This window comes from Pollachius pollachius, assembly GCF_949987615.1.
Source record: "Pollachius pollachius genome assembly, chromosome: 7".
Classification (NCBI taxonomy): Eukaryota; Metazoa; Chordata; class Actinopteri; order Gadiformes; family Gadidae; genus Pollachius; species Pollachius pollachius.
The window spans coordinates 18,555,120-18,626,653 of NC_136940.1; the positions used below are offsets into that span (position 1 = coordinate 18,555,120).

At 43.2% G+C, this 71,534-nt stretch overlaps 4 protein-coding genes across 5 annotated transcripts; 3 read left to right on the forward strand and 1 right to left on the reverse strand.

Moving 5' to 3' along the window:
• The first annotated feature begins 386 nt into the window (after positions 1-386).
• LOC307077695 (calreticulin-like) lies at positions 387-6,840 on the forward strand. Its single transcript, XM_079739145.1, has 9 exons — positions 387-567; positions 1,057-1,158; positions 1,350-1,553; positions 1,750-1,844; positions 2,530-2,739; positions 3,251-3,364; positions 4,162-4,305; positions 4,475-4,567; positions 5,622-6,840. The coding sequence occupies exons 1-9, from the start codon at positions 474-476 to the stop codon at positions 5,835-5,837; spliced, it is 1,272 nt and encodes a 423-aa protein (XP_079595271.1). The 5' UTR covers positions 387-473; the 3' UTR covers positions 5,838-6,840.
• Positions 6,841-7,159: 319 nt separating this feature from the next.
• Positions 7,160-15,673, forward strand: LOC307078505 (UV excision repair protein RAD23 homolog A-like). Its single transcript, XM_079740358.1, has 10 exons — positions 7,160-7,318; positions 8,002-8,083; positions 8,569-8,648; positions 9,202-9,770; positions 10,321-10,367; positions 10,563-10,690; positions 11,221-11,347; positions 12,917-13,128; positions 13,757-13,909; positions 14,144-15,673. Exons 1-10 carry the CDS (start codon positions 7,250-7,252, stop codon positions 14,255-14,257), a joined length of 1,581 nt encoding a protein of 526 aa, XP_079596484.1. The 5' UTR covers positions 7,160-7,249; the 3' UTR covers positions 14,258-15,673.
• Positions 15,674-18,255: 2,582 nt separating this feature from the next.
• LOC307078597 (epidermal growth factor receptor substrate 15-like 1) lies at positions 18,256-52,335 on the forward strand. 2 transcript variants are annotated; one of them, XM_079740491.1, is made up of 26 exons: positions 18,256-18,300; positions 19,211-19,252; positions 19,665-19,754; positions 21,003-21,050; positions 21,363-21,458; positions 22,033-22,101; positions 22,288-22,413; positions 22,727-22,786; positions 23,323-23,565; positions 24,039-24,196; positions 24,956-25,112; positions 25,481-25,543; positions 27,142-27,227; positions 29,169-29,241; positions 29,634-29,795; positions 31,589-31,786; positions 33,399-33,563; positions 35,600-35,705; positions 35,983-36,039; positions 37,130-37,266; positions 37,476-37,542; positions 39,268-39,428; positions 39,568-39,661; positions 45,888-46,046; positions 46,753-46,769; positions 47,766-52,335. In XM_079740491.1, exons 1-26 carry the CDS (start codon positions 18,274-18,276, stop codon positions 47,904-47,906), a joined length of 2,802 nt encoding a protein of 933 aa, XP_079596617.1. In that variant the 5' UTR covers positions 18,256-18,273; the 3' UTR covers positions 47,907-52,335. The 2 variants fall into 2 exon arrangements, 1 of the variants encoding a protein (XP_079596617.1); XR_013811996.1 differs by lacking the exons at positions 46,753-46,769; positions 47,766-52,335 and having other exon boundaries at positions 18,274-18,300; positions 39,572-39,661; positions 45,888-45,940.
• A 7,495-nt stretch (positions 52,336-59,830) lies between these two features.
• Positions 59,831-62,949, reverse strand: LOC307078519 (Krueppel-like factor 4). Its single transcript, XM_079740379.1, has 3 exons — positions 62,567-62,949; positions 61,255-62,338; positions 59,831-60,914 (listed from the first exon to the last, which is right to left on the reverse strand). Exons 1-3 carry the CDS (start codon positions 62,636-62,638, stop codon positions 60,739-60,741), a joined length of 1,332 nt encoding a protein of 443 aa, XP_079596505.1. The 5' UTR covers positions 62,639-62,949; the 3' UTR covers positions 59,831-60,738.
• Positions 62,950-71,534: the final 8,585 nt, after the last annotated feature.

A 71,534-nucleotide genomic window follows, 5' to 3' on the forward strand; every position in this document is an offset into this window, starting at 1 on the left:
AAGTTCCTGCCTCTGATTATGAGTTTTGATTTGAATAACGGGATGTTTTTTTGTTTTGTCCCTTTCTACATTGTATGTTGTAAAAATAAATATATTTCAACGCTAGTTTGGGTTTAAAAGCTTATTGTTTTCATGAGGTGACATGAGGTACATCGTAGATATACATAAAAAACAACAGCGTCTGGATAAACTTGTGAAGTTGTGTCTGGTACGGGGTATGTGAGCTACGACGGGAACAGGAGGGGGGTAAAGTCCTACGATTTTCCGAGAGGCCCTCGATGTAACCCGAGTACTTCCGAAAAATAACTCGTGGTCTCATTTCATTGGCGAAGCTCTTGTCCAATCACCTGCGGCCATCTGTGCAGGAATAGATAGTAAAGCCTTTCTTGTGCTGCGTTTCCTTGAAGGTGTATCGCTTTATTAAGACCGGAGCTGCTTGATCTACCTGTCATTCGTTGGAGAAGATTGGAACCATGAAGCTCGCCGTCGCAGCAGTCGTCCTCCTGGCATCGTTAGCCATCACCATCGAGGCTACTGTGCACTTCAAGGAACAGTTTCTGGACGGAGGTACAGTACCAATTCATTATGGAGTGGGTTGAATGTTTTTAAAGTGCACACAACTAAAACATTTGACGATTTTCCTCTTCAATTTGATAGAGGAAACATGATAAACATGTCTGATAAGTTGATCACACCTAACCTGAACTAAGCTAACACATTGAAGGGCGTATAGAGAACGTGTAGACCTGTGGTTCTAGAATAGGTCATTTAACGTTATTACAAAATATGAGTGAATGCAAACTGTCACAAATGTATTCAACTGTAATGTAACTTATACACTTCCGTGTGGCGTTGTTCAAGCAACAATACATAATTATTACCTGATGTTAACTGATTACCTTTTATGCCTCCACTTTTGGTTTCACTTACAAGTCATAGGCTCTGGCAGAAGTTTAGCGTCCTTAGAAGATGTAACCCACTTAACTACTATTGCAAGGGCATGTCGAAGAACAGTAAACATGTCGTTATTAAATGGGGCGGAATGTTACGTTTCAGATGCCTGGAAGAGCCGGTGGGTTGAGTCCAAGCAGAAGTCGGATTATGGTGTGTGGAAGCTGAATGCTGGCAAGTTTTATGGCGATGCCGAGGCAGATAAAGGTAATTTGCACATTGCATTTACAAGTGTCCTTCTGTTGAGCAGCACACTGACTCCAAGAAAGACAACACAATTGGGTGCAGCAGGGGTGAAACCCTTTTGAATAAAGATGCAACCAGAAAGTGGTTATTTATACATGTACTATGAATGTCGGTAAGAATAAAACAAAACACTTTACTACTTTTGTGTTAAGGTGTCCAGACGAGCCAGGACGCTCGTTTCTATGCAGTGTCCAGCCGCTTCGAGCCTTTTAGCAATGAGGGCAAGCCGCTGGTGGTCCAGTTCACGGTGAAGCACGAGCAGAAGATTGACTGTGGGGGTGGCTACGTCAAGATTTTCCCCGCTGACCTAGACCAGACCAACATGCATGGAGACTCTCAGTATTACATCATGTTCGGTGAGTGTGGGTGTACGGGTACGCTTTTGACGCTCTGTGCATATTTGTGTGCTTTGAGTCAGGTTCCTGTTTGAGAAAGAAGGGACTTTGAAACATTGACCTTTTTTGTGCATGTTTTCTTTTCATTTTACACTCAATTGATTCAAACAATTTATTTGAATCATTTTAACTGGTTTGTGTGTTACTCTACTTGCAGGACCTGACATCTGTGGGTACAGCACAAAGAAGGTGCATGTGATCTTCAACTACAAAGGAAAGAACCACCTCATTAAGAAGGACATCAAATGCAAGGTATCTATTTTATGTGTTATTTATTTTGTTAATGGGGATGCCTCATGAAACTATCAATTTCTTCAAGAAACATTTCGAAAGTTGGTCCAAACACATCAATGCCATGCATAGAATAGCATATTCTTGTCCATTATTGATTTATTACACATTATTGAACTTGAGACAACAAATGGGACCCTCTCTGCAAACCTTTTTCACCCATTTATTAAAGTGATAGACAACAGAATGTACTATTTTGGTCCATCAAATCTCAAGTGGAATCAGTCCATATATTTCCTCTTATTCAAGCAGCTTGAATGGGTGGAGTCTATTTACCCTCTTGGCTACATACCCAAGTGGCTGACCAACTACCGTCAACTCAAAAGGCTGTGACAGTTTGAGGAAGTACAAACTGCACAAAAAAAAGGAGGGGGGCGGGGATTCAGACCACGCCCATTATAGTCTTTCCAAGAAAGAGTGTGTAGGCTAACGTTCAGATGTCTATTAACACACTTTTCTACATTTTCTTGACAAGATAAATGAAAGGTGTGCAGTGGATACATCCCTCTGTGATATTCAGATTCTTATTTTGGGTTTTTAGTTCAATCCCATTAAATATCTTGTTTTCCGACTCCTCTCTCTCTGTCTCTGTCTCTGTCTCTCTCTCACTCTGTCTCTCTTGCTTTCTCTCTCTCCATCCATCCAGGATGACGAGCTCACCCACTTGTACACGTTGATCCTGAACCCGGACCAGACATACGAAGTGAAGATCGACAACGAGAAGGTGGAGTCCGGCAGCATGGAGGAGGACTGGGACATGCTGCCCGCCAAGAAGATCAAGGACCCAGAGGCCAAGAAACCAGAGAACTGGGATGACCGCGAGAAGATGGACGACCCCACCGACGTCAAGCCTGAGGTAGAAAGACACGCGGCACTCACTCACGGGTTGTTTGGGAGAACAGGAAATAGTAGTATAATAATAATAGTAGTAAAATTAGGCCTAAAAAGAGATCAACATTTTAAAAAAACAATAAACTCCCAAAAGCTATGCTGAAGTATATACACAATATAAGTCGTAATATATTTGTCAACAGTACAGACAGCAGATTTAATTTTATTGAAAATATATGCTTTTACTGTGAATCCTACATTATTGTACATAAGTATCTAAAGTGTCTAATTGATGTAAGTTTCAAGTAGGCCAAATGGCTGCATTAGTATATAATTTTAGTGTCTAATATCTATTATTAAATGTTATATGAAATCAGTCACGCTAGTCATAAGTAGAATGGTATAGTTCACCAATTCTTGGGGTTGACTGAGCCTCTTTGAACCAATTCAGGAGAAAAACAGAATAACCTATGCCAGAAGGATGAGGCCACAATCTGATTGGTGCATCAGGGGTTCACTGAGTCAATATGTTGCAGGACTGGGAGAAGCCTGAGACTATCCCCGACCCTGATGCGACCAAGCCCAGCGACTGGGACGAGGATATGGATGGAGAGTGGGAGCCGGCCGTGATCGCCAACCCAGAGTACCAGGTACACCGGTCTGCCACAGTTGTATGGGAAGTCACTTAATCAACTTGCGACGGTAGCCACGTAAAGATTTATTTTAAATCTAAAAATCGAATAAAAAAAGTAAACTGAGGCTGCTCTACAACTGTAGTCCATCAAATACGAATTATTAGTTGGAGTAAGGTAGGGAGCATGGTGTTTCAAAATAAAATGCTCCCCAGATCCTGCTATATTTTTAGAATAAGTAAGCCGATTTCCTCTGGGGTGGACAAGGGAGGACCTTGACTTTCCACGTCCTGTCAAAATAAACCTTAGGGCAATCAGGAATAGTGTTTCAGAGTCTTAGGTGTAGCTAACCTATACTGTAGATGATACCCCCCCCCACAGCCACTTGAGCCAGTTTGTATCTTTTTTATTTTCCAAATGATGGTCCTCAGCTTTTACCATGCTTGCACCTGCGTCCTTTTTCCTGTCCAGTTGCTTAGTTACTGGCATAAGGAAGTTTGGTGGAGGGTGTCAATTTGTGCAAGTTATGTTGTCATCGTAGACATTGGTCCAACTTTGCAGGGGCTTGCTATGCTGTACGCTGCAAGTGCAACCCGCTGTGTTTCACTTTCCCCCTTGATTCTTGTTTTTAAGAGGTGCTTTATCATTCTGCTTAGCACTATAAAAAAAGCAATGCAGAGATTTCTCAAAAACATTCACAGCCAGTGTAATTGAAAGAATGGGTTAGTTGATACACACAGACAATTTTTTTTGTGGGGCTATAGAGCTGCAGCCCACTTCCAGTATTAACTGTAGTGCTCCTCTTTCTCCCTAAGGGCGACTGGCAACCCAAGCAGATCGACAACCCCGACTACAAGGGAATCTGGGTTCACCCAGAGATCGACAACCCAGAGTACTCTGCTGACGACACCATGTACAAGTTTGACAGCATTTCCGTTTTGGGCCTTGACTTGTGGCAGGTAAAGATGCTCCTGAAACCATCCGGATCTGTGTGGAATAGCAATTGTTATTCGATCACAATCCCAATTTATCAAGTTATTATTAAGTGTTGTCTACCAATGGTAGAATTTGATTCCAAGGCAAGTCATGTACCTTTTTAAAAATATTATTGTATTCATTTTTCAATAGGTAAAATCTGGCACCATCTTCGACAACTTCCTGATTGCCGATGACGTCAAAGAAGCCGAGGAGTTTGGGGAAGAAACCTGGGGCAAAACTAAGGTAGCCCAGCTTGATAATACTGATGCTAAGTGGCTTTTACAGATTAAGCACCCTCACTTAATTTGCATTCGGATCCATGGATGCAGCAAGCCACTAGACCACAGAGCTGTCCGTTCTCCCCCCTCGACACAGCCAATCTTTCTAGAAACCGCTCAAGGGCCAACCAATTGGCCTAGCAAACGGGTTTGGGTCTCTTTTGCAATGAGTGTCACAAGAGCGACTGGAAATCGAGATTACCTCACATGAAACGCTGTATGTAATGCGTGTTTGGTCCTCAAGTGGCGGTTAGCAGCCTCATGCTTTCACTTGAGATACACTTAAACCCTCTTTGACTTCCAAAAGCTATTATTTTATTTCCTTGGACATCCATTTGCCCAAACAGCCAATCAATTTGCATGGAGCACTCATATTACCACACGCCATCGAAGAGCTCATTCAAAATGTATTCTACACATGCCACAGTTTTTGCATAAAACTGGCTGTGACATTTCCTGCCAATGAATGAAGTGCCGATTAGAATACTAATGTACATACGGCAGGGTTGGTTATGTAGTGACTTGCTCTGGCCAAATAGGCTGTATGGCTATAAAGATAAATTTGAAATATTGTGCATAGATATTTTGGTTGAAGGTGAACATGATAGACTTGAAGTGCTAAACAATGACTGTTTCACTGGGCCCAGTAGAACTCTTGAAGCTTCATGGATGCCAAGCTCTCAAAGACACCCTTCAAGATTCCACAATAGAGTACAAACACTTTGAAGTCAAGGGGCCAGGAAAGGAGGAAGCATTGGGCCAGAAACATTTTTAAATTGTCATGCAATGCTGCTCCTGTCCAATGAATGGTTGTATTGGTGTTTTTTTTTTAGAAAAAGTTTAAATTACCTGCTGGTCAGTTTCTGTCCAATTGTTATAATCTTTGGTCAATACTATTATTTTGACTAGAGAAGACGATGTTCCTGTGTTAAAAAATGTGGAAGCTCCTAAAAAGGACCGCAGCACGTGCTGTTGTGAGTTTCCATTTCCTTACAGTGGCTTATTTTCTCCCCCAACAGGAACCAGAGAAGAAGATGAGGGATGATCAGGAGGAGGCGGACAGGAAGTCGAGGGAAGAGGAGGAGAAGAACAAGAAGGATACGGATGGTGCCGATGAGGAAGACGAGAACGAAGATGACGAGGAGGGAGGGGATGAGGAGGAGGGAGACGACCAAGGGGAGGAACCCACAGAAGAGGAGGAAGAGGAGGAACCCGTGAAGAAGGATGAGTTGTAGAGGTGGACATTTTGTCAACATGGGAGGGACTGCTGGGCATCTCCTCCCAGCAGGGAAACAACAACGCCAACATCAACATCAAAATGGCAGAACCTCATGGACACTGGCAGCAGCCTTAGCCTCACAGTGGTAGCAGTTGAGGAGTTAAATAGTTGTATTTTTTAATTTGACTTCATTTTTTTCCCTGAGGTTGAAAAAAAAGTTTTTCACAATTCGTTATCTGCCCTTGAGGATTTTTGTTCAAAAAGTTTAAGATAGATTTACTTAAAGCCATTTGGGTTGGTTTAATATGTCAGCTCCATGCCCTTTTTCATAATGCTGGTTGATTTAGGTGTTGTTTTCGTAAATGGCCCAATCGACTAAAGTAAACGGGAGTGTGTAAGATGAACTAAACAGATTTTATTAATATTATTTGCATTCAATGAGCCTTTTTAGCCCAACGTATTGACCTTCCTTTGGTCAACTCAAGTCATGACAACCTGACCAACAGATGGAGATATAGTACTAAAGTAAATGGGGAAATTACCTCATCAAAGATTTTCACACGGTCTTTCGCTTGATACTTAGATTTTGTTTACCTTATTATCATCACCTACTCAAAGGAATGCCTTTACGTTTTGTACTTTATTTGTTTTAAACCACTGTCAACAGCTGTATGTTATTCCCTTCAAACCTTAATTGAAATCATATCGATCCACTCATCAATCAACTCAGCATTGCTCATAATGTTCACTTTTTGGGGAAATATAGCGTTATTCATCCATATAGTCGTAGTTTTCTGCGACTTGACATTGATGTAAAGCACAGACAATTGTAATTGGTGCATTCATAAATTATTTTTTAATTCATGGTTTTGAGACTGTGTGTGTGTGTGCGTGTGCGTGTGTCGAGGGACTGTAGTGGGCAAACTGTGATTTACGTCTCTTCTTTTATGGATCTTTACGCAAAATGCCAACTGTCTCTTAATTCGGTTTCAGTCAATAAAAGAACGCCTTTCTCTCGATTCTGTGACATCTGCCGTCTTTGCATGTTTCCAAATTTCCAATAGGCTTAAATAGATCCTCAGGATGGGTTCACAGTGATTTTTTATTTATATATATATATATATATAATTTTACGTTTCATTCCGGTGGTGAGTTGCGCTTGTTACGAGCGCACGCAGGCATCAACCACCGCACGATGGACGCGCATAACGGAACCCTATTTTCCGCCCCCAGTGTGCCTTGTCTCAAGCAGCAAGTAGATGGCGTCTGAGCCCACTTCCACTACCCAGCGAGACAGCTGAGTCACACGCACACGCATACAAACCACACAGTCGGAAGGGGAAGGGAACACTAAAGATATTCCTGCACTAGCACGCCGTGTTTTGGGGGTTCCTGACAGCCATTCTTTCAACGAATAGTGTCGGAAAGATGCAGACGATAACGCTGAAGACCCTTCAGCAGCAAACGTTCAAGATTCAGATAGATCCAGAATGGACGGTGAGTATAAGTTAGGGGGGGGGCTGAAGTAAACACGAGCAGGTCAGGGGGGACGGAGTCTCACCCAGCCGGAGGAGGAGGGCCTAGCTGAGGGCGATTTCATGATCAACACAGGCGTGCTGGTTACTTTGTTGTATTTTGTTCAAAGGATCCTATGCTAATTGTTACAAATGTGGCAGTGCGATTCATGAATCGTGTTTTCTGGTAGCGTTTTGTAATCCTGACCTCAACAGCTCTGTGTCCCACCGTGAATGACTGTGCAATATTTTTTTTTCTCAATGGATGTATAAGTATTGTATTAGGCATTGCTGGGCAGACTGAACAGAGGGCATAGGCTATAGCATGACACTTTGAATTGTCTTCTGTAGAATGGGTTATTAGAAAAGGGGATCAGCCCATGCACCCTTTAGTTAGGCCTACTTCAAATAGACCTGTATACATGGTTAACATTGGGAATTAGATGTGCTACAAAATGAGAGCATTAAATGTCCTTTGTTGACTGAATTTATTTGACTGAGTTGGCTAAATTATAATTGTTGGGTTTACCTGGCATGTATGTGTGTGTGTGTGTGTGTGTGTGTGTGTGTGTGTGTGTGTGTGTGTGTGTGTGTGTGTGTGTGTGTGTGTGTGTGTGTGTGTGTATGTATATAAATATGTGTGTTTTCCCTTTCATTGTATTTCAGGTGAAGTCTCTAAAGGAGAAGGTAGAAAAGGAGAAAGGCAAAGAAACCTTCCCGGTGACGGGGCAGAAACTAATCTATGCAGGTGAGCCAAATAATCTATTTTACAGTGGTGACAGTGGCACTAACCGAAAATGTGATCTATAATTGAGCCCGATTAGACTAATTAAAGCCCATGAATAATCCATCAGTTTTATATTAACCTTTGAATGGAAATAATTTGGCCGGTGTTTGCTGATATGATGAGTGATATGATACTCAGGCAATATAACAAGATTATGTCACTGAATGCTATTACACAGATGTTTGACTTTCAGCATAAATGAGTTGTTGTTGTAGATATTTAACTTGATCGTAGGCCTAATTTTCAAGAGACAAAACAGTCTTTGAATTTGAATTAAATGCCATACTTAAAAGGCAAAATTACAATCGTTGCTGACATTTTGGAGTAATGATTTGACACAGTACAGTTTTTGTTTGTCCACATTATATGTTGTTGCATTAGATTATAGTTTTGCTGATATACACTTTGAAAAGAGTTGAAGCGTTTATCTTCTTTCTCTGGCACAGGTAAAATTTTGAATGATGACGTTCCCTTGAAAGAGTACAAAATCGATGAGAAAAACTTTGTAGTGGTCATGGTGACAAAGGTAAGGGCTTTTCAGTGTAATACCCTTCCTGCTTTCACCTTCTCTGATCCTGTTTAATTGCTGGGTTCCATAATGCCCATTCTGGTTTTGCCTTAATTTGATAAAATATTTGTTATGATACAAATATTACTAGAAATATATCATCATAAGTTCTACATTTGCAAAGTATTTGCGAAAGTTTTACGCAGTGTTGTAATAGTTTAAAGGACGTTAACTTGATATGCTTTTATAACCTTGATATGTTTGTAATGTAATGGGGAACCAAATAAATTCCCTTTAATGTTTTTGTTGAGTGAGACATCTCAACAAACTCTTTTCTAGATTAAGCCCCAATGTGTTCGGGGTCACATTCAATGCACATTCAATACTATATACATATATATGTATATATATGTATACGTATTGTAACCAGTAAGCAAACTAAAAATAACATTATGATTTATATAGAAGAAAATAAGATATGTAAAAAGAAGTAGCCATTTTAATGAAGAGTGTCCATTTCAACCTTGACCTTGACAAAGTCCATGCGGCCATTTTTATTTTATTTTCCCAGCCCAAACCATCAAATTCTTCAAAAACTGCCCCGCAAGCTTCCCAAACGCCCCAGCACATCCCAGCCCCGTCTCCGACCCCGACAGCAGCTGAGGCCCCTGGCCCGAGACGAGTGGCCCCGGCAGCAGCAGCAGTACCGGCACCGACGACTCCAGTGCCTGCCCCCTCCGTCGCCCCGCTCCCAGTCACCACAAACTCAGCGGCCCCATCTGAAACCCAGACTTCAGCAAGCCCCGCGGGTTCTCTGCCTCCGGGAGCAACGCCAGACAGGGAGGCCCCTCGGAATGGGACCTTGGCTACAGCTCCAGCTCCTCCTCCTGCCACTGCGGTCTCTACCTCCTCAGCCCCTTCAGCCTCCTCAGCTTCCCCAGCCGCCACGCAAGGCTTAGTTTCCAATGAACAGGAAGACGTTAAAGTCACGGAGCAGGCCGTAACGTCGGCCGCTGGTCCGGAGGAGTCCCCTAACCAGGATGAGTGCCCCGTCTCGGGTGAACAGCAAGAGGAGAAGCCCCGGGAAGAGACTGAGACTGAAGCATCTGACCCGCCGCCAGACCACGCTGGGGCTTTCGGGTTGGTAAACAATACAGGCAATCATTCTACGTGACATTCGATTACATACTCTTTTTAGTAGCACCATACCAAAAGAAGACTGGAAATATGTTTAGTATTTTTAAATGCAGTTCCCATTGAAAACGTACCCGTTGGGAACGGGCTGATTGCTTGGCTCCGGTATTGCTGCTTGCAACTTCCTTGTGGACCGCCTATACAAACAACTATACGAACACGCTCAACACTGTATTTCCAAGTTTGAATTCGATCGGATGAGCGGTTGTGGAGGAAATTGGGGACAGACATGCATACATACAAAGAGACGCCTCTAATTATAGTTGGATTGTTTTAGTCTGTATTGACGCAATCAATCAGTATTATCTGTAAACATTACGGTCATAATTCAGCTATGATTAAATATGCTTTTCAATATAGTATAACTATAATAAGCTATGTCTATGACAGCTATTAGCAGTCATAGTAGAAAAGCAGATTGGATTGCAGATTGAAAAGAACGTTGTTTCTATTTTTATTTATTAAGTGTTTATTTGTCTTCTCATTTTTCTCAAAGGCTTGTGGACGATCTGGATCTTCTAGAGGAGGCTGCTTCAATACTGGGTAATGAATGTGTATCAACTCCTTCCTTCGTACTTCAGTCCTCCATCTCCCTCTTCTGTCTAAGCGTTGGTGTTCCCCTCCCTCCGTCCTTCCTCCTCTGTATCTTTGTTCTCCTCAATTCTCTTCCATCCCAATAACCTTCTATTGGTCTACCCTTTTTTGACGGCCTCCTGATATTCTCTAACTCCCCCACAGTGACGGGCCAGGCCTATGAGAACCTGGTGTCGGAGATCATGTCCATGGGCTATGAGAGGCAGCTGGTGGTGTCCGCCCTGAGGGCCAGCTTCAACAACCCGGACCGCGCGGTGGAGTATCTTCTCATGGTGAGGGTAACGCATAAGCACTGCAGCGTTGTGTGCCTCCCGATGGCACACAACAAGTTTGCGGAGTGTCGTAGAGCTTTGAGAGTCGATGTATTAAGATGCCTAGCTTTGCACGCTACCCAAACAAACAGCCACAAATCCAACAAACACCAACAAATGCAAACAAACCAACAAATGACAGAAAATACGGACCAGTGTGCCATACTGGTGGTCTTTGGCTGTTGTAGGTACTTGTAGGTTGTAGTTTTTTTTTGGCTAACATGTTAAATTGGTTTTGGCCAACTTTGGCTACATTCTGTAGGTGGGTGCTGTTGGGGCAGTGAGCAAGCACTTTCTAGAGGGTGAGCTACACTTACTATTTAATATTTAGCAGAAACTTTAGCTTATCTAAAGGCAGGCTGCGGACATTGGGGGTTTGAACCAAGAACGTTTCAGCTGGGAGTCAAAAATCCCCAGGCAAATAGACTATCCTGCACCTCCTCCCCACTGTCTGGTAATATAAAGAAAAGGCTCATCGTTGTTGTTTGCAGGGTATGCCAGCAGATCCTACTGGTCTAGCCGAACAAGAGCCACTGACGCTCAGTGCTCCATCCAACCTCGCTGCCTCCACACCTGCCCCCCCGGATCAACCCCTACAGGCATCAGCACCCCCCAACAGTAAGCACCAACACATACACGCACGCATACATACTGCCACACACATCAACACACCCACTCACCCACTTAAACACCCGTTTATCAAAGGACAACTTTTTCAACGTAGACCCTGTTCTCCCATTATTTTGGGGCTGGACAACAAACGGAAAGCAAACAAGCATTCAAGGCGGACAACAAACAAGCATTGAGCCCAATCATGGCTCCAATGGCGGGGAATATAGAGTCCACGTTGAAAAAACTTTAAGCAAGCCTTTTATAAGGGATGCACATGGTTAAACGTGAAATGCATAATGTTAAACCATAATCACACCAGATGGTCTGAGATGCATCCGGGTAGTGTAACAGGTTAGAGTAGCTGTTAGAACACATTAGTCACTTTCTGATAACGTAACAATTGTATCAGAAAGTGACCACCTCGCTGGTGGTCAGCGGGAAATGGTATACGAACAACCCCTCCTACCAATTATAATGTATCCTTTCCATGCGCACATTTGTATTATTACACGGTATGCAGGATTATGTTCATGTGCCAATATTTCTTCACTCCAGACTACTTTTGTCTTCAATATCCACTTCTAGGGACCTGTATAGGAAGACTTTGGCCCAATCCCAATTCACCCCTTAATACCCAGACAAAGAGCCCTTTAAACTGGAGTATGTTTTTATTTACTTTTAATAATCATGTATATTGCAATAATATTTCATGTTGCAAATTCAGATTTTTGGCAGAGCTGCCTACAATTATTCTTCCATATCACATTAACGTGTAAACAAGGCGGGCATAGTGTCTCTGACCCCAGATGTAGTTGAACCTTGAAAATGTTTTGAAAAAGTAATGCATCCATGTGAAAAAGATTTTGCAGAGCAGATTCATTTTATTCTTGTATCTGGCCGTCCAGCAAAAAACAAAAAACGACTCTGGTTCCATGCTGGATCAATCAGCGATGACTCGCAACAAACCCTTGCAGAGAAGGTGACTCCCTGCTAACCCCCTGGGAGGAATGCACATCTTCATGTACACATAGGTCCAAGACTGGCAAAAAGGGAGTGTACAGATCTCTTGAGCAGGAATGTGGATCTTCACGTCCTTTGCATATATCCTCAGACCATTTTTTCAAAAGTAATCCAGTGGGATTTCGGATCACGGATGGGATCAAATCTTGGAAAGGGGTTTTTCAAAGCAAAAGTGGGATCCTGAACTAAGATCAGTTCATGTAATTCGATTTTACATTTGATCTGGATCAAACCTGTCCTTTGGGTTTTTCAAAACTTTGAACTCGGTTTGGGATCTATTTGATCCAAAAAAAACAGGATTATCCTGATCCCATCGGAAGGGTGGATTCAGTTGGTTATCCTGAAATTTGGAATTTGGATTAGAGTGATCCAATCCAATGTTCCTTTAATAACTGGCATAAAAGTAAGATGGATCAGGTAATCCTGGGTAGCAAAACATGGGATTTCCAAATCTGGATCAATTTTATCCAGATTATTATTTTTTTTAAAACCTGACCCAGGAGGCAGAAGTTTAATTTGGCCTCAACTTGAATGCATGTTGTTCCTCCTCCCCAGCAGGGGCAGCATTGCCTGTGAATCTGCTCCCTTTGGTCGGTGGTGGTGAAAGTGGTGATATAAGTCCAGGGGGAACAGTGACCGGGAACCCTCTGGAGTTCCTGAGGAGCCAGCCTCAGTTTCAGCAGATGAGGCAGATCATCCAGCAGAACCCCGCTCTGCTACCAGCCCTGCTACAACAACTTGGCAGAGACAATCCCCGTCTCCTGCAGGTACTGCCGCCCCACTCTACACTGCCTCGTGTGTGTGTTTGTGTTTGTGTGAGAGATTGAGGTTGGGGGACTGCGGTTTTATTGGCCGATAATTGGCGGAAAACGACACACGACATTTTACACGAGAGGCCATCCGTGCGAGATAGAAAAGACGCAAGATGTCCTTTCTTTTCTCCCATGGTCTTTTCTCACACATACCAGCCCTCGCATTGATGCGTGACAACAGATGATGAGAATCATTTGCATTTTGCGCCAATGCATTTGTCCATACAAATATTTTTACCATTAAGTAATTTAGAGTACCTCTTTATCCATTGAGACTTACAGAGAATTTAAGATCCATGCCATGTCAAGGAGCAGGTAAAGTTATGTGTCTGTCCCTTACCATTGGGATTCAAACCCAGGCAGAGTCAGTATAAAACCGTCACCACAAGATGATCCTGCCCAGTTATCCCTGCAAGGCATTTACAAATGTGATATTTTATTCCTTAAAATAATACCTGTACTGTTTACAGATTGCTATACTTTCCACAGCCACATGCAGTCAGGAGGACAATTAATTATTTACAAATCCTATTTTTCCTTTTCTTTATGTGTTCTAACAACTGTCTCTTGTTTTGTTCCCAAGCAAATCACTCAGCATCAGGAGCGCTTTGTCCAGATGCTGAACGAGCCCCGCAGTGGGGGGGATACCCCTGGAGGGGAGGGGGCAGCGGGCCAGGGGTCACCACAGACCAACTACATCCAGGTCACCCCACAGGAGAAGGAGGCCATCGAGAGGGTAGGAATGAGGGAATCACTAGTCTGTCTGTCTGTCTGTCTGCCTGCCTGTCTGTCTGTCTGTCTGTCTGTCTGTCTGTCTGTCTGTCTGTCTGTCTGTCTGTCTGTCTGGGATTGCTTCTCTAATTATAGTTGTGGCCACAGTTGCTGTCCCAGGTGTCAACACGGTTAGCAGGATTCGAGTGAGTGTGGGGGTTTCCCAAATTCCTAAACCGTGTGCATCATCATGTTTCAGCTAAAAGCCCTGGGCTTCCCGGAGGGACTGGTCATCCAGGCCTACTTCGCCTGCGAGAAGAACGAGAACCTTGCCGCAAACTTCCTGCTCCAGCAGACGTGGGACGACGAATGAGAGTCTGAAACACAGAGAGACCACGCTGCACCCCATGAGGTCCTTGATGGGGATGGAAGGAAAGGACATTTGCAAGGGGGGAGCGCACTCTTTTCTGGGCAAGGGGATATGGATCTACGGTGATGAGGCTGTTGATAGGGACATCGGCAGTAATGGTGAGGTGGTAATGATGAGGAGTGGATGGTGAGGTTGAAGGTTTGACACACTGTTTAAAAGCTATCTGTGCTGCGCCGCTGCCGGTTCGCCACACCGATGTGATGATGTCAACGTCCCTGGCACTGCATCTCTATTTGCTGCTACTATGATTACTGCTGCCCCCTCTGCTGTCTCGTCACACTCGTTATAAGAGAAGGTATGGGTTTGTCATCAAAGGTAACAACGTTCACCAGATGGGCAATCCAACCATGTGAAATAATTGGAAAGTCATCCTTACATGTGAAAAGTCATCGTAGACAAACATAAGACAACAGTCCCAGAACTAATCTGAAACCACAAACAAAAGCCTTCTATAGACAATCCTTGACAAAAAACACAATATCGAGATAAGGCATTTTACATAGATGCTAGGTGAGGTTCAGTCTATGGCTGGTCAAATCACCTGGCCCTTGTCTGAGCCAATACAATACACAAACTGTTTGTTGATGTCCCCATTAAGGTGTTGCTTGTAATTTATTATATATATTTTGATATCTATCTATAGATATAAGTATATATCTACATAGATATTTATACCAACAAATACACTACAGGATCATGTGTGAGATGAAATGAATGCATTTGTGTTATTAATGTGATGAAGGCTTAATATCTTGTCATTGACAATATGTCATCATGTTGGCGTGTTGGTGTTACAATAGACAAATAGTACTAGACTTCTAATATGAAATCCAATATTTATACATCATTTCCCTGTTTCAGTTTGTCTTGTGTATTCAATACGGATCTTTATGCTGTAAGCTTGCAGATTGGGCCATTGCTCCTACATGCCTTATATTTTTAAAGAAACAAACAGATATGGTTTTTTGCATAGTGAGCTTTAGTTTTCATTTTATTGTTCTTAAACAAGATTGTTTTAAGAGTGTCATATCAATAGAGTTGTAAATGCAGGAAACAAATAAGCCTATGTCTGTAGAAAATGGACTAAAGGGAATTCCAAGAAGTGCTAGAAGCCAAAAGATTGAATAAGACCTTTAAAATAAGCATGTGCTTTGAGTGTTTTTGTTGCCTTGGTTATTTTTTTGTCTGATGTTTAACAAATTTCAGACTGGAAAATGTTTACTTTGTATGGATGATATCAACAGACGCACATAATTTAGAAAATGTGCCGTAATTCACCTGAAGAACTTTTTGGGTTGCATGAGTTTGTTTTGAAAGGTTATTTATAGCATGGTATAGCAGGATTAGGGTGGTGTGATATTGTATTGAGTCAAAATGTGTTGGTTTTACCACTTTTGTTCATGTGATTTTAAATACAATTATAAAATATAGCCTTAAAATATACCAAGAGGTTTTGCTGAATAGATGTGGAAAAACTTGTTTCAGCATTGTGTAAAATAAATGGCTTTTACAAAGCAAACTAGTATGCATTGGTCATGCTTTCAGAGGATTCTCTGCAGTTATGTACTCAATTTGTAATGAGATTGTGTCTGATTATCAGATAGGACGGAGCTCCAAAGGGGAGGGGGGGTATATTAAATTACATAGTTGTATATATTATATACAACTAAATGTGAGACCTTTTTTTAAAAAAAAAAAAACACACACACATACACACACAGAATTACACATACAAACCAGCATTCCTCTTCACCCAAGAGCTTATCTTCTTCCTCACGAATAAGGGGAAGATAAGCTGATATAAATATAAAGGGTAGAGTGAAGGGGTCTGCAGCCACACTGCCCATGCCGGTCCCTGCTATTCCCAGTTGGATCAGTAGGGTTTCTGACTTGATCAGACATTTCAGAAGTTTCATCCCACACTGGAACACAGGCAGTTCTAATTCAGATCCCAGTTTCAATAAATGTTACCACCATAATGGGCGCAGTGTTGACGGTGTTCCACGTCTGGGCCATGTTCTGGGCTTTGATGCAGTGGGCTTCATTGTAGAAGGCCTCTCTCGTGGCCTGTATCGCTCTCTTCTCCTTCCAGGTGAAGAAGTTCTTGTAGTCACTGAAGTATTATTGTTTCCTTTCCTAACACCTCGATTTGAGTCTGCAAAGTGAGGCGTTAATTGTAATTCTTGTGGCAGGTCTAATTCTGGAATTCAAACTAGTCACCGTGCATGAACTGCACGAGCCAGCCTGAAACACAAATGATGTTATCACTGTTACGTATTTTAAACACATAAAGCTACCCACACATAGCCACTAGGAAGTAGGATCGAACACATAGGCCGAAATTACCACACATAGCCACTAGGAAGCAGGACCCGACATTTTGAGCTGCTATAACTATTCCAGCCATAGAGGGCAGCACCTTTAGACAGGTGAGGAGGGCGAAACCAATACGTCATATAGGCCACGCTCACTCAATATTAAAGCAGGGCCTGAAGCCAACGAGATCAGAAACATCCGGCAGTCCATACCAAGGAGTTATGTAGAGAGGCCTGCTGTTTGTCGCTCCATGTGCGTGTCCATACAATTCCCCTCCTTTTGCTTCATAATTACCATACCGAAATACTTTGACAAATAAAGTGAGTTCAAAGCGATCCTGATTAGACTACTTTCTTCAAGAACGCAACATCACGTAATCAGTCGTCTGACATACCCCTAGAATGAATAGATTCTCAACTTATAGTCTATTGTACACATTTTTACCTTAAGTAAACACAATTACAATCGAGACAAATTAATAAGCATGCAACAGCCAGGGTTATGTTATTATATGTGCACATGTGGAACAATACCAATATTTTTCATGTCACGTTATCTAGGACAACTGCATGTCTCCACTCATTCCACCAGCCCAATCTATGTCCCTCTGTGACCAAAACGTGCTGGGCTAAAATCCCCCAAAACATCAAGAACAAAATATGCTTTTTCTTATTAAACAGAAATTATGGCTTATTTTTCTTGTTTTGGTCACCAAAGGCGTTTGGTGTTAACAAACATGTACTGTATATTAGCTAAGATAGGGTTTCGCTTCGGAAATAGATGAATTGCCTTCAATAAGAACCCAGTGTCTTTATCGCCATCTTGTGGCTGCACGTTTCAATTGCAATCGTTTGACTTGATTCACTTCTTTTGTGACGGTATGTCAGATGACTGATTACGTGATTACATCATTTGTGTTTCAGGCTGGCTCGTGCAGTTCATTCAAGGTGACTACGGTTTGAATTCCAGAATTAGACCTGCCACAAGAATTACAATTAACACCTCACTTTGCAGACCCTTCAATAGATTTGTGCTTTTCGTATTGGATTGTATTGGCAATATTGTTTTTATTTGGAGAATCCAATCAAACTTACCTTTTCTAAAACCTTACTATCTTTGCTCTTCTTGACTGTATTGGTATCAAGTCTTGGTGCAGATAGGCTACTCATCAAATGTTGCCAGCCGACAAAACAAATATTTAAACCTTTTGGTTTCATTCGTTTTTAAGTACTACATTCCCTTGAACCACTGTTGGTTAATGTTTCTGATTGTGAGATATAAAAAAAATAATAGCATGGGTAATATGTTGGGTTGTTCATTTGAACGTAAGTGCCATGGGCCCTCAGGGGCTGCTTGTGTACAGGACCCAGAACCTCCTGCAACGCCCATGTGTACTGTTTCCCAAATAGACTGGTCCTTCTTTGTTATTATTAGATACATTATATACTGCCAGGAAAAAATATTTTGTCCTTTCTGTGTTTTGTCATTGAGAATTCCCTGGACAGGGTATGACGTGTCGCACATTTCTAGGGGCTCCGAATTATTGATGACATTGAAAGTAAAAGGAGTGTAATAAGCCGCTTCGCCCACTCGGGGGCGTGTTGTCTTCGGAGGGTGTGTGCGTTCCCGCAGCAACAGGGAAGATGGCAGCCCTCGCATCTCTCACCCAGGTAAAGATGCATTCTTTTACGACAGTACACTCTAACGTTTTGCATTTAGTTGCCATAGCATGACACGCTATTTATTATTCTTCGATATTTTTTATTTGATTTAAATTACCGCGAGTCCGAGCGAGATATCCCCTCTGAACCGCAGCAAGAACGCTTCCAGTCAGCTGGTGCGAAGAGGCCTGACAGTGTTACCGTTAGATAGATAGTGGGGGGGACGGGGACGGGGGGGGCGTTAGCTTTAGCTACAGTAAACATTGGGTAGCCTAGATGCTGCTGCCTGCACTGACACAGCATGAAAGCCATTCAATGCTCAAAACCAAATCGTTCATACCCATTTCCCCATTCAGTCGCTCCATGAAACAGCCAAAGGTGCCCTCCTTAGACGTGGGTAGTGTGGTTGTACAGAAAGCGTCGGCGTTATGAGAGGGCTAACGTTAGCATAGCCTCGGTGTCAGCAGTGTTGGGAGGATGAAGGCAGTGTCTGCTGGGCTCCAGGAGCCGGGGAGCTAGCAAGCTAACCACCTAAGCTGTGATGAGGGATGCTGCTTGGAGCTTAGCCTGCTTGATGCCCTCGTCGGCTCTTGCGATGTCCTTTGCTTTATCCATAGCCTGATAGAAATGAAGGACAAATGATGTTGCTTTTTATTTGTGTCAAAGCATTCCCCTTTCTGAGATGTATATTGTTATTTTGAAATGTAATAATATAAATTGAAAATACTGGTCCATTAACTGTTTTCATTTAGGTTGATGATTCTAAAATTGGATCTTTCCTCTTGCTGTGCTGTCAATAATAACAATTGTCCTTTCTTCTGATTTCGTGTTTTGCACTTGATTTAACTTAATGCCGTGTGTAATAACATAATATGTATAGTCATTGTTCGACCTTAACGTCAATCTCTCTTTGCTGTAGTTGTCAAGTGGGAACCCTGTATACGAAAGCTTTTATAGACAGGTAAGCTAGTATAAGCGACTACCCATCAATCCATCCATTTGATCTAGATCTTGCCTGTTCTGGTGGTTGGACAGTAGAATAGGAGAGCCTTTCCCAGTTTGCACTTCACATCTCTAGACAGTCCACAGACTGGGAAGGAACTTAACCTGTCTAAGTTGTTTTTGTTTTGTATCTAATGTAACATGTGACAGTTTACTTGCAGTAGATTCGATAGACCTAATGAATTGCAGTAGCCCTAATGAAGAATAAATATGAATAAAATACTTTTGTTTTGTAAACTGGTTCCTTCCTGTGCAAACCAAGTCATATTCTGGGAAATAAATGCAGGCTTCTTTAAATTAGATGAGAGGGTAGATGCCGTACTTTTGACTGTAATGTCATTATAAAGCGGTATGTGTGTGTTTGTGCCAAGGTTGATCCTGGGAATACAGGACGAGTAGGGCCAACAGAAGCTGCCTTGTTCTTGAAGAAATCCGGGCTGCCCGACATCACATTAGGAAAGGTGGGTGATTCAGGCCGTGTCTTACGCTTTTAGCTCCATGGCTTTCGGAAAGATAGAAAACAAAGCAAAGATAATGTATATCAAAAACGAACATGTATGCCGCTTCTTTATTTTTAGCTTTCCTCTGTAATTTCATTTTCATTGACTCTGCGTCCTATTTAGGAATATTATGTTATGCAAATCTAGTATTCTGTTATGATGCTGAGGTCGTCCCTGGTTACTACGGTAGTCGAACAAACTGCATATACAAAACGCTTTGCAAATTCAAAAAATCACAAGTGCATTAACGGAAAACAGAAACCCAAATGCAAATGCCTCAATACATATGCAACTCCAGCAATAATCACTTCATCGATTTTTAAAGCGCTTTTTGCATTTGCAGTTTGCTCAACATTTATCAGCTATCACATATGCTTAGTATATCCCAACAACAATGGTCACATTCCCTAATATTATTTTTTTGTCAAGCTTGACCATATTATGATTTGTCAGGTAAATAAAGTAGTTGAATTAGTTGTTTTTGTGACATTGTAATAATTATGTCTATATAACAGAAAAACCTGGAATAGTTGAAGCATCAATGTGCAGACAGAGGCCCATACCCTGTAGCAAAACGTTGGCCAGCTGAAACCCATCAGTAGGCTTTAGCGAAGGCAATAGTAAAACTGCTTGAGTTACTAACAAACAAGCATGCAGGCGAGTACTCCCAAAAGACACTGACAGGAAGACAAGGGCATGGCCATGCCAGCATCACTCCCTCCCTGGAACAGATGCGGCTTGCTATCCACTCTCTACGCCCAATTTTTCCATTTCCATTTCTTATCAATCCTTATATGAGCTCATATTTATATTGTTATAGTTTCCACCTCCTTAATTGCATTAACTGTTTGAACAGAATATAACTTAATCGTCCCCCTATCCAAGATGAAATCTCTGAATATTAAAAACGGATCGGTCACATAGCACCTTTCATAGTAATGTACAGCATCATGAAATTTATTTGGTTTTCATTGTTAGTAGAACACTGTATTAGCCTCTAGTAATACACAGGTGCATGAGGGAAACAAAAGGTTGTTGGGGAGCTGTTAAAGAATCTTGTTGCTCTGTACCCATGAGAGTATAAAGCAATAAATAATTCAACCTCTTCACTAACTGCATCACTCACTCCTACCTCTCTTGGCAAACTCACATTGGTGGCTTGCCAGCGACAATGTGTTGATTCTGCTTTTGTTTGCTTTTATTTTTCAGATCTGGGATTTAGCTGACCCGGATGGCAAAGGCTATCTTGACAAACAGGTATAATAAAACACACAGACTCACACCATCCTTAACATCAGTTAAGGTTTACTCAGAACTTGAGTTTGCTTATCATTTGCTTGGATCCCAAACAAATTGAACTGTTGAGCTGAAATGTGTTTGACAACCAAATCTCTCTGCAGCTCATGTTGGGCATTGCAGTGAATCACCAGCTACCTCAAATCCCTGTGAAAGCCTTTTTGATGTGTTCAGGCACCTTGTGGCAGGTTCATACGAGTTGACTGTGATGCGTGGATACAAGCCTGCTAGTCGTTAAATATGAACCTCTGAATCTGTTTTGATCGTTCCCAGGGGTTTTATGTGGCCCTACGGCTGGTGGCGAGTGCTCAGAGCGGACAGGAAGTCAGCCTATCCAGTCTCAACCTCAACGCCCCCCCGCCCAAGTTTGTGAGTACAAGTTAATCTTCAACAGCTCCGAGGCCTTATGTAGCCTGTTGTGAAAACCACACTAAATTTTCAGCAGCTCTTAGGCCTTATGTCACCTGGTGTGGAAACGACAGTTCTTCTTCCACAGTGCTTACATTTACATTTACAAAACACTTTTATCCGAAGCGACTGACAACCATTCATACACACATACAAACACCCACGATGGAGTCAACCGCCGAGTCAAGGCGACAACCTAGCAACCTTCTGGTTACTAGTCCACCCACTCTGTCTCCTGAGCTAAGCCGACCTCATGTCCGCTGGTGCGGAGACAACACGCTGCTCTTCCACAGCTCTGAGGCCTTGCGTACCCTGGTGCGGATACCACATTCTACTCTTATTGTTAGTTAAGGGTTAGGGTTTATAATTTCCTAAATGTTTTAAAACAGTTCAAAAGTCTGTTACCTGTTCTGTAAAGGCATTCATTGTTGTATTGGATGTTAAATGAATCATTATGAAATGTAAAAGCAACAAAATGTAATTCTATAGGTCAAAATCTGTCATTTGACACTTCCTTTTATGGTTATTCTTGCAGAAGGACATCAGCAGCCCATCTCTGAGCAGCACCTCTTCGATCCCCATCGAGCCTCACTGGGCTGTCAGGGTTGGTACACCACATTGTATCACCTCTCATTTAGTGCTGGACTACCTCACAGAAGCTGTAGACGAATGACATGAATAATATATCTGAGAATGACACAAGACAACATGGCTACAGGAGGTGTGACAGTGTGGGGGCACTTAAGTAATGTACCTTTCCTTATTGTCTATGTGTGTTTCTAACCTTAAGCCTGAGGAGAAGAGTAAATTTGACGGCATATTTGAAAGCCTGGCGCCGGTCAACGGACTGCTTTCAGGAGAGAAGGTCAAACCGGTCCTAATCAACTCCAAGCTACCTCTGGACGTCCTCGGAAAGGTCTGAAATATTATTTAGCAATATCCTACAATTTCTTCAGGAGATCAAGATCAGAGTGTTATTTGAAAAACAAGATAATAACATTTACACTACAGATGGATAAGGATTATTGGTAATGTGTATATGTTAATCAGGGAGATAGAGTATTCTTTTTACAGTGCAATGACTAACAGAGCTGTGATTCACAGCTATTGGGATTGTGGTGCTTAAACAGTACTTATTTACTGTACTGAAAGTAAAGTTATCCCATTTGAAGTAGCTGTCGCACAGACAACAACAATCAAAAACTTGCAATCTGTTTTCTAACCTGCAGGTGTGGGACCTCAGTGACATTGATAAAGATGGACATCTGGATAAGGACGAGTTTGCAGTGGTGAGCAAGTCCATGTTTTTCTGCAAAAAGGAACCTGCACCTCATGTGGGGGAGTGGCCACCATTAGAGTCTGTATTAACCAGGAGCGGTTATACGGATATAGATGTTTTTGTCTATAATGTGAATTAAGTAAAATGGCTGTTCTTTGCTACATTCATAGTGGTATGGTGGTAGCATTGTCGCAACTGGGGCTTCCATCCTATAAGATATAACGTGTACATTGACATACCAACGCCTCTCTATGATTTGAGTAATCGTACTACTGACACTCCAAAAAACCCTCTCACTCACGCCACCCAGCCATCTGAGCTAAGCTAGTTTGCATCACACAGTTGCCACACAGCTTTTTAGAGCGGACCGAACTCTTTGTAAATTCTGAGTGAATTAAGTTTTATTCTGGGATAGGAGCTTAATCGTACACATTGCGACTCTACTGTTTTTGATTAGCGTAACAATTAGCGTTGAAAAGCAGAGTGGTGCCTAACTGTGTCCTTGTAATCAGAGCCCGTCTCCCTCTCCCCAACCGCCAACCCCAGGCCATGCACCTGGTGTACCGTGCGCTGGAGAAGGAGCCCGTGCCGGCGCTGCTGCCCTCCTCGCTCATCCCACCCTCCAAGAGGAAGAGGAGCTTGGGCTCCGTGACGGCCGGGCCCCCAAGCCTCCCGGCCAGCCCGCCCCCGCCCAAGGACTCTCTGCGCTCGACTCCCTCGCACGGCAGCATGAACTCCCTCAACAGCGCGGGCAGTCTGTCTCCCAAACACACGCTCAAATCAGGACAGGTAGCCCCACACACACTATGCATACCGCACACACACACAAACACACACAGCTGTGTTTATGAAGCAGATATAATAGTAAATGTTAAATTTCTGCAGTCCACAACAATTAAAAGAATGCAAGAACAAGCGTAATACCAAGGACAAATGATAGCTAATTCATCACTGAATTCAAATTGAATATCCCACACATGATCTGGTCTCCTATCACCCATCGGAAGCTGTGTCATTTTAAATTCTTACAGTTAAAAAGTTATGGTCGCCGACGCCGTGATTGAACTGCGGTGCAATCTAAAAACGTTGAGTGAGCATACTACTCGTCCACACCAATTTTACGGCAAAACAGTGACTACATATGGCATGGCCGTGTGGGGACTGTCCCCACGTCACGGACAGTGCATCAGAGGAACTGTAACGCCCCCGCTTTAGACTTCTCAGCAGGAAATCGCTCAACTTCCCCTTCCCTTCCCTGCCAGCATACGGTGAACTGGGTGGTCCCTGTGTCAGAGCGCGGTCGCTACGACGACATCTTCCTGAAGACGGATGCCGACATGGACGGCTTTGTCAGCGGCCTGGAGGTCAAAGAGATCTTCATCCACTCTGGCCTTCACCAGAACCTCCTGGCCCACATCTGGTAACGGGGACGCCTGCTTAATCGTTTAAGCCGTTGATAATCTATAGATAGTGCTCACCCTTTTCCCTGATGTATCATTGTAGGAAATGCATACTATCTAAACACTAATTCATAACACTATCATAACAACTAATTTTAGGTCTGATGTATTGCTGTACGCACTATTATGTTGAACGTCCTGCCACTTAAAAATAGCATTGTGAAGCATCTTATCCTAGTTATCTTTGTTGTTCACGGGGAATGGATTAACCTAGCAATTGATGCTCATAGAACACGCGCTTGGCACTTGTTCTATGAGCATCCTTACTGTACCGACAGAAATATATTGTTTTGTTTCTCATTCTTCTGACAAATGTTATTATTGTATGTCGCTTCGAAAAAAGCGCTGGCTAATTGTAATGTAAGTGTAAATGTCTGCTCCTTTTAGGGACAGGTGCAGTGGTAATAGACTGAACTAGCAGTGATAATTATACACTGACCATGCCGGGGCTCTGGCCACTATAAATGAAACACACCTATTTACCTACCCAAGGTTAATGCTGGGGGCCACACCTTGGTTTACATATATATATGTATATATGTATATGTATATGTGCTGTCGATTCCTATAATAATATAAATCAATACTACAGAGAAGCTGTTGTACATCCTTGGGGAAAGCGGGTTTAACTCAAACCACTGCAGCTAACCCAGTGCATGACCTTTGTGGCGCCTGAGCCTCTTCTCATCCTTGCCCCCCCCCCGCCCCTCCCCCACCAGGGCGCTGGCCGACACCAGGCAGATAGGGAAGCTGAGCCGGGAGCAGTTTGCTCTCGCCATGCACCTCATCCAGCAGAAGGTCGGCAAGGGCATCGACCCCCCGCAGTCCCTCACCCCGGACATGATCCCGCCATCGGAGAGGAGCACCCCTGTGCCCGTGGGTTTACGATACAAAACACACACCACAAGACCCAAGACTGCAGTAACCAAGTATAGCAAAATAGCAGAATTGCAGGCAACAACACATTGCTCGGAGTGCCTGGAGTCAATGCTGTACTTTTCTAACGTATCTTAACCAACAATGTGAATGTCAAAATGGTAAAACATCAACACTTAACATGCAAAATTTAGCAAATGTGGGGAAGAGTAACGGCGTAAAGTAAGTTTAAGAGGGACTTATTCATACAACGATTGTCAATGACGTGTGCACCTTTTTGCACCACTTACGAGACTAAAAGGCATGCTTTCTACAAATGGTGAAGTGATGGTTTTATGGTTTTATTTTGTCTGTTGGTGTGTCATCAGAGTTTGTCTGGCTACATGACCCCAGTGGGATCAGAGATGGTGGCTCTGTCTGAGATGAGAAGGGTAAGTGATATAATTCTCTTCACCTTTCCTCTTCTTCTTTCTCTGCTTTGGCAGCAGACTAACTTGTACATATGTTTTTATTAACTTGCTTTTTACTAAATTGCACTCACAAATTATGCCAAACCAATTGTCCAGCCTCAACGCAAGTAGAAGTCTTTCATGTTTTGTACCTATAATATGTTTCTGGCGATGAAATAATTGAAATAAGTTTTCATAGGTTCATAGGTTGTCAGGCCTGGTCAGCTACTACACTTTGATGCATGGCTAGCCTTACTGCTCTACCAAGGAGTGCACTTAAGATATTCTGATTCTCTTATTCTCTCACTCTCTCTCACTCTCTTGCTGCTGCTGATGGTTATATGCCCTCTCCTCACCCCCCCCCCCCTGTGTTTAATGGTTTTAGGCTATCATGTACAAGCTATGGGTAGGTAATACAGAGTGGAACCCACTAATGCTTTCAGTGGCTGTGGGACAGATTAGTGGAAAGCATTTGGGAGGCCTCCGGAAACTGCTCTCCTATGCAGTGCAGTCAAGTGCCCACTGGTTACCATCACAATACCTGCACTGTTCTTTTTAACAAAGGAATTACAAGGTGTTAAATCTTCAGAAACCTTTAGAATCAGTCCAAATTGTAGGGTTCTCTTCTTTTTTTATTTTCTTTTATTGAATGATTTCGTACATCTTTCCTCTTGCATTTTTAGATCAGTGCCATTTCAATGAACATTATAGCTTTCCCAAAACGCTGCATCTAGTTAGTCACACATGAGTTAGTCACATTGATTAATATGTTAATTAACGAGATCTGCTTAGGAACATTCAACATTGCCTATCAGAAATATCATATTGTCATCGACACGATTGTCATTAAGTAACACAATTGTAACTGTAAATCTAATTTAAAGTTGGCCAGCTACCGAAGAACTTTCTTCTTATTTTCTTATTGTTTTGTGCGTTGAACCTTACAAGGATTGTTTAAAGTGGGATTAACCATTTTCAAAGGACATTTAAGCAGACAAGAGCAACACACCTTTGTGTCTGGATAGTGTGTTGTGATGATAAACCCTTTTGCTTATCAAAGTCCTTGTCCCCAATCCTAACCTTCCCAACACACGTGGGGACCCTCCAGTCAGTGTCTCTTTTTCTGTGGTGCTCCTACCCCAACGTATCCACCGGTGTTCAACCATTCCTCCTTGGCCTTCCATCATCCTCTCTTACCTGCTTATTCCTTGCTGTTCCTGGGGCGGACAGCTCTTCCTTTCCTTTGTTTCTCGTGTCGGAACTGTTTGGCCTCTCCTCTGTCTTTCTCCCTCTGTGTAATGGTTGGACAATGAGCCTTACCTAGCAGACTTCTTGGTTCCATCTTGGTTCCATCTTGTTTCATAAAGCTAACTGAATGGTGGAAAAGGATGCAGAATTCTGCATTCTGCTCCCCCACCCAGGTAGCTTTAAGAACCAAGACGGCCGTAAAAAGGACCACATTGCTCGTTATTCTTTTTTTTTTTTTTCAAAAACACTGAAGAGCAAATATAAATATTTAACACCAAATGTTCAGTCTTTGTTTTATTCCATCTCTCTTCTGCGGCTGTTTGTCCTTGCAGGACAGCTCCAGTTCGGTAGGCTCCGGGGAGTTTACGGGCATCAAGGACCTGGACGACCTCAGCCAGGAGATTGCTCAGCTCCAGAGGTAAACAAAGCAGCCTCTTTCTGTTTTGCATGCCTTAGGACTAGGAAGCATCACCAGCCAGCCACACAACTTTGCATCACGCCAGAAACGCTCAAAGCCACATTTGGATGATCTCATTTAGGGCTCTTCACGTCCAGGCATGAGAAGGCCTATACAGACAAGTGTTATGAAACTTCAATTGAATTCAGTTTTATTTTTACGGCCATTAATCACAGTAACAGACTCAAAGGGCTTAACAGGCTATATATTTTTGACTAAAACCTCAGTCAAAACAGCAACTGTCTTAAGTTAAGATTGTGTGGAGCGTTTGGGAAGGCGATTATCGGTTGTGGAACAGAGCAGATATTTTGCAGAGCTGAATAATTGACTCCCTGTTTCTGAAGAAATCTTATCTTCACATTGATATGCAGGATAGTGATAGGCTATAAACATATCTTGGCAAAAACGTTGCTGACTCAAAATACCCACAATTCATTGCACAGCAACCTGATCATTATTTCACTGTGCATTCCAAGATTTATTTGTATTTGATTGTCTTCATAAGTATGCCTATTTCTGGGAAAATCCTTGAGTAAGCTGACAGTTATGAGAAACAGATGTGACCCTTTTTTTTCCCAGCACATATTTCTTTCATTTTACTTGAATGTATCTCCTCATCGTTTCGTAAACTTTGCATTGCGATAAATCCATTCTCACATCCACTGCTAGCAGGCAGAGTCACTGCTATCTCTAAAGGGTTATTACTTGCATTAGTATTAATGTGCTGTTAGCCACAAGTGATAAAATATACACTTAAAACAAAATAGAGCCATGTACAAGAATGGATGAGGTCGCACACTGCTCCTCTCTGGCCTTAACTCATCCCATCGCCCTCGCGCTTGATCCACTCATCCATCCATCCATCCACATTTCCTTTTGATGTGTATTTTATCCAACTTTTTGTTTTGTTTTGTCTGTTCACCACTTACTCTTCATGCTGCGTCAGCACTCTTGCATTTACCCAGTGGAATGCTCTCAGGTAAACGGACGTGCTAACTGATTCTGTCCACAGGCTGGCCTTCTGTCAAACCTACAGTCACACACACACTAATGCAGGTCTCATATTCAATCTCGTATTCGTATTCGCTCTCCTCTACTTCACTGACTCCTCCCGGTTTGCACGGTGCCACCACTAAAGCAAACACACCTGTCCCCCGCACAGTGCAGCAACTAGACAACAATCGCACACCCATTGACCATGACAACGGGGCATTATGATTCCAGCTTCAAGTCTGCCCTGCACATTACTGTGTGTTAGTTCAAGGAAATATAATGGCCCAACATGTAGAGCTTCTCTTTTATTGTTTTATTTATTGAGCTAAAAATATCATCAGAAAATCAGATCATCTCTCTTTTAAGTTGAGACCAGGAATTTAAAAAATAATTTGAGGTTCAGTCAGTTCCAGTGAAAACATCGAAAAGTAATAAAAACTATTGCAGACAAAGCCAACACTTGGATTCTGCGTACCTGTGCCGTGGTTCGTTAGCGATTGTGCGTTATGGTCTGTGACATTGTCAATTTGATGGAAACCTAGCCTGGTGGATTGTTCAAGGGTTAAACCAATCAGGGTGGTGTGTGTGTGTGTGTGTGTGTGTGTGTGTGTGTGTGTGTGTGTGTGTGTGTGTGTGTGTGTGTGTGTGTGTGTGTGTGTGTGTGTTTTCTTGCTCGTGTGTGTTTGCTTGTTTGCATATGTGTGTGTGTGTGTGTGTGTGTGCGCGCGCGCACTGGGGCGGTAAAGGGTGATTTTCTAATTTTATATATAACTAATGGTGTTGTCTGTTGTTGTTGTCTCTGTGTTTGTGGCTCTGTTGTTGGTCTTGCATTCGCTTGTTCTCGCTTTCTCTCTTTGTGTGTCTCTGTCTGCATGCATTGACCTGCACACGTGTTTGCACGGGTGCCAGAGAGAAGTTTACCCTGGAGCAGGACATCCGAGAGACGGAGGACGCCATCAGACACAAGGGTTCCGAGGTGCAGGTAGGACTCGTAGCTCTCCATCAACAAAGTCCAAAGTACAGTTATATGCCCACCTGGAAAGAGCTCAAATCGCAAACAATCAATGGTCTTTTAGAATCTAGCGGTATATAGATTTTATCCCTCGTTCATGGATCAGCATTGCAATTGTGTACTCTTGTAACAATGCTCTTGTAGAAGGTTGAATACATCAAAACTAGCAATCAAAACTTTCTACGATTCTATTTTATTAATCTTATAGAAGCGTGTATAGCATCACCCAGAGTTTGGTGTTGACCCCCCTCAGTTAAAAAGCAGAAGAGCCACAAACTTCAACAATTTATTTAACAACATATCAATGTAAGGGTCGATGAGCCATAGGATAAAAGCGGTTTCTGTCCTGCGCGTCCCATCAGGAGATGCAGAACGAGCTGGACCGTGAGACGGCCAGTCTGCAGGAACTAGAAGCTCAGAAGCAGGATGCTCAGGACCGGCTGGATGAGATGGACCAGCAGAAAAACAAGCTGGAGGACATGATGAACGAAGTCCGCATCAAGTGTCAGGAGGAGTCCCAGATGGTGAGGAAGGGGGAGGGGACGGGCGGTGTTGAAGAGGGGAGGGGAGCATTTTTTAGGAACTGCCAAGTGGAAAACATGCATCCAGCCACAAAATGGAAAACCCAAACGGCTGTGAGGATAAAAGACATGAGAGTATGTATGCAAAGTGGTTCTGACATCGTCGTGAAACAAAATATTTAGGCAATGAAATTAACCCACGTGAGGCACGAAAACATCAGAAATGACAGTGCACGGATGAATAAATGTACAGTAGAGGTCAGCATTGAGCTAAAATCAGACCTGATGGGATAGATTCAAACGTGTTTTTTTTACATTCGGGTAATAAAGTCCCAAAGGCTGACAAGCCAGCAACAACACATGCCCATCCCTTAACTTAAGTTTGTGGTTTCTTTGTTCACTTGGCCAATAGGATAAAATGGACAAAACACCATAAAACCAATGGCATGTCAGGCCTGACCTACATGCAAGCAAGCACGCATGCACGAACGTGCACACATGCATGCACGAACGCACACACACACACGCATGCACGCACGCACACACTTACACACACACGCACACACAAAATAAGCACATGATAGGAAACCGATTGCCTTTAATCAAGTAATTTAAAAAAAAATGAAAAGTAGAAAATCGTTGTTTTCGTATTGAGCGCGCCTCAACTAAAAACATACTCCATTAAACAAGCTATTACAAAAGAAGTTGGCTCACAAGGTGTTCTGGGATTGCAGGGAAAGTGTTAGTGCAGTGACCAATTCGGGTTTGGATGCAGACTGTAATTATATTAAGGACCTGAATCAAATTTCTATTTAGTTGTCTCTCAGCGGTAATGTAATGCTGAAATGAAGAGGTTACGTCATATCATTTTGTGATATGCAGCCTAAATGATTGACATAACAACAACAAAAAAGATTGTACCACATATTAGTTACTATAACTAGAATATTCGACTTGATGTCTCACTTGATAATGTTAGACATCTTTTGGTAGTCTGCTATTACCATAAACAATGTACAGATAAGCAAGGGATGTGCAGAGAGAGGGAGGAATGCTTGATAGATGGAAATATGGCGCCTAGCATAGGGAGCAAGTACTTGAATTACTGGCAATAGGACGGGACATCAATTCGGTTATTATCCAAAGTCGGTATCGTCTAAATTGATTGCCATACTTGGACAGGAGCGAATGAAACGGAATCTGGCAAATTAGAAACACAGGCGCTAGGACGCTTAAGACCAAACATTGCACTCAGGTTGTTAGGAGGCCGTTAGAACAGGTTGAAGAAGGATCAAGAAACAAAAAGACAGCAACATCTTATTCCACCCAAGCACTAAAGGCTTGTAGGATGGTTTGTGCTAATGAACACTTCCAGATGGATTACTCCACAAACACAGGGAGGTGTACCTGGACGTGAATCTTTCTCACTCTCTCGCACTCTCGCTCTCTCGCTCCCTATCTTTCCCTCTCTCTCGCTCCCCTCTGTCTGCTCCGTTTCCTGAAGAGCACTCACAAGCCTATGGGTCACAGCAGTAATCATAACATAACCTGTGAGGTTGACTTCATTCAAAAATTATGTTGTTTCTGTTATAGACATATGTTTGAATTTCGTTCCATGGAAAATCGTGACGTTTGATGGTAAAAACATTGGATCAACTAGGCCAAAATACACAATCTGTGATTGGGCACGAATAATGTATATATATATATACATATATATCTTTTTTTACATAACTTTTTTCAGTTAATCACTTCTTCCATGTGTTTGTACTCACTGCAACTCTCCTTCCCACCAGATCTCATCTTTGCAGAACCAGATCCACTCCCAGGAGTCGGACCTTCAGAGCCAGGAGGAGGAGCTGTGCCGGGCCAAGGCGGACCTGGGCCACCTGCAGCAGGAGGAGAACCAGCTTGAGCAGAGCCTGGCCGCCGGCAAGCTCCAGCTGGAGACCATCATCAAGTCCCTCAAGGCAACGCAGGACGAGATCAACCAGGTATCAACCTCTCTCGCTCTCCCTCCCCCCATCTCCCTCTCCCTCCCTCCCTCCCTGCAGCCCCCTCCCTACCTACTTACTTCCCAAATGTTAGTGTGCTTTATTTTTTTTTTCCATTATAAATTAAAAATGATTTATTATTCACCTACATTTGACAATTTAAAGCTGTTACAGCACGATAAACATAATTTATACATATAAGATGCTACAAAATGTTGCATTTTGGTTGACCTTTTGAACGGCAGGTCTTCCCATGTCAGCGGGTCAATTGTTAAAACCGGTTCAATCTTGTTGGAACCATCTCTAGCCAAGACACCTTTCTATTCGGTTGCAGTCAAGGAATAAGATGCACCAGCAGGGGGCACTCTCGCACTACAGAAGGAAACCGAGCAACTACACCACATTACAACATTCTGGCATCAAGTGGTTTTGTGGTTGTCTATGCTGTCCATCTCTCAATCAAGCTATTCATTTCAGTTTCCCTCCACCTTGTTATACTGCATAAAAATTTCCTCACATCAGTCAGTCACACACACGTCACACTGGATCTTCACTTCTGACATCACATCCCACACACTAATCAATCACACATCTCACCTCAAAACACCCCCTCCATCTACATCAGTTCCTGGACTCTCTCTCTCTCTCTCTCTCTCCTTCTCTCTCTCTCTCTCTCTCTCAAGGTCACAGGCAGGTTTCAAGAGAGAGAACAGAGCAGTTGATAATTTCCTCATGCTCACCTGCAATAATAACCCCCCTCCACCATTCACACATGAGGCATGCATACACAAAGACACACACACCAACTTACTTTTTGGATCCAGTAACCTTTTCGTGTTAACTTTCCTTCAAGCCCAAGGGAAGTCATGCCATAGTCCTACAGCATGTCTTTTTATTTTTTTATGCTCCACATTCTTCACGTAGTTCACTTCAGGCCCTTTAAGATGAGTCAACATGCCTCCCTACCACAGTGTTGTGGTGTCTGGATCTAGTTTAGTCCCTCTGTCGCTCCCACTCTCTCCCATCTTCACGAAGAGCACTAACCACTCTCTGGGTCACGGCCCTAATCAAAACATAACCCGTAAGGTCATCTAATTCAGAAGTGATGTTGTTTGCGCCATAGCCATAACGTTGAGTTGCGTCAAAAAAGACATCTTGACGTTTGTTTTAAGTTCATGGTTCGCTCTTTGTTTTTATAGGAAAACAAAGGGATTCTTTTCTTGAAACACCTGCAGGTTAAACTGTATTTTGCTCAATCGGAATGATCTCACTGTTGAGAGAGAGAGTCGTGATATAGCTCTTGGGGATTTGCTGATGCTGTTCAGTAAAGGCTGTAAAGAATGAAATGAATTTAGCACATTTACCTCACTTATTCTTTTATTCATTTGTTTATTATTTCATTATGGTTTCAATGCACCATAAGAAATATGAGGGGCGGAACTTAAATTAACTTAAATAAAATCATTTGGAACTCTGGAAGTTTATTTTAATAAAGACATTACTTTACGTCGCTTTAACAGCAGTAAAACACATAATGTAATCATGTTAGCTATAACCTAATAAGAATTCCAAAAGCCGACATCTAGTCTCAATGTGTGTGTGTCTCCGGTAGGCCCGCAGCAAACTTTCCCAGATCCAGGACAGCCAGCTGGAGGTGTCCAAAAGCATCGAACAGTACAACAGCAGTCTGAATGGCACCCATGGGGGCAGTATGACCAACCTGGCAGACATGAGTGAGGGCTTCACCGACCGGGAGAACGGAGGATTCCCACTCATGGTGAGAGCAACACACATGTATGTGTGTGTGTATGTGTGTGTGTGTGTGTGTGTCAATGTGCTGCACATTGTATATTGTTAATGCTGCATTAAGTTCTCAAAGCCACTGCTTTGTGAGCCTTGTGTTTATGTTCACTATACCCATGTTTTTGTTTGCCCAGGTTGTTACCCAATCCAATGAGATCTTCTCCATCTGCTTTGACACGAAAAACCTGTGTTTGCCAAAATCCTCTGCGATAAATTGATGGCTTCAAATCCTCTCTTGCTAAGACCTTGGTTTTAGTGAATCTCCCTGCCATTGCCATAAAGTTTCCGTCAGGACACGCCCCTATTCCCCCACACACAGACGAGGGTTAATCTCACGATGTCTGTGTGTCTGTTGATGTTCCTCATAATAACTTGGCATAAGAAAAGACAAACACATCCTTCAGGTTGAATGGTATCAATACTGCTGTGGATTCATTTCTGCCTGAACTGCACTAATACATAGATCCTGTACTTAAATGCTAACTCACCTCCCAGAATTAGCTGTCAAAATGAGTGACTTGTCATTTAGCTTTTTCTGTGACGTCATGCCTTAACGTCGAAATGTATTACATTTAAACTAGCTCGTAGCTTAAAATAACCCAGACATATCTGTATTCAATAAGGTTTGTGTCCTATCAAAGTGGATCATACGATTATTGGTTGGCGATGTTTGAAAAACATCGCCAACCAATAATCATGCCACGTCACTCACTGCATTTCCCAACCAGGCAATCCACTGAATAATGTTTATGTGATCTGCTTTCCTCTGTCTATCATCACAAAGAGCATTTTGGTTTAGAGGGAAAGATTAAGGTAGAAGGCTGTCTAGAGTACAAGCCCAGTAAACATAAATAACGTAGACTCTTTAAAAGGGATTTGATTGTGCCTACTATTAAGCTCAGTTTAGCTGTGAAGCTATGCAACCCCTATTATTTTCAGTCTTTTAATACCTCACATAGCTGAGATGATTGGACATAAATTGGACTGTGCCAAAGGGCTTTTAATACTTGAAAAATACCTGCACACCTGTGTTTATTTGCATGCTGGGTTGCAATTCTCTATTCTGCTTCCGTAGGGGGCGAGGGGAAGGGTTTGAGACGAAGACACTTTGTTTCTGGAGTCTATTCCATTATGTGTGTTTGTGTGTGTGTGCGTGTGTGTGGGCGTGTGTGTGTGTGTGTGTGTGTGGGGGTGGTGTCAGGGGGAGGGGTGCTCCACACTTCACATATCTGCGCGGCTGTGGCAGCAGGCCAGGGCTAAATGCTCTAACCTGTTGTGGCTCATTAGCAGCTCTCAGTTTCAATGGGAATCGCTGACCCGCAACACACTGCTGATCCCAGACAAATATACACATTGCTTGCACACACAAGCACAAGCACACACACACACACACATATATAGACTCAGACACAAACACACAGACATACCCATGCAAAGACACACAGACACGCACGCATGCACACACAAACACACACACACACACACACATAGCCGCTCACACACATACACACACAGACACACACACACTCACTGCCCCCTTTTCTGCGTTGCTGAGCTAGAGTTGTGCTGTGAAAGAATAAGGGGAAGCAATTTTCATTCTCTTATAATTTCCAATTTTCTCTGGGCTTTCTGGTATGGAAAGCTTTCTACACAGCCACATTCCTGTGTATGTCTGTGTCTGTGTGAGTATGCGTGTGTTTGTTTGGGTGTTTCAATGCCATTTCTTTTCTTAATGATCCATCTTAGACATTCTTGTAAAATGTTCACTCTCCCGTCCAAGTATCCACGTTTTTTTTAGCTTGATGGAATATAGCACCACCCATGCACATGTGAGCATGCAGTCATGCATGCACCCGTAGGTTATTTTACCTCCCAAGTTTGCATGCAGTTTGCTTGCATGCCACTTTCCATGTGCAAATGTACCAAAATGGGACCATTCTGTATCAAGCCCATTCATACTTGCTTTCCTCCCTCATTCTCTTCCTGTCTTTCATTGTCTCTCTCCTCCAGGAGGACCCATTTAAGATGAAGCAGTCGGTGTTCAATAGCCTGCCGCCGGAGGTCCACACCGACCCCTTCACCACAGAAGACCCCTTCAAAACCGACCCCTTCAAAGGTTTGCTGCCCTCTGGCCCCTCTCCCTGTCTAGAAATCCATTGGAGCTGATGTTTGGATGTGATACATGGATACGATGAAAGAAGACTATATCAGTGTTGATATGAGTTGTTTGCATACTGTATTACTTTATTACAGGAATAAAAAATCCTTAAATGTGGAGGCTTATTTATTGTATGTATGGCTTATTAGGGGGGTATTCTTAGCTTGTATCTTGTGATTGCCTTGTACAGTGTGTGACCATGTGTGACCCCCTCCTCCTCCTCTTGGCCCTGCAGGCGACCCCTTCCAGAATGATCCCTTCGCCAAGCAGCCAGTGGCATCGGCCAGCGCAGGTACGAGAGCCCTTGTGTCTTTTATCATGCTTCCCAGAGGCCTTGCGGACTGATCCTTCCCTTGGCTCCAGCAAGCGTCTCTCTTGCTGCAACCACAGAAGTGGCGACACTGAATCGGTGTTGCCATGACCTCGGAACAATACTGCCACTGTTCACTTGGACAACCATGGTCCTGTAGAGTTATATTCAGCGCTATAAAGCTGTACGAACAGTATTTATATATGTTGGGGCATGTCTATATGCGGTGTACCGAGAGGCAGCTGTGCAGCCTCTTGCCAGGTTATTCCATGTGTGTGCGTGTGATCCCGTGCCCGTGTGCATGTGAACCGTGAAATGGTGGCAAAGTGTGTGAACCATGGGTGTTCTGTACACTTCCCTTTACAGCGATATTGGATAGTTTCACTTCTCTTGCTCACAGGAGAGCAGATCGTGAATGATTGTTAATAAACAGCGGGTGAGTGTAATTAAAGCAGTTCACTCCAGGTCGCTGGACTCATTGGATCATTGTAGCTTCCCATCTACAGCGCTGTCAGAAGAGATTTGTCAAGCAGGCCCGTTCACTGCTGCACTGACTGTTGGTTCACGACCCGATGATACCTCTTTGTATATTATGTTTCATGTCATATGTGATACATGCCTGTCATACACACAGGCCTGTTAAGCCCTTTTGAGACTGTAACTGTGATTATGGGCTATACAAATACAATGGAATTGAATTGAATTATACATCATTATCCACGTAACAAAACAGTGTTCTGTCGAGGCTAAAGGTAGCCCTGGGGTTGGCTGTTGTTTGGTTGCTTTTCGTGCAGCGGACCGTACAGCTGAAAGTGCAAACTGATAGTGAAATTCATGACCAGATGGTTCACTAGAATGCTTTCAGATTTTTTTTTACGAAATGTTCAATTTCAGAAGAAATAAAGAAAATAAAACGGTTCCAAAATAATTGCCGGACCTTGAATCCTTTAGGCCGAAGGGTTGAGCCAGTCCAATCTTAAATCCTACATGATAATGTAAATGCAGCCTTTTTGGTGTTAATCAGGAGTGTGTTCTTTGTGAACTTCGGCTAATGTGTGTCCGCTCCCCCCAGACCCGTTCGGAGGAGATCCATTCAAGGAGGCGGATCCGTTCAAGGCCTCATCCGAAGACTTCTTCAAGAAGACAGCAAAGACAGACCCCTTCTCCAATGCGGACCCATTCAGTAAAAGCACCACACTCCCATCCAAGGTACCTAGACTGGCATGTTTATAATATGACTAAATAAATGATCAAATAAATGTATATGTACACGTTTGCACAGCTAAGTCTAAGCTTGTTTGTAAGCATTAAAGCATGGGGCATTTGTTTGTAATACGAGCATGATCACATTAAGGGTGGGAGTGTAACACAGCGATTAACAAAGTATATTCATTTGCTTTATTATGTGCTTCTTTCAGCAGACCACCAGTCACTTTACAAGCAGTGACCCATTCATATCAACTAGCCCCAAACCCAAAGGACCAGGTAACGTAGTGTTTTCTTTCCTGCTACTTTATAATTCAACTTTTTTAATTAGCAGACAATGAACCACATTTTGAGGCCTTCTACCACAGATAGAACAGATTTCAAGTTGCCGTGCAAGTTATAGTCTGAGTATCTACTAATATTTGTAATGGTAAATCCAGTTTATCTTTAAGACTGGAAGCACTTCATGCAGTTATACTTGATGCTTGATGACCCCTCTTAGACATGGCAGTATACCAAGCTTTTTAATTGCACAATTCCTAATTGAACTTGCATTTTGTTTGCACATCACAATGTAATTTTTGATTTGCTAGGACTCTCCACACACAAATTCTATTCTATTCAACCTTTCTGTCTGTCTGTGTCTGTCTGTCTGTCTGTCTGTCTGTCTGTCTGTCTGTCTGTCTGTGTCTCTATTTCTTGCACTCTCTCTTGGTCTCTAACTTTATTTGTTATGTTTTTTATTGAATGTTGTTTTAAAATGAGCCGGCCTCCCACCTTGACGTCATGTTATTAGCAGAGCCAGCGGTCTCACCTCAGCACCCCATCGCGGCTTACCACTCACAGACACAACAAAAAACGGGCCTTTTCCATAAGGATCACGCAATTGAACCCCATTATTAAAATCAACACACCAGCTCGCCCACTCAATCAGTTGGTTGTCTCACACTTAGGGGCAAAAAAAAGCGTGTTTTGTTTGCTTTAGGATATGAAGTTGCTCTATACAAATAAACACACACACACACGTGCAAGGTCATGTAAAAGACCATACGGTGTGTGTGTGTGTGTGGGAGTGTGTGTGTCACACACACTCTCTTATGAAGGATAGGAAGGATAGTTGGAACTCTATGAAACCCACACACGTGGAGGGTCACACAGAGGGCCAAAGTGTGTGTCTGTGTGTGTATGTGTCGTATCATGTAAGAATAATGGTTGGAACTCCATCATATGAGACCCACACACGTGGAGGGTCACATGGGGGGGGGGGGGGGGTGTGTGTGTGTGTGTGTGTGTGTGTGTGTGTGTGTGTGTGTGAACTCCATCATATGAGACCCACACACGTGGAGGGTCACATGGGGGGGGGAGTGTGTGTGTGTGTGTGTGTGTGAACTCCATCATATGAGACCCACACACGTGGAGGGTCATATGGGAGGGGGAAGTGTGTGTGTGTGTGTGTGAACTCTATCATATGAGACCCACGCTGGGACCACTGTTTCCACAAGCTCCGGTTAGCTTGTCTGTTTGCCTATTAGACCCGTGGCTGGCAGACGGGGAAGGCGTCGGGTAAAGGCCACACGCTCAGTGTCAACATCCACTTCTGAAGTTCACTGCAACAGGTGTTTCACATTGGCCACAGCAAGACGCCACGTTTACATTTATTCATAAAATACCCATTTAATTTACACTTGCATATTTATTATTTTTCGGGGGAAGGATATTGGCTGTGACTAATTCATCAGGACCAGCCAAGAAGGATCAAACTTGTTTTTGGTGTCCGTTCCGATTCGCACGGTGTTTGAGGGAAACGGTAACATAAAGCGCTGAATAATAATGTGTCAAGCCAATTCAACACGAGGTTGACGTGTGCATTTCTCTTTTCGGAAGGAAAAAACATGATTGGAAACCTATGCAATGTTTCATGTATAGTGCATCAATTCTTCTTCTGTATAGGTCATTAACATAGACAGTGATGCGTAGCTAAGCTGCCCTTGTAATGGGTTTCAGACCTGTTTGGCACGTTGGACCCATTCGGCAGTGGTTCCTTTAGCAGCGGTGGCGGTGGCAGCAGCACCAGCAGCGCTGGGGGCTTTGCGGATTTCAGCCACATGGCAAAGACAAGGGACCCCTTCGAAGGCAGGGCCAGCTGGCTGCCCGACTACCAGAAGGTACCTGACGGAAGGGGGGAAAACCTAAGGGAAGTCTAGAGATACTAAATGATCTAATAGTGTAGGCTCCCCTACTTTGTTGGTGTATTTTATGCCCGCCTTTCTAGTATTTTTCTGTGTCTAACTGTCACATTTCCAGTCAGGGTTTGTAGATGATCCATTCACCAGGAAGAATGACACACCAGCTCTACCACCGAAGAAGACTGTTCCTCCGAGGCCGAAACCCCCCAGTGGTAAGTGTGTGTGTGTGTGTGTGTGTGCGTGTGTGTGTGTGTGTGTGTGTGTGTGTGTGTGTGTGTGTGTGTGTGTGTGTGTGTGTGTGGGAGAGCGAGAGCGAGAAGAGGATCATTTTAGCTGTTTTCTGTAATGAATGATATGACTATGAAAATATTTGTTTGCGATATGTTCAAACAAAGCAAATCAGCAAATGCCACACATTACCACAATTAAGCAGACAGTTCAAAGCCTTCTATTTCTACAGAGGCATAACTAATACTTTATTGCATATTTTGATGAAAATATTAGGTTGGATTCTTAGGTCAGATTACTAAATGTTTGTTGTCGACACGTGGTTTACAAACAAGATAATGGTAAGGCAAGGGCGCACTCGTTATTTAGGTGCAGTCAACAGTGTCTGGCTGTTTGGCTGTGAGAGGGCTTATCACTGATGGGGGTTCAATGAGCTGCCCTCAGGCTTCAGGTCAAACAAGTGACTCATCTCTTTCCACAAATAAACAATTATCCCTCCTCATTTAAAACTTTCAAGATGAAGCCATAAACATTCACGTTTTAAGCCTGCACTCTTGCTTCTTTCACGTTTTTGTTTTGTTGGTTCGATGAGATGGATTTTATTGAAGACCCTCATCATGTTGAATAATTTCAAACAGGAGTTCAAAATAAGCGAGGCAGAAGTTGCATTCAATTTGCGTTCAGCAGCAAAGCTTGGTGTTGCTTCTAACTTGCTATCCATTTTGCCAATAATGCCAAAAACGCACAGGCAGATACTTCTGTTTCTCACTTTATGAACCAAATTCTTTGTTAACTTTTATTGTTTTTTTAATTGGGGAACACTCTAAAAGCTACTTCCCTTGATGGTGGTAGACTAACACTCTCCTCCTACTCTGTTCTCACTCTGTAGCGTCTTCTCTTAGCAGAGGCAGAGCAGCATTCAGTAAGTAGGCCTGCGTGCCAACCTAGCATAGCATTCTTGGTGAAACCTGTGTAAAGTGGATGTCGTGCTAGTGAGTAGTGGTGAATGTGCCACCTCCCCCCCACCCTCTTCCAAATTTGAATAATTCAAGGTGGACTTTCCTCCAATACTCACACTGTCTCATTTAAAAAGTGGCCTACTGACTCAGTAAGGCACACACACATACACACACATACTATACATACATATATGCATACATAACTTTTTCCTCTCATAGCCAGTGACTCTTTACCAAAGAGCGCATTGTAAGGGAACATCAGAGCTCCCAAATAGAAAACTATCAGCTCACCCAGTCCTTTTTTATTGAAATATACAGTGTTCATGTTTGTGTCTGTTTGTATGTGTGTTATGAATGAATGAATTGTGTGTTTTTCATGTTACTATTAAATGCTTTAAAGAAGCACTGAGAGACATGAAATAAAATGAAAAGCTACTTAAGTAAAGCCAACGAATTAGGGGAAGATAAGCTGATAAGAACATAAAGGGTACAGTGCAGGGGTCTGCAGTCACAGTTCTGGTCCCTGCTTCAATATAATACACATTTTAGTTTAATACACAAGCTAGCTGAGCTAGTCTTCTAATAAAATAGTATTGCAAAAAAATACAAACATCTCTTCTTTAACCTCTTTTTTCTTCACTAACCAACTTTCTCTGGATGTAAAGTGTGCAATCTCATTTTTCAGAGCGCTTTCTCCAGGTTAGAGAAATGTCAGCCTTATTGTTTCCTTTCCTAATGCCTCTATTTGGGTCTGAAAAAGCAAGGAAATTCTGTCTCATCTAGAAGGATGAGTGATTACCATAGCTTATGTGTCTTTAGTTAACAATAGATAATATTTTATTTTTAGATTTGACCAATTTCACAAAGCTTTGCAAGCATGATTTTACTTTTAGACATGAGGGAAACTAGCTATATAAGTACATTTTAAAGATGAAGGAAATCTCTTATTCTGTTGTTCCTCTCTGAGTTGTTATGGTAGACCAGCAGGATCTAGCAGGTTCTACAAAGTATTGTACATTTGTCAAAAGGCTCGTCCTTGCTATGGTTCAGTTAAAATGAAGCTGTTTGCTCTCATTTTGTTTTTTAGTTTTGAAAGTCAAGGTATGGTATGAGTCATGGTATCATGACACAGCTAGGTTTTAATGTTCTTTGATCACATAGGAACATGCTTTTACCAAGATTCTAAGATTTGAAAAAAATCAAATAAAAACAGTGTCTAACATGTTATAATAGTACACTAATTATTAAAATAATTTATACAACTATATGAAAAACCTTTGGACTTTACCAATGACACTACAAACCCCTGACTGTGCATAGTTTACATTATGAGACATATGACCTGATACATTTCATCGGGAACAAACATGTAACCATTTAGAGAGTCAGGCAACAGAGTAAGACTTACATATTCAAATATGGTGAAAATATGGAACATCAGCAGTCTTCAAACACTGAAACACTGAGTATAAATAAATACATTGAATAATATATATATTAGGGATGTCCATCTCTCCTTCATAGCACGATCCGATACATATCTAGATACATGTGCTGTGATACAATTCAGGGATGATACATTTTAATGTATCAATGTTCTATCGGTATATATCTATATATATATATATATATATCTATATATATATATATATATATAGATATATATATATATGCACAGTATATCGTTAGAACATTGAATCGAATCGTTCAATATTAAAATGTGTTTTCAACTTTGATTCGATGCGATTCGATTCAATTTCGTTAGAACATTGAATCGAATCGCATCGAATCGTTCCATATTAAAATGTATAGTTTTAATATGGAACGATTCGATTTGTTAGAACATTGAATCGAATTGCATCAAATCGTTCCATATTTAAATGTATCGTCCCTGAATCGTATCACAATCGTACACACACACACACACACACACACACACACATACACACACACACACACACACACACATGCAAGCACATACAATCCCACACACATGCAACCTCACACGTGTGTGCGCAGTACAAAGTTGAAAACACAGCAGAGGATAGTTTACATGAAGAGTGTGGGAAACCAGTATTTCTTTGAACAGGAAACATTGTCATTGTGGGCAGAACTAGATACATTTCAAAGATGGCAGTGTCATGCACTAGGCTTAACCTTTATCAATGTCCCTTTAACTCCTCACGACCACGAGAGGTTTGGCTGAATGAAGCTGTGACATTGGCAGCATGGTCTGCATGGTATTACCTTACCCTCCACCATAGATTTGGGTCAGCAGCTTTCATTTTCATGAAATTTTCAACACACTGCAATTTTATGCGATATGTGATGGGGTGGGAAGTAAATCCAGGCTCAATTGCACAAGATGACTATACGTATAATTGTGTATGTTTGCATGTATATATGTGTGTATATATATATATATATATAGATACATTCTCGCTCGATCTCTCTCTCTTTCTCGGCCTCTGTCACTGTCTCTCTCACTCTCTGTCTTTCTATACAATAGCCAAGATATAAGTGTAGTTGATGAGATTTGTTGAATGCAGCGGTTTAGCACTGACCCATAAAAAGTGCAGCATTATTTGACCATTTGTAGCCCATATCCCTGAAGTGTATCTAGTGCAGAGCTCTCCATAGTCATACCTTTAGTACCTTTAGTGTGAAGGTGTTCAAATGCAATAAGGCTTTAGATGTTTTTGCCATCTGCCTGGCCATTTAACTGATGCATGACGTCTCTAGGAGAAGAAGAGTTTTTAGAAACGGTATGAGGCTGGCGTAATGGGTCTTACACATTTTTTTAAAAAAGGGCCTTTAATAACAGTGGGATTGGTAGGAGATGATTTTGTCCAACCCTGGTTGGATAGTTTTAATAAAACCACTGAAATTCTAAAATATACACTACTGTTAAAAGGTTTGGGGTCACTTAAAAATGTCCGTATTTTTTGAAAGAAAAGCATTGTTTTTTTCAATGAAAATATCATTAAATTATTCAGAAATACAGTCTAGACATTGTCAATGCGGTAAAAAAATGCTAATTTAAGGTTTGAAAACCCTTGTGCAATTATGTTAGCACAGCTGAAAACTGGGTTTTCATGGAAAAAATGAATTTGACTGTGTGACCCCAAACTTTTGGAAGAGAAACAACTGCAAAACTTGCCGTGGCTTAATAATAGCATTACTCACTCTAAACTCTGTCTATCTTGACACAAAGCAAAGTTGGTGCAATTCTGTGTGAATGTGTGCGCCTGCCTCTGTAAAAGTGATGTGTAAGAGCGTACTATTTGTGGTTTGCGCTGCTGGTGCTGGCAGCACACACCCTAGCATGCTTCCTCTTTTCTCTATGTGTCAGTGGGTTTGTCAACAAGCCTGATTGAGTGAGAATTGCCCTGCAAGCTGCCTCTTATTTCAGCCCATCTTTCTATCACTACATCCCTCTCCATTGACACAAACACACACACACACAGACACACACACACACACACACACACACACACACACACACACACACACACACACAGGAGTTATGGTGGTATGGTGGATGAGGAGGTGCTGATGTGGATGAGGAGGTGCTGATATGCTGGATGGAGGGGGCTGGTGTGGTGTATGAGGAGGTGCAGATATGTTAGTTGAGGAGGTGCTGATATGGTGAATGAATTGTAGGAGATATGTTTGCTGAGGAGGTGCTGATATGGTGGATGAGGAACAGATATGTTAGTTGAGGAGGTGCTGATATGTTGGATGAGGAGCAGATATGTTAGTTGAGGAGGTGCTGATATGTTGGATGAGGAGGTGCTGATATGTTGAGGAGGAGGAGTAGATATGTTAGCTGAGGAGGTGCCGATATCGTTGAGAAGGAGGAGCAGATATGTTTGTTTAGGAGGTGCTGTTATGTTGGATGAGGAGGAGCAGATATGTTTGTTTAGGAGGTGCTGTTATGTTGGATGAGAAGGAGCAGATATGTTATTTTAGGAGGTGCTGATATCGTTGTGGAGGAGGAGCAGATATGTTAGTTTAGGAGGTGCTGATATGTTGGATGAGGAGGAGCAGATATGTTAGTTGAAGAGGTGCTGATATGTTGGATGAGGAGGAGCAGATATGTTAGTTGAAGAGCTTCTGGCATGGTTGTGATGTAACAAAGAGTAGTTAAATGTCAAGCTGAAATGGATTGCCCGGCAGAGAAGGTTTCTCAGTATCTCTTGTGAAACCACCCCCACTTCTCTCACCCTCTGCCCGGGACGCACAGCGGGGTCAGATGAGATGCAGCACTGGATCGCTATCAAAACATATTGATGTGTGACAGCAGTTTGCCCGAACTGTGTGGTTAACAGCTACACACCAGCATCAGGCGTGTGCACGGTTCCCACGATATTCTGCCGCCTTTCTGCAACCATGCAGCCCTTTCTGCACTTTAATGTACAATAGACTGAACCTCGTTCCAATATTTTATAATGCAATGACCAGAGTTCCACTCCAGAGTTGAAGTGTTGTGCTGAAAGTGTTGTACTGAAGTGCACGGTGAGACGATGAATTTATAAAGGATATTGGTTTGCGTCTGGTAAAGGGGTAAACCACAGTAAGTGTTGGTTGTTGTGGGTTGAAACCCCTAGCCCACGGAGCTCAGCAGCATTCCAGAATGTCCCTAACATTGCACACTAACAGTTTTGGGTTTGGCTATTTACTGAATTTCTCTTTCCCTCTCTCATGTCTTACTTGTGATTTGTTATGTTTGTGTGTCAGAATAACAACATTCTCTGGATGATTAAATGCCACATGCAGACATTCAGCTTTTTGTTGGTTTCAAATGGTTCTTCCAACACATATTTGTCATATTGCAACAGATAAAAGAGCAGCGAGGAAGTCGATGAGTAAAATAAGATGTATCCCACCAGAATGTGTTATTATTTAGGAACTGAAATTGCACGTGAAAATGGTTGCTGCAAAGTGATAACAAATGACAGGCCTAACTTTTTAAACCTTTTGCACTTTGTCTTTGCACCCTCTTTCCATTTAGTGTAGCCCTGCCTTCAATCATAACATGCTTCTTCTGTCCTAGTTGTACATGATTTGTATATTCAATGTTTGTGTTGATTCCAGTGTCCAACAAGACAGCATTTTGTACTTTATTTAAATCAACACAATTGGCACTCATTGGTTTGCATGTAGGATTTACTCCTGTAGTTTTTACAAATGTAATCTCTGCTTCCTCCCCCCTCTGCTTTTGTCTTCCCATTCGACCGCTCCCTTCCAGGTAAGACCACCCCTGTCAGCATGTCCAGTGACCCCTGCAAACCTCCCCCGGACCCCTTCCAGCCCTTTGGAGTGGAGGCCGCTGACCCCTTCGCGAGCAAAAAGACCCTGGGAGACCCTTTCAGCGGCAAAGACCCCTTCGCCCCGTTTTCAGCAACAAGTAAACGTCCTTCATTTTTGCTGTTGGCACGTTTATTGAATGCACTGCATTAATGTATACAACTCCCCTGCCTTCAAATGAGAGTAGCCACTGTTTCTTAAGGGGTATATAAAAAGTATGAAAATTGTCTTATCCAGTCATTATTGTCTTATTAAGTTACAACGTCTTCAGTGTGTGAGAAAAAGCTCAAAACAATCACCAGTGTGGGAAGTGGATGCCGGGGCTGTGCATCGGTCTACTGCAGCCGGCATTGCACATGTGCTGGTGCAGGAAAAGGGTGTTAGCCCTTTTTGTGGTTTTTGGTCTGTGTGAATGCGAGTGTGTGTTTGTGTGTGTGTGTGTGTGTGTGTGTGTGTGTGTGTGTTAGAAGAGCATTTAATACTGATTCACCTGCCTTCTGATAAAGCACACATATCATGTGCTTTATCACCCGTGTGATAAGGCCCACATGCAACGATTCAAATGAAAACAACAACTGCTGTCTGCACTCATTAGCAGAAAATACCAATTTGAATGGTAGGCAGAGCCAGGGCACACGCCACGTTAATTGAGACATGTCGCAGGCAGCTCTGTGTATTAAAAATCAGGTTACATGAAACGGAGGGAACCTTTCATAAAAAATGATTCAAGATTTTATAGAGGTTAGAAAATCTGGCTACGCACTGACTTCATAATCATTACTTTTCTATCCTTTTTTTTCTGACAGGACCCGAAAAACCCAAGGTAAGATATATCACTTTTCTTGTATTGTTTGAGTTCGAAAGAAATGATTGGGAACTCTTCGGAGATTGATTTAGAGCATGTTTCTCTTTCGAGCTCCCACAGCAGATAACCATGTTCTGTATTGTCTCCATAGCAGCAGCTTTAATTTAACATTGAGAAAAATGTACAGTGTGGACATTTTTGTGCACAATGCTAGCACGCTAACCTCCAGATGTTCCTGATTACTTTTCCTACATTTTAGAAATGGAGGAAAACCAGTATACTGAATATACAAAACACACATCTATTGTTAAATGAGTGCAGTGGTATGTTTCCATGACAACACAGGCATGGACATGCTTTTGGGTAAAACTAATCTCTGGGTCACTTCCAAAAATTGGGTTTTGATGATTAGATCTTAATGTGTGTTGGAAACCTTGGCACCTGTATTTGTAGTAGTCCGATGGAGATTGGATCACCCAAGATGCACTTTAATGCCAAGTGTGAACACGCTATATCACAACCATTAGCCTAAGACTGATAAAACACGACTGCTGTTGGCTATTTTTGACCAGGCTGCCGCCCAAGAATAATTTAAATTCGGAATGAGCCCTTGGCTAGCTAGTGTTAAACTAGTGTTTGCTTCAACCCCTCTACTTATTTGAGGTAACACTCTTTAGTAGTCAGAAAAAAGGCCGGAGATGTCTGTCTGTTACATACTACAGAGTAATTTATCTCATTGTCCTCCACAACCCTCCTCCTTTGTGACTTCTATGTGTTTTCCCTCCTCCTCTTCTATCTCTGTCTGTCTGTCTGTCTGTCTGTCTGTCTGTCTGACTGTGCATCCGTGTGTGTGTGTGTGTGTGTGCGTGTGTGTGTGTCAATGTATGTGTGCATCCGTGCGTGTGTGTGCGTTTGTGTGTGTGTGTATGTGTGTGCATGATTGCATGCATGTGTGTGTGTGTGTGTGTGTGTGTGTGCGATTTTGTGTGTGTTTTGTGTATTGTGTGTGTGTAGTTTGGGAACGAGGCCCAGCAGATGGAGTGGGCCAAGCGGGAGAGCGAGCGGGCCGAGCGAGAGCGGCTGAAGAGGTTGCGGCTGCAGGAGCAGGAGGACCTGGAGCTGGCCATTGCCCTGAGCAAGGCGGAGATGGCATGACCTGAGACACACACACACACACACACACACACACACACACACACACACACACACACACACACACACACTCGCGCATAGACATAGAACAGAACAGGACTAACCCTCGAGACTGTTGAGACTCGCATACATGTACACTCACCTCAACCGCATTCTAACGTTTTCCTTCATTAGAGAAAAAAAAAGGACAAAATACAACATTTGCACACAAGAGGTACTACTGCTGAACGTGCAACCCCCTCCCCCCCCCACACTCAACTGGAAAAACAGAACAAATGAAAAAAATCAAGCAAACTTCTGGATGGGTCTTCGCACTGTGACCCAAAGTAGACACACCCCTTCTATCTCCCATGTGGTCGGGTCAGAAGCACAGGGTTTTGAGCCCACAATCAGTTGACATGTCTGGTGAATGTGAGCAGAGGAGACGAGGCTACGGGAGGGTCGGCCTATTCGTGGAAGAGAGGGTTGTTTTGTTGTTATTGTTGTTATTCTTGTTGTTTGGATTTGGATGAGGCGATGCACTGGGTTATATGGGTTATATGCACTATAGTGGCTGGAAGAGGTGGCCCATATGCTTAACGTGACTGTACGTAAGTCTAGTCTCACTGGATCGCCAATGCCTTTTTTAGTGAGGAATACCTTGACACTTTTAAAGTCAGTGTTCATTTTTTCAGGTCTCTCTGGTAGATAAACTGTTTCCTAATGTTTCCTAAGTAATCTCAGTTTGTTTGTTTTTTTATGTTTTTATGTATTTCTTCCCACTCCTTGTAAGCCAAGAAGCTACTTTTCCAGGACTAGTCTTTTATTGCTCTCTTCTCAGCATCTAGTTGCTCAAGTATTAAAATGACAAGGTATTCCTCCAGACAGGATTATTTCCCCACCGAAATACATTGGATTTATATGGTTATAGCATTACACTGGATGGGCCGTGTCCCTGAAATTCAGTATTTCCCAAATGCGTGACAATGTGTGTTTCTACAGTATCAACGTGGTGTATGCAGCTGTAACTCTGGCGGACAATTAAGCATGCAGGAGTTTTACTTTTGTAAGCCTTGATATTTTGGTTATCACAACGCTTTTTTAACAATTGATTTTTATTATTTGTTTGCCGAGTGACACCGATCTTCTCTGCTAAACGCTCCTTGCCGATGTGAAAGTAATCGTTTTAACAGACATCAGATCTCCCTAGAACATTAGAAGTTTTAAATCACATACCTTAGGAAAGTGGCCAATGTGCTTCTCTAACACGCTAACTTTGAGCTGTAGAAAGAAGCTTGAGGTTGCAAAATAACATTGGAAACAATGCAAAAGGACTACGCTCCTTTTTCTATTGGAATAATAGACTTATTACACAACATGTAAAATAGAAGACAACATAAAAACCCAATATGGTCACGCGCTTCCATCTGAGAGTAGCAAACGTATAGGTGCATATATAGCATATGGGTCCACAGGTACCAGACCCACCCCACAGACCGCTTCTCTTGCACTGTGTCCAGTATAGGTTATCAGACAGCGTTCATCTCCCATCTCGCTCATACAGGTGTACTCTAAGCATACTACTGTGAAAAACATCCCCAGCTCATCCCTACCCTGAAAGGCCAGATGAGGGAATACATTTCTTATGTTTAACCTACGTTACACTTTTTAAGAGCTCTAATTTTACCTCTTTTGGTTTTATTTCAATCTGTGATCGGTTGTATTATTTTTGACGTTTTTCATTCGTTTTTAAGAGAACATCAAAAGAGAATGTATATTGTTGAGTGGTTTTATGTTGGTGTAAAACCAGACTGTAGATGACAGGCAGATGGTGCGGAGGGCTGGAGACGAGTGGGAAACGTCAGGTCATTTTGAGTTCTCACTGGTACAACTGGTCTATGTGGGAATACCCTTTGTTATTTACGAACGTATTAAGACATTACATAGAACAACATGGGCTCTCTCGGTACGCTTGGTTTGGTATGTATGTTTTAATATTTTTTTACTTGAATTTGCTAACCTGTTTTGTGTAGTTAGTTTCAACTCATGTCTGGGACAGAAAGTGGGAGAATCTGCTAACTGCTGGAGCCAAGCCCTGTTGTTTCCCCTCATGCTGTGTTGTGTTTGATACATGTGTTATGCTTTGTGTTATAGTTTGTATTTTGTTTTCATGACCAATGATAAGCTTCAGTCAGTGTTTTGCTGAACAGGGTGTAACAATACCTGTTATATCTTCATATTTAAATTAAGAATGCTCGCAAAGATCAACGACTTTCAGATTGAGTTATTTGTCTCTCAAATGGTTTAAGTGGAGTCATGCTAAACTGGTTTTGTTCTGACAGTACCTCAATTCAAGTCACAATTTACATTGGCCCTGACAAGATGATCAGAAATGTCCTGAAGTAGTTATGACATTTAATTTCCCCCAGAGACACATTTGTCTCCTTGGATAGGAAAAAAGTTTCATTCTTGTTTTTATCCACTCCTATTTGTTCAAATGTATTGATCTCCTTGGCCGATTCTTTATTGTGAAAGGTTTGTGTATTATTGTTATTATTGCATATCATTTGTTTTATTTTGCTATAGACATGACAACCCGTATTCTTGTGTGAGTGGCCATCTTCTTATATAGCCTGTTTCTCCTGTCATTCACGTTAGCTTGCTATAGCTTAAGAGAAGGATTTCAATCGTGTGTACTGTTCATAGGCGAGAATGCATTAGTCTCCTCAGACTTTAGTCTTCACAACCAACTGGGACGGCTAGTCTCAAGCTTGAAAAGCTCCCTCTCTGCTTATACAGCCCATTATTCTCAATAAGTAATGTTAACGTTACTGACAATGTACATTTTAGATGAACTAAAGTGCCACTTTTTCACCACAATGTGACAGGAGCCCTGTGAAGGAAAATAACTCGACAAGCGTTTTAAAATGTCAAAGTGGCCCTTTAAAATTAGGCCCAGGCCGTTTGTGGTGTTCTAATCACTGCCAGATGTCTTGGCTGCGTTCGGAGAGCAAAAACATTGTGAAATGTTCAGATAGAAGCAGAAATATATCATGTAGAACAGATGTGTCTTTTATAGGAGGCGGATAAGGTGATACCGTTGGCTTTGGCCTGCGGGCCCTCAATGGATCTCCCAACGAGAACCTGGGCGCCTTTTTTTTGTATCACAGACAGCAATCTTATGCACACATTACTCCGAAAGCTCATAGGGGAACATCTCATTTGTAATGAGCTATCTCGATGGACTGATTTGATCCCTGTCCAGTGTGTAAAACAGAAGAATCACGTTAGAGAATATATTTCCTATGAACGCCTGCCATATCATAAATTCCTCTTTGTACCAATAACAGGCAACCAATACATCCCAGCCTTTGCACTCGGGCGTTGGTATAAAAAGGTATTTTCATGGGGAATTAACAAGACTACCCTACTACTGTTGAATGCTGCTGGCACATCCAGTCACTTGACTGGACTCGCTGGGTGCTGTAGATCCACAGCGGTTTAGAAAGGGGTGAATGGTCATCCGCCCCCGCCCCCCCCCCGCGTCTGCTCTGTGTTGTATATTTCTCTGTGCTCTAGTCGTTGCTATTGCTAGTACCTCAGCAGGTCCGCCTGCTCCATCCAGCCATGTAACGCTCAGTGTTGACCCACCCTATCAAAGGTACCACGTTCATGCTGTATTACGTTCTAATACCTCCACTGTGCAATAGATTTGGTGTTTTTACTTGTTTTTTTTTCTCGAGATAACTGTGACATTTTTTTCTTTTTTTGGATTTTTGATATGTATTATTTTTGTACAATGTATTTAAGCATGACTTTAATGCTTCGGCTGCTGCCCCTTGTTTATCATATGTTTTATTTGCTTTTATTTCATTCTGTCCCAGAAAACCGAACAATTCATGAGTGGAATCTCCATTCAACACAACAGTGGTTCACAAATCATTTGAAATCTCTACCTTTACCTGTTTACCTGTTTGATACAGATACTTTTTTGGATATTAACTTTGTTAGTCTAATACTGCAAGGCTTGTTTAAAGGTGTCACTCTTTATTTTAGAACGAAGATGTTGAGTTTCCACTAATAAGCAGGCAGATAGATAGATGATTACTAATTGGTCAGAGACCTTTTTGTGGGGAGGGGGGCTGAAGCTAAATGCATTTCTGTTCTCACATTTGACCTGCCCTTCTCATGTATGTGAAATAACTCAAGCTGTCTTTATTTAAAGATGCATACAATGTGTATACAATCTGTATAGTGTTCCATGTCTGTTATACCTATGTCATGTCTGATATAATATAGGAGGTAAGAAGATTACAAAGAAAACAAATTAAACAAAAAACATTTGAGGGATTTACTCCCAATGAAATTCAAATTCAGTTTATTTTGAATAATAATTCTCCCCACGTGGTCTGTAGTATTTACTAGAATAAACATTTCAGTTGAATGAAGGGAAATGCAGTTTTTTTTTCTCATTTACTGCCGAACAGATAACAGCTGTGAAGCCTGCCCCGGCTGAGCATCCATTGTACACCCGAAACAGAATTTTAAAGACTTTTTTTTAAGGGGTAATGGTTTATTTGACCATTACCATTCAGAGTAGATCCTCCTTCATGTGTAAGGATTTCAATTTCTGTCTGTTTCTGAGAGTAATACCAGATACACTTATTTTGCCATTGTTCATCCTTTTTGAAGACTAAAACCACTGCTGTTGTGAAGCAAAATAAGCAAAAAAAAATCGTTGTCTTTCTCTTTTTCGATATATGTGTTATTTCTTTTTGAATGAGGCTCACAATAAAGCCTACAAGTAAGCAGAGAACTAAATGATGTGGCTTAAAATTGAGCCAATGTGCCGCTTGGAGGCGACTGTAATGTGATTAAAGGATACACATGCCTCGGCTTGACATGAAGGCCAAGGCATGTTACTGAGACAATGGATTTGGGGGGTCGGATACTTTAGGAGTCCTAAACGGTACAGTAAAACGATCAGTGACAGAAAAAAGGATCCTGTGATTACAACCACATTCCATCAAGTGTGTGGCAGAAAGAGTGAATAAGATGATGTTGCGTCTCACAACGGGCGAGCTGCATACAAACACGAGACTGCATAAGACAGCTGCAAATAATATTAGTAAGTAGACTTGCTTTTTTTTCAGTCTCGTCAGGTTCTACGCCATGTAGAGAAGGCATGCAGGCTCTGTCAGGGGCAAGGAATCTGCACATAAAGATGGATAGGGGATATGTTCATTGACAAAGGCCTGTAGAAATCTGAATTTTGTGCCAGAAAAGGCATAACTAGCACAAGCGCGCGCCTTTCGCCCGTCGAGATGTGCGCAACACTGAGAAGCATTTCAAGGACACAGCTGGTTGATTGGGGGGGGGGGATGGATGCTGCGCAAACAGCGCAGTCGTTTACTGGACACATTAGCTGGAAACCCAAAGCAATTCGCTGCGTTAGCGAATGCTAACTGTCTCCGTATGGAATAACAGGAAATTCCTAGGTAGGTTTGTGTTTACTCTATGGTAATGGAGAGGAGGAAATGAAAGGCTATTGGCTTTTAACTAGGAATGTGGGTCAGGGAGAATTGGAAGATAAACTCAAGTTTGGCCTCACCGATACGATATCTGCTTACCTTAGCCCCTCCCCTACTTCTATTTAAGGTATTTATTTCCACCAATCTCTTGATTTTTTGTGTTTGTATGTGTGTGTTATCGAAAATACATTTTAGGAGAGGTTGAATGGGTAAATAGCACCTTTATCATTTCACTTTTATCATATTTCCCTATCCATCAATTACGTTTAAGGGATACATGGGGACATGTCCAGGTCTGGCACACGACCTCCATTTTGTTATCATTATGTGACCCAATCACAGTTCCCCAGTCTATGTTTTCAAATGGAAAATACAGGGCCCCCGGCCCCAGCTCCTCCACACAGGGAGAATTTGTGGAAATAATGAAATATAAGCACTGCCCCCGACTCCCATATACGTCACACCTTAACACCAGACTTTCCAAACAATGAGCGCAAAGCTTGTCTGTGACTATTTCAGTGGCCTTTAGCTCCCTCAAAGGTAAAGTGCACTGTTGCAGTTTTGTTTATCCAAAAGAATAATTGTTAATTGGCGTGAATGTGGAGAGCTTTGCAAGGACGTTTAAGGTTAGTCTCTTTATGCAGTGTATGGTTAGCATGCAGCAAACTTGTAACAAATGCACTTATTGTAAGTCGCTTTGGATAAAAGCGTCTGCTAAATGCCCTAAATGCAAATGTAAATGTAAGCAAACGACTCCAGGCCCACTACATCTTCACTCAATCACTGTGTCAACTTCAGTCATTTGGAGGAGAAGGACTTTGAGTATATTATTCTAATATCTTCATGAACATTGCACTGACGTCATTATTGGGCTGATGGTAAAACATATACTCTTTGTATGTGTTTTACAAGTATTATTGAGTATTGATTATTAGTTCATTAATCAACCCTAATTTCCTGCTTGAAAAATAAAAAACATTCAATAAAATATATTTATCACATGAGCAAATAAAATGTTGTTACAGAATATGAGATATGCAAATACAGCCCCAAATGGATTCAATATCATCTGTTTAGACAGAAGCCAAAATATCCAATACGTGCCAAATCTATTGATTTGATTTGCATGGTGTGTGTATATTCACCCTCAGGCAGTACAGAAAACCTGTCTTCACTCAGTCCATTGTTCTAGGTCTATTCGCTCCATTCACATTGTACTAACTACTCTGAACACAAACATATTATATTTCCTCATGAAATGTAAAATGACATACGAGACACACACACACACACACACACACACACACACACACACACACACACACGAACATGCCAACCCCTGGACTGCCCCCTGCCTTGCCTTTTGGTTCACTGAGAAAATTAGCTTGCTTTGTTGGTGTGCGCGCCGTGCACTTGCATAGAAGCAAACACAAAAATGACTGAGGGGCAATGTTAAACAACCAGGATAATGACCCTGTTAGCAATTCTAGACCGAATAACCATTTGTGTCCCATCATTGGTCAGCTATAGACAAATAAATAATTATTTTGATGGAGAGAAGGCGTCTCGTATATGTGTATGTTTTTAAATGTGGTATTGTTAAATTAATCTTCACGGTGCTGGAGTAACGATTTAAGTGCTCTTAATTGAATGTAATTAATAAGTTCCATAGCTATCTCTCGGCAATTAGAGAGTTAAATGGTCTGAGAATATCTGTTCTGTTTAACTGTATACACACTCCCATACACAGACTTTATGAAGACCAATCTTAATCCACCTGCAATCATGTCCTGATGTGCTTAAACCATCCACTCACCACAGTAATATAAACCACTTGTTTTTTCCTGGCTTGGCTTCCTTGTCTTTCTGCATCCTGAAATGTTTCTTTACTTGACCCTAGGGCTTTGTCTTTCTCAATTTATCTTTCTCGCTACATCTTTAAAATAGTGAAGCCTTCGCTCTTTGTCTCTCTCTATCTCTGTCTCTCTTTGTGTGTCTCAATCTCCGTCACTCTCTCTCTGTCTCTGGCTCTCTGGCTCGAAGACTATGATGAAGAAATCTAAAACCTCTGCGGTAGAGCAAGAGACGGGGGAGAAATGTGAGACTGGTCTGTCTCCAATAAATAGACATATCGCTTGCGGAATTTGTCAGGAAAGTTAAGACTTAGATAGCTGGTTATGTAATTAGCATTGGTTATAGAGATTTTCTATAGAAGAAAACTAATGTGAGTGGATGAGGCTTTGAGAGCGGGATTTTGAAGCTAACTTAACAGTTAGCTTCTGCTGGTGAAGTCTGTTTTCCGCAATCACACACTCGTAGATCAACACCTCCAGCTGCATGATTGGCCGAAAAACATGTGAAGTGAAAGAAAGTGAAACGCCCCATACACCCAGATCTGACCTCGTCTGCATGATGAATAGTAGACTCTTCATACAGCATAATACATGTACAGTATGCACATAGACTTTTCAGGTTATATTTATTACTTGAACAATGGATGGCGACTAAGAAGGAGCACAATTAACCTGTCAAACACAGCTTTTTCTTTGCTTGATGAAAAAGCATTATTGTCTTGTATATAGCTATACATTTTAAAGGATTTTCATTCCCACCACCACCACTACTCCTTCAGTCAGGGATTCTCCCACATGTTCTTTGAGGAATGTTGTTTTGAAAGGTCCTTTCCCTGAAGGAGGATTTTTTTTTGGTAGGAAAGGAATCGTAACAGACAACTTTAGGGCTGCGTTGTGCAACGATTGACCGGGAGGTGAAATAAGTAGTCTGGATGGATGGGGGAGTTCCTGCACTGTCCCTGTAAAACAGCAAAAGTCTGTTTTCTCTCTCTCTCTCTCTCTCTCTCTCTCTCTCTCTCTCTCTCCCTCTCTCCCTGTCTCTTGATCCCTCCCTCAATATCTCTCCGTCTCTCGCTCTGTATTTTTCTCCTTCTCTCTCTCTCTCGGCCTCTGTGTGTTTGTGTGTGTGTGTGTGTGTGTGTGTGTGTGTGTGTGTGTGTGTGTCTGTCTATCTGTCTGTGTTGAAAAGAAAGCGAGACATTGCTAGTTGAGAATGTAAAAAAAACAAACACTTCCATACTTCTGTCAGTGGACCCATAATACCCCGTGGACTTTGAAAGAAAGTGCAGAACAACATACTTCCCACACACCACATCTCATAGACGCGGTGGCCATCGAGTCTTTAGCTCTCTGTTTTACGACTCCAAAGTGAAATCGTCCGTGCATTAACATCAAACCCACTGCCCCCCCCCCCCCCCCCCCACTGACTCCGATTGAACATGACGGCGCGTGTGGGGTGCACAACGTGTGTCACCTGTGATCAGGGAACCAAAATAAAGACCTCTTGGCTCCTTTCCTTTTATTTTTGTTTCTGTGGTCCAATAGGATCTCTTTGTAAAACAGCAGGTATTCCTGCCCCCTGGGCTCTATAAACACTGAACGTGATGTTTATCTGGAGGGAGCTCACTATATAGGCCTGGCCTAGCCAACAGGCCCAGCGCTCAAATGGCTTTGCACACATTGATAAAGAGTTTAACTGTGCGGAGCTGCTCTTCGGTTTTTTTATGTTATCTTCGTGTGTGTGTGTGTGTGTGTGTGTGTTTGTGTACGTGCATGTGCATGTGTACGTACACGTCTGTACATGCGCGTGTGGGACTTTTGAGAATCCATGAACTCACTTTGAACCTGTCCGAACCGTGAACACTAATAATACACCAGAAAAGTGAAATGAAAAACGTGGGTTTTCTGCTTGAGGAGGCAGGCTCCACCAAAGGGTTCACCTATTCTCATCAGAGGCAGGCAGCCACTTTGTAACTCTGAAGAAATTACTGACTGTACAACACTGTGATAACCTACTACATATGACTCATCAAACTGAAACTGAACCATAAAATAAACCACACAGTCACCACTGACTAGCCTCTGGATGGGGGCTACCACAGGGATAACACTATTTTTAGCTTATCCTTTTCCATTTCCTTTCTTTGCTCACAGAGGTTCATATTTCACTGTTTGACCTGTCCTTAGCGTCTGTCCTAATTTCTTTTTTTCAAATGATAACAGGTGTGCACTGACTTTAGTGAGGCGTATTATAACCCTTGACGTACAAGCAGTCAACTTGAAGAATATCCCAGAATCCCTAAAGTTTTGCCATCAAATCGCCTATTCATACCAGGTAAAACTGGGACTGTGCAGAGTGGGGCTCACAGACACCGGGGCCACAAACGCAGACCCTTGAAATTTGTCCTAACTCCAGGAGCAGCGAATCATTCTTGACTTTGGCTTTCACTGTGACAACACAAAAATAGTTACAGATTTTCTTTGATTCCAGCATTCTCTTCATTTTCATTAATCTTTATCCTATTATTTTCCCCTTGATTTGGGAAAGCAGGGGACTTTAATCTGCCATTTTCTTTTTAAAGATAGGCCAATTCTCCTCACTCTCTCTCATGTGCTCAAGTAAAGAAGAAGGCACTTTTAATTAAGCATCTACCTTGTTATTCTTAATTGTATACTATAAAAAGGAAACCAGGGCCGTTCTGTATTCATTCGAATGGACAACAAATATTTATATAACAGAATGATTCCTTATTGAGGCGGTTGACATCCAGCCTGATTGTAAACAAGTAAACTAATTATATCGGTGGAAATTGGCATTAACGTAGCTACATCGGCAAAATCAGAAAAATTACAACGACGTTTAACAAGACTGTGTACACTAACGTGAAGTAGTATTTAATTCAGTGACGGACATCTCGTTCAAATGTTCACAGACATCGCAAATGAGTATTGCAGTGCAAGCAGTCTCATTATCTTCGACAGACCTTTGTCTCTAGACCAAATTGAGTTGGTGATTTAACATAGCCCACACAAACACCAAATTGTTTTGCAGCGAAAGTGTATAATATTCCATGACATGTTCTGGCTTCATCCAGGACGTTTGATAAATGAAGGGCGTTTTCTATAATTGGAAAAAAACTTTTTTTTAAATCCTGGTAACCAGGACCCTGTTGGAATCCTGAATCAATATTGATGGAGAAAGACTGCAGGTGTTTAGTGAAGAGGATGTGGTGAGCTGCAGGATTCTGAAGACTGTTCAGTGCACTCTGCGCATTTCAGGAACTTTCAATAGTCTGGCGAAAAGGTGGACGAGAGACACACCTTGAAACGTGAAAAGTTTGCTCTGTGTCACCCAAGGTACAGCTCAAAGTACACATATGTGGGTGGGTAGGTGTGGCCTCACTGCCTTCCCCACCCCGTTTCTGTGCTTGGCTCTTTGCTGTCTCTCATATTCACCTCCCCCCCATCTCTCTCATTGTCTGGCTCCCTCTATTATTTGCAGTCATCCAAGTCATTGCAACAAATCACAGAGTAGCACAAACTTGGCAAACACCCACTTGTCTTGCAGGTTCGTTTATGTTATTATGAATAGTGTTTATTGGTGCGCACAGACAGGATTCTCATGTTCTCTTTACAAATGTCTCTTTCTTCTCCACGGCTGCTTCTTTTCCTTTCCTTCCATCCTCCTGTTTTTTTTTCTCTCTCTCTCTCTCTCTCTCTCTCTCTCTCTCTCTCTCTCTCTCTCTCTCTCTCTCTCTCGCCTCATATTGCGGGTGCACGGATACCGACGCAATTCCTTCCTCTCACTGCAGCGTCGCAACGGAGGGGCAGCGCATCCCGCGGTGGCCGGCGTTCCGATTCATAACCCCTCCAGACTAAACTCTCTCTCCTCTCTTTCCTCCCCTCTGATGAACTTCCCTTTTTCCTTGTGTTCCGTTTGTCATCCTGGCCCCTCCCTCTCATCTCCCCTTCTGTCCTCCCCGGCTCCTCACCCACCCGACCACCCATCCCTCCTCCCTCTCCGCGCCTTGCGGTGTTGCGCCCCTATGCCCAGACTGCAGCCCTAGCTCTATCTATATCTGGCCCTCTCCCTGTAATTATGTCAATGTAATGCTTGTATTTATAGCCCGTCACCACAGCCTGCTGGCACACGCGCCGCCACAACTGCAAGGAATTCGCTCTTCCTCCTGTTCCTTCAGAACAGGAGGGGGTGTGTGTGTGTGGGTGTGTGTGGGGGGGGTGTTGGCCTGGCGACACGGGGGGCCAGATGAAAGACGTCCGGGAGAGATGCTGGGGGGCGGGGGGGTGGTGGTGTCTGTGATTGTTTGTTTGTGTGTCCAGGACAGATGAGCTAGCCATCTGTAGCTTATAGCTTTATCTTCCATTGGATATCACGGGTATACAGTAGCTAGCCCACAGGTTTAATTACTAGATGGTAGTGTGCGTGTCCGTGCACATGTGTGCACTTCATACCTTGCTTTGGTATAGCCCCCCCCCCCCCCTAACCACTTCCCTCTTTTGCCAATGCACACACTCGGCATACAAGATTGATGTTGTTCTTCAATTAGTTTAATATGTACATTAAAATAAACTATTTACATTTTATATATATATATATATGTAAATATATATATATATATTTAAAAAAGGGAACTATTTACAAGGCACAGTACACTTATCGAAGACAAAACAAACATGTCTTAATGCCACGGGCTAGGCGTGCAGCCCGTTGACTATCACGTCAAAGTTGAGATGGCTTGCGCTGCAGAGTTCCTGGTTCCTACGGTAGGACCCTGACTGTATCTCCAACACTATTCCAGAACACTCGCACAATCAACATTCAGTTCAAGCCTCCACACAGGGAAGGGCCGAAGAGGCAGTTTTAGTAAAAAAAAACATTGTCTTAAAGCTTATTTCATGTGCTCTTTACAAATTACAAAATATAACACATAATTAGTATAAAAAACAAATTCTTCTGATTGTCTCTAGCCAGTGCAGAATATGGCACTTTGTAAGGTGTGTGTTATATGTTATCGAAGGCACTAAGGGTGAAAATGCATAATGGCTTATTGCTTTCGGTTGAGGTCAATGCTCTTCAATAGATTGTCTGCTTCCAGTTGTTTCAGTGCTGAGTGTTTGAAAGGTCCTGCCTGATGTGCTGTCGACTGGAACACACAGTATGGCTTTACAGTAGTACCAGCTACAAATTTGTCTCAAATGTTTTGTCCAAACAGAATGAAACTGTTTCTGTCATGACTGGATATTGCATGTTGTGGTTTTTTGGTTGTTTTTCTTTCTTTGATAGTCAAAGTTGTCTCACAATTGCAAAACAAAACCAGAGCATTTAAATAAACACATATATTACAACAAAGTGTCCCCTCTCATAAGATGCTTTGGTGAAGAGTTTCGTCGTTACAAAAGTCTTTTGTTTGTTTTTTATTTCTTCCGGTCTCGGGTCTTGTGTGAGCATCCTCACATGTGTCGCTTCATGTGCAGAGCCAGGTGGTCGGAGCGGGAGAACGCCCGCTCACACAGGTGACACTGGAACGGACGGTGACCTGTGTGTTTGCGGAAGTGGCGTGTGAGTTCGTCGGAGCGGGCGAACTTCCAGCCGCAGCCTTCCCAACTGCAGTGGTATGGCTTCTCACCTACAGAGACACACGCGACAGAGGGGAAACAACGGTGAGCTTGAACCCAGTAAAAGATACAGGGTTTGATGCATGGTTTTGGTGCAAAAAGGCTACCTGTGGTTGGCATCCTTAAAGGTGCCCAACACCTGTTAATGTAAATTACTATGTATTGAAAAGCAAATACTGAATTCTACAGACTACCAAATAGTGTGTCCTGTCACACGAATATAGTCCTGTCATTGTGACACAACAAAGTATTTGGCATAACTGAAGTACAGCACAAGTAGGCCTATTTGGCATGACTTGTTTCATTTCAAAATAAAATACAAACATAATTCAGACTTTTATTCAAACATACCGGTGTGCGTTCTGTGGTGCGCCTTCAGATGCGAACTTTTTGTGTACGTCTTTCCACAACCGGCGTACGTGCAGGTATGCGTCGCGGTCCGTTTCCTTGGCCACGATCTGCGGCCCCTCTTCGGCTTGGTGTCTAACATCTCCAGCGGGGAGGACGGCGGAGTGAGCAGCACCCGTTGGCTGCCTGGCCCCTGCTGCTGCTGCTGCATGCCCAGGGCAGCGTCCTCGCCGTGGTACATGCCGGGGAACTGGTGGTGGTGGTGGGAGTGGGGGTGGTGGTGGTGGGGGTGAGGGAACGGTAGCTGCATGCCCGGGTATCCCCCTGTTGGTGTGCGGTGGTGAGGGTGGAAGCCCTGCGGGTAGGTGAGAGACGTCGAGCGGCACATCTGCTGCTGGTGGCCCTCGGAGCTCATCAGGTCCTCCGGGCTAAGGGGCGGGGTCATGCTGCCCACCGCAGCCTGCGGGGAAGTCGCCGAGCGCGGCTGCGGCTCGAACGACATCATGCACGACAAGCTGCCTTCGTGCTTGATTTTGGTGCAGTTCTGGGGCACCATGGCCAGGACGGCTCCGTACGACGGGGAGGAGGACGACGACGTGTCCAGCGGAGAAGCGGGCTCCACTTTGATGCCCAGTGGTTCCGCGAACAATAAGTCCTGAGTGCCGCTGTGGAAGGGCGACGTGGAGACCAGGAAGCGACCCTGGATCCCGTTGGAGGGGCTGCCGCTCTCGCAGAAGCCGGGGTCCACCACGTCCGAGTGGAGGAGCTCGGCCATCAGGCTGTTGTTGTTGTAAGGCGGCGGGGGGCTGCTCATCTCGGGCTGCACAGAGGCGTAGTTGGGCGGCTGCTGGTGGTGATGGTGGTGCTGGTGGTGGTGATGCTGGTACATGGAGGTGGCGCAGGGGTCCTCCTGGTGTCGGAAAGACTCGTCTAGCCCGTGGGCCGAGGATGAGCCAACGTCAGAGGCGACTGTGTTGGCCAGGATGAACTCCAGGTCCAGGAACTCCAGGTCCTCCACGTCTTTTCCTCCGAGGCCCTCGCTGTCCGTCACGACGGGGTCGAGATTGCTCAGCTCCACCTTGAACCTCTGGACGCGCGGAGGAGAGGACAGGGTCGAGTGTCAGCAGAGGTACCGAGTCGAAAGTCATGCTAAAACACCAAATTCTGCCTCAGCCTTGCAGTCTAGCCAACTACGCTGCATATAAAATATTTTTTTAACTTATATTTGTTCACTATTAGGCCTGCAGCTCAACGCGTAAAGTGCCATGCGCAACTCGTAAACGCAAAAATAGAGAAGAAAGATAAATGTACTTACATCTTCCCAGCTTTTTTCCTTGTGGTTTGCAAACGTAGAGATTGACGGTAACATGGTCCCGCTTGAGGCCATGGCACTTGTTGTGAACGGCACCCAAAAATAAAGTATATATTCCTAAGAATTAATTCTTAATATCAAAGAAGAAAGTCAACAAAAGCTCCCCGAAGATCCTCTTTCGCAGAAGCTGTGAGAAGAGTAGTTTCTTCTGCCGTCAAATGCAACAAAAAAATAAAGTTCTGCTCCAAAGTCATGTGCAACTCTTGGTTTGTAGAGGGCTTAGAATAACTCATATAAATACTGTGGAGCGTCTCGTCTCCTAAGCGGAGCTCCGTTTCCCTCTCTGCGTGACAGAGCGAGGTGGTTTGTGTGAGCGGAGTGTGTGAGCAGGCGCAGCAGAGTTATGGCTCCGCTCCGCTCAGCCTGGCTTCTTAAACCGTTTCACGGTGACCACGCCCCCCCCCCCGCCCCATCCCCCCCACTCTGTGAAACCTGTCCAACAAGTGGTCGAGTGGAGAGAGAGCGAGAGAGAGAGAGGGAGAGAGTGAGAGAGACAGAGACATAGAGAGACAGAGAGAGAGCCATTACCACATTGTAAGAATATGAAAAGGCAACGATACCGAAAGGAGACGCGCACGTATTACATGAAATAAAAGATGTAGTGCCATGGGCAATTATCATGATTGTATTGATTGCTGCTATATGTATACGGTATGCAGCATATCCGGTTGTAAACTAAGAACTACATATCAACAGATGTAGCTCTGCGTATTTGCCAAAAGTTGAAAACCCTCTTGTCTCTTGTCACCATCTCTGTTGATCCGCAGCCTCTGGGTGCTGCGTAAACTCTTTCTACCTCTGATCGTTTTAACGCGTGGAACGGCAATCATCAGTCGTTTAGAAACAACTACATCGCTTTCAAAATCAAACTATCTTATGACGAATTTTCTGCCTTGCAGACCGCAATAACAACGACCAAGCTTTTCATCTCCGCTGTGCGCACACCAGCCCGTCTCACTCAGTTTTTCTGCATCAGCCAATAGGACACGCGACATGGTTCTGTGTTGGTATCGACAATATCGTTACAATGGTAAGACAGTAACGGACATTTCATTATACAGTAAAAATAACTAAAAAGTTATTTGGGAACCTATTTGTATTCATTGTTATAGAATTACACTGAAAACATTTATAAATTCACTTAAATACAAAACATTCCTGTGGAAATAAGTGAATAGCAACTTTCTACATTGCATGCCTGTCTCTTTATATGAATATTTTTCTTCCAGCCTTTTTCCAGATGATTTCCTTAAAAAAATTCTTCCCTTATCAAACGTCATTATGCCAAATGCATGCATGACCACCACACACACCAACACACATCCACAGACAGACAGAATGACAGACAGAATGACAGACAGACAGACAGACAGACAGACAGACAGACAGACAGACAGACAGACACAAACGTACAAACACACACACACACACACACACACACACACACACACACACACACCCGCTCTCACTCACAAACCCCCAAAGCACACACACCGGCTCACACACACACACACACACACGCACACACGCACACATGCACACACACACACACACACACACACACACACACACACACACACACACACACACACACACACACACACACACACACACACACACACACACAAACACCAGTTCTTACTCATACACACACACAAACACAAACACAGACACCCATCCCCCACCCACTTTAATCACAACACTCGCCCCAATGAGAGGACATGTTGGAAAAGCGATTCGGTAATCGCCCAGCGGAATTACCTGCTGATCCTTTATTATCAAATCGTCTTAAGTCATTGTAACAGAGGGCCGGGGATGCACACAAAGCCAGGCGTGTCTCTCTAACACTGTGTACCTACGTTCATTGGGTTTAATCACCAGGGAACGCGCATTAACTGAAGAATAGGTTGCGTGTTACGAAACATTTTAATCTATTTTTGGTCTGTTTGGTCTTGGTGTGTGTGTGTGTGTCTGTGGTGTGTGTATGCATGCCCGTGTCTCTCTTCATAAGGAAAACCTGTTGATCTTTTGTTATCGTTCTTCTTCTTCGTCTTTGTCCGCTTCGTCTTCTACTTAAGTTTGAATCGAGTGCATTGTGTGTTACAAATTCTTATCAGTCACACACACACAGTGAGGATAATGTGTAACGTTTTGTCATAACATCACACACACACGCAACAAGTTTTTAACGGTTATCTTCTGGATTGAGACACACGCACACACACACACACACACACCTGTGCTTCCGCAACACTGCGTATGCGTGGGACACACATTCCACAGCACAGCAGGAGAGCACATGTAGAGAAAAGGGGAAGAAGTAGAATCATCATGTCCCCTTGTGACCTTATGATACACTTGTGGAGTCGCTGCTAGCGGGAATACTCTGCCAACCACTGAAATGTCACCGAGGGGACAACCAAAAGATGTCACCTTGCAGGGACAACCAATGAGATGTCATCTGTAATACCCCTAAACAACACACACATATTCCCAGAAGATGTGATGAGGTTTTATCAATGACTTGAGTGACTTATGTTATGTATCCTCCCCACAATAGATTTGTGACGTGTGTGCGGTATTGTTACGTGAAGCTATGCACCTGTCTATAAATTGTTGTCCTGACATTCATCTCTTGAGGCTTTAGTTTTTTGCGTGCTGAGGTCAATGGAGAGTGACTAACAATATTGCGTAAAAAAATATGGAAGTTCTCGGTCCGCACATTCCTTTACGTCACATACTATAAACCTCCCTCTTGCCTCAGAAATAATAGAGCATTACATGCATTTAAACGCAAGCTGACCATATAATATACCATATCTGTGTGTTCTCCGTAGCTGTCAGTAGTGCTGGACAGCGCAGGGAAACTGCAGCTGATGGTGTATGTAGTGTAGTTACAGACAGCATCTCCAGCATCTCCACAGTGAGTTCCAATTCCTGGAACTCACTGTGTCTGGGAGACAGGCGACAATCCAGAAGTCTTTGCCCTGTTTAGCGATGGTGCTTCTTAATTGAATTGGCTTCATCTGCATGATTCAACTATTTGTTTGTCACCAATTAAAAAAAACTACGAATATTGAACAATGCTTCACGAAACAGAGAATTGTGTGTTTCATTGCCACTGGTTTAAATGTGTGTTTGTGTATCCATCCTTTCAAATACTTCCTCAGTTTTTCTTAAGAAAGGGTTGATTCATTTTTGGAAACTGATATCCTGAGATGATGCCAACCCAAGTAAATATTATCTGTTACCTTGGTTTCTCCCGTCTTATCTCGGAATTAAGAATTCAAGATAAAATGATGTGGAATTTCCTGTTTGTAGTCCACCTTCGTGAACAATGTTACATGTTTTTAACCTGCCGATGTAAATATCTGTATTTATGTCAGCCATGACAGCTTTCTCTGTCTTGGCTGTCATGTATCAACAATCTTATTCTTCCAATTTCAAGATCCTCCTCACCACCTACAAAGCGCTTAACAACTTTGTACCCTCGTACATAACAGATCATTGCCACACCCCCACTCGCCACCTATGCTCCGCTGATGCCAACCTTCTCACCTCCGTCACCAAGACCAAGTATCGCACCCTGAGGGACAGAGCCTTCGCCATCGCCGCACCTACCCTCTGGAACTCCCTCCCTCTGGCCATCCGGAACTCTGACACACTCTGTTCATTCAAAAGTCAACTTAAAACCTATCTCTTCAGGACCACCTACAACATTTGACAAATCATCCTCCGCCATCTTCCACTCTCTCCCACTCTCTTAATGTGTTGCCTATTGTTGTGGTGTTGTTTAGTTTTTCCCTTTTGTTTGATTGTCTGTACTGTCTGTATGTATTCCTTTCTTATTTGTAAAGCGTCTTTGAGTATTTAGAAAAGCGCTATAAAAAACTGATCAATTATTATTATTATTAATATTATTATTATTATTATACCTGTAGTCAGCATACCTTACAATGAGGCCACATGTAGGTTGTTATATACTCAATAAAATGGAATTCCATAGAACTGGTTGTTGACACCAAAAGGAAATACGCCCTGAACGCCATCGTTGTTTCTGAACGCTGCAATACAATTCCCTGTAAATGTTTTGATTGAGTTACATTTCGTAATGCCTCAAGTTGTTTTTAACACCATCGTGAATTGTATGAATAAATGCGAGTTGAATAAACCTATTCCCCCCGAAATGCATTACATTTAGCTGTACAGGTAGTCTGAGAAACATAATTTGTCTCTTGATTTTGTAGTTCTTCTTGTAGTTATTCAAACTATTCGAGTATTCAAATGTAAATATCTCACACGTGCTGTGTGTGTGTGTGTGTCTGTGTGTGTGTGTATGTGTGTGTGTGTGTGTGTGTGTGTGTGTGTGTGTGTGTGTGTGTGTTTGTGTGTGTGTGTCTGTCTCTATGTGTTTCTGTGTGTGTCCGGACCAGCGCACACACACGCACACACACATGCACACACACACACACACACACACACACACACACACACACACACACACACACACACACACACACACACACACAGCGCTCCGTGCCGGGCTGCTGTGGACTGGAGAGAGCGGGGAGTAGTTCTGGGAGCGAGTGGGCTCTGTCCTCTAGCTTATATAGGCGGGTTATTTTTAAACCCACTCCCACTTCCCCCCCCCCGCCCCCCTTTCCCTTTCCTTATTTCTTATTACTTGCACTTCCTCCCCCAGACTTGTACAGGAAGCCCACTTTGGCTCTGCCTCCCTGCTCCTCGTGTTTGGGTCGGCTCTGACTCAGAATGCAGACTCAGAATGTGTGTGTGTGTGTGCGCGTGTGTGCCAGCACGTATTTGTGTGATTAGTGTGTGGTTTTTTTTCTGTTTTGGCAGGAGTGATGAGGAGGAAGGGAAGGGGGGGGGTGATAACGCCGGGACATCCAGGCAACCCGTGAAATAGCAACAGAGGTTTAGAGCGAGAGAGACGCCCCCGCCACACACACACACACACACACACACACACACACACACACACGCTCTGCCTCACAAAGAGATGGAAAGCGAACGGAGGAGATTAGAAGAAAATATAAAACTTGAGCTATGAGGAGATGGGAGAAAAAGAGGGAGAATGGGGGAGCCAGGAAGGGGGAAGGGGTGACAGTGTGAGAAAGACGTCGAGACATATGAGGGAGGAGGTGAAAAGAAAAAGGAAAGGCTGGCACTTGTTCAGAGTGGGACATGAAGGGGCCTGGGTCCACTCCAGGCCTTCCTAAATAGTCCCCATAGAACACCTCCGAAACAGGGGGAGGGAGGAGGTGGTGAGGGAGGTGGTGAGGGAGGAGAGGAGGACGAAATGGAGGAAAGGAGGGGGAGGAGGAAGGGGAGGAAGAGAGGGAGGAGAGGGAGAGGGAGGAGAGGGGGAAAAGAGGGAGGAGAGGAGGAGAAGAGGAAGGAGAGGAGGAAGAGAGGGAGGAGAGGTGGGGAGAGGGAGGAGAGGAGGAGGAGAGGGAGGAAAGGAGGAGGAGAGGGAGGAAAGGAGGAAGAGAGGGATGAGAGGAGGGAGGAGAGGATGAGAAGGGGGAGGAGAGGAGGAGGAGAAGAGGAGAGAATGGAAGGAGAAGGGGAGACAGAGGAGAGGGGGGGGAGGCAGATAGGGAGGAGAGATAGAGAGGAGGAGTAGAGTGGGGAAGAGTGAGACGATGAGATAGAGGCATGGAGAAGAGAAGAGAGACATGGGGGAGAGATATAGAGAAGAGAGATACATGGAAGAGAGCGAGGAGGAGGAGGATAGAAAGGGGAAGAGAGAGAGAGACAGGATGGAGAGAGAGACAGAGAGGGGGCAGGGCAAGTAAGACGATAAGGTTGCAAATTCAGAGAAAATGTTACAATGTTGTCAGTCGGCAAATCAAGAGCCAAGGGGAAAAACCACAAATACACAACAGAGAAAAAGTCTTGTCTGTCAGAGAGAGAGTGAGTTAGATATAAAGAGAGAGAAAGAAAGAAAGAAAGAAAGAAAGAAAGAAAGAAAGAAAGAAAGAAAGAGAGAGAGGGGATGGACTACTATTTGAAGTTAGTGTTTTGTACAAACATTAATGTTAACATAATGCTGAGGTGCTGGTTGTGAGAGTTTGCCACCACCACCTTCCAGTGAGTACAACACAGGACATCAACGACTAAATGTCACAGATCGGCTTCTGTTTACTTCCACACAAAAGATCACTGTATGCTACACTGACCAACTGTAAAAGCACAAACACCGACGCCTACCAACACTCACTGGGTAGGGCATTGTTTGAAAAGATTTGTGAATCTGTTTCATCTTGTCACCACAACATTTGGCAACGTAAGCATTTACGGCCAACCAAAAGACATGCCAGCGATGCTGCTTTAATTTGTCTAGTGTTGTTTTTTACGTGCATTAAAAGGTCAAGCCGCACACGGGAATTCCTTCTGGTAAACCGTGAACGTGAGGAGGAAGGCGAGGCGAGGGACTACACAGAGAAACAGAAATGAGAGAACCGGAGGAGGAGGAAAGAAGAAGAAGAAGAGGCAGAAGAAGAAGAAAAAGGAGGAAAAAAATGGAAGGCAGAGATTCCAGGCATAGTTGTGGGCGATCTTGGAGCGACGGGGATAAACTACAGTTCTCTTATGGGACAGGCCGGAGCTGCTGCTCTGGTTTATGTTCACCTCTGATTGGTGAGAAGCTGAGGTGCTGCCTTTGCTGCTACGGGACAACAACCAGGAAGGAATGATTGATTTGTGAAGTTTGTTTGTGTGAAGTTTTAGCAATCTATGTCAGAGGTTGATCTTATTCAGAACATTAACACACTTAATGGATAGGAGTGTGTGTATTTGTGTGTGTACCTATGCATGCGATTGTGTGCATCAGTGTCGGTGTGAGCAGGTCTTTGTATTGTGTGTGTGGTTGTGTGTGAGTGTGTGTGTATGTGTGTGTGTGTAAGTGTATTTGATTGCATATATGCACGTATGTATGTATGCATGTATATGTGTGTATCTCATTGGTCTGATTTTGTGTGTGCGTGTAAGTGCGTGTGAGTGCGCGTGTGTGTGTGTGCTGCAGGTCGACCTGGGGCCTAGCACCGCGGCTTGTAAAAGGTGCTATTCCTGGGTCATTAATGGGCCTCATTGGACGCAGCTGTGCCTAGCAGGGAGGAAGCAGGGCCTCAAACGGTAGTTTTGAAACAAACAACACTAACAAAGTAGTAAGTGCTTCACCTGGCTGGTAACACTTAACACATAACACCCACGCTCGCCTGGCAACTCCCAAGTCTGACATTTTTATGTTAGTTTGGTTCATTGTTCATTTACAGGCAGTTTTATATCGGGGGATTACAATGCTTGAGGCGGTGAGGTGTTCCTAATAGATACATTATGGGAGAGCATATTGCAGTGTGTGTGTGTGTGTGCGCGTGTTTGTGTGTGTGTGTGTGTGTGTGTGTGTGTGTTTGTGTGTGGGTTTTTGTGCCTTTGCGTGTGCATCCATGCGTCTGTGTTTGTGTTTTTGCATGCATCTGCATTCTGAGGAATTTTTATATGGAAACTGAATGGATGTAAAGGAATAAAAAACGTGCACGGCATCTCTTGAAAGTAAAAGAAAGGAACAGTTTTGGCAAGAACAAGGATCAGGTACAATTATGGCAGAAAACTTTAACGTGGTGGAACTAATGTGGGTCTACGGTGTGTGTCTGTGTTTGTGTGTGCGTGTGTGTGTGTGTTCGCATGTTCTCTCCATCCAGTATTGTATTGTTTTTGTACTTTCTGTGCACCATTAGCGAACGTGTGTTGATTGGCAGCTGAGGCGTACCCGCATGTGGATATGATTCTCTAAGTCATACGCGGAGAAGAGGAAAGCACTTCATTAGCTGTTAACACTCCCCAGCAACCCTTTACCCATCCACACACACACACACACGTACATGCCCACACACAGACACACACACACACACACACACACAAACACACACACACACACACACACACACACACACACACACACACACACACACACACACACAAACACACGTACATGCCCACACACAGACACACACACAAACACACACACACACATATACACACAAACACACACAAACACACAAACACACACACACACACACACACACAAACACACGTACTTGCGCACACACACACACACACGTACTTGCGCACACACACACACACACACACGTACTTGCGCACACACACTTGATCACATGTGAGAGCATTTGACAGCTCTCATCGTTTGTTGAAAAGGTGACGACTAACAGCTTTCCTATGGCTTCATGGCAACTGGGTCTGCGTTCTGTCATTTTCAGTCTTACATTTATAACATTTTTTCGTTGCTGGTCAAACAATGGAAACGTAACCAAAACAATCTCAAGGAGGCAAGGAGAAACACATGACCACGCGGCCACCCCTGCTGGGAGAAGGGGGAGAGCTGTAGGGGGTGTGGCGCATAATTTATGAGTGTGGTTACATGTGTGTGTGAGTCCATAGATACTCTCTGGAGGTTGGGGGAAGAGGGGGGGGGGGCACAGTGTTTTGCGTCATATTTGATTCTTCGTTTCCACTCATGTGACTGCAGGGTGTAGGGGGAGGGGGGGGTAGTTTTGGTGTGGGTTACAGCAGCGAGGAAGGAATGGCCTGTTGAATTCCAGTGAGCGGAGGGGAACCATTGGGGCCCGAGAGAGACTCGGAAGTACAGGACTCATACAGGAGAGTTGTGGAGACCACACACACAGGCAACGCACACACAAAGACACACAGACACACAGCCACACAGACAGACAGGCTGGTTGGCTTGCACCATGTGGAGGAGGCAAGGCAGAGTAGGAGAGGGTGAGAGGAGATGAGGAGGAGAGGAAGGGGAGAAGACAGGAGGAGAGGAGGGATGGAGGAGATGAGGAAGAGAAAATGAGGGGGGGTG

Coding starts and splice junctions, on each gene's coding strand:
- LOC307078519 (XM_079740379.1), bottom strand. CDS start 62,638: ATGGCCTCAAGCGGGACCATGTTACCGTCAATCTCTACGTTTGCAAAC. Junction 62,339..62,566: donor AGGAAAAAAGCTGGGAAGAT/GTAAGTACATTT, acceptor CCGCGCGTCCAG/AGGTTCAAGGTGGAGCTGAG. Junction 60,915..61,254: donor GCACCACAGAACGCACACCG/GTATGTTTGAAT, acceptor GTGTCTCTGTAG/GTGAGAAGCCATACCACTGC.
- LOC307077695 (XM_079739145.1), top strand. CDS start 474: ATGAAGCTCGCCGTCGCAGCAGTCGTCCTCCTGGCATCGTTAGCCATC. Junction 1,554..1,749: donor TCAGTATTACATCATGTTCG/GTGAGTGTGGGT, acceptor CTCTACTTGCAG/GACCTGACATCTGTGGGTAC. Junction 2,740..3,250: donor CCACCGACGTCAAGCCTGAG/GTAGAAAGACAC, acceptor AATATGTTGCAG/GACTGGGAGAAGCCTGAGAC.
- LOC307078505 (XM_079740358.1), top strand. CDS start 7,250: ATGCAGACGATAACGCTGAAGACCCTTCAGCAGCAAACGTTCAAGATT. Junction 7,319..8,001: donor AGATAGATCCAGAATGGACG/GTGAGTATAAGT, acceptor ATTGTATTTCAG/GTGAAGTCTCTAAAGGAGAA. Junction 13,129..13,756: donor ACAATCCCCGTCTCCTGCAG/GTACTGCCGCCC, acceptor TTTGTTCCCAAG/CAAATCACTCAGCATCAGGA.
- LOC307078597 (XM_079740491.1), top strand. CDS start 18,274: ATGGCAGCCCTCGCATCTCTCACCCAG. Junction 25,113..25,480: donor AGAGGAGCACCCCTGTGCCC/GTGGGTTTACGA, acceptor GTGTGTCATCAG/AGTTTGTCTGGCTACATGAC. Junction 35,706..35,982: donor CAAAACCGACCCCTTCAAAG/GTTTGCTGCCCT, acceptor TTGGCCCTGCAG/GCGACCCCTTCCAGAATGAT.